The 71,614-nt window shown below is 34.1% G+C and overlaps 8 protein-coding genes across 10 annotated transcripts in view; 3 read left to right on the top strand and 5 right to left on the bottom strand.

Annotated features, from left to right (window-relative positions):
* The first annotated feature begins 11,419 nt into the window (after positions 1-11,419).
* LOC104894340 (receptor homology region, transmembrane domain- and RING domain-containing protein 2) lies at positions 11,420-16,346 on the top strand. Its single transcript, XM_010680587.4, has 4 exons — positions 11,420-12,129; positions 12,269-12,499; positions 14,505-14,903; positions 15,297-16,346. The coding sequence occupies exons 1-4, from the start codon at positions 11,994-11,996 to the stop codon at positions 15,881-15,883; spliced, it is 1,353 nt and encodes a 450-aa protein (XP_010678889.2). The 5' UTR covers positions 11,420-11,993; the 3' UTR covers positions 15,884-16,346.
* A 1,462-nt stretch (positions 16,347-17,808) lies between these two features.
* Positions 17,809-22,586, bottom strand: LOC104894402 (protein disulfide-isomerase 5-2). The gene is made up of 5 exons (XM_010680640.3): positions 22,261-22,586; positions 20,597-20,700; positions 20,018-20,388; positions 18,811-19,118; positions 17,809-18,432 (listed from the first exon to the last, which is right to left on the bottom strand). The coding sequence occupies exons 1-5, from the start codon at positions 22,474-22,476 to the stop codon at positions 18,145-18,147; spliced, it is 1,287 nt and encodes a 428-aa protein (XP_010678942.2). The 5' UTR covers positions 22,477-22,586; the 3' UTR covers positions 17,809-18,144.
* Positions 22,587-23,344: 758 nt separating this feature from the next.
* On the bottom strand, positions 23,345-25,525 carry LOC104894477 (pentatricopeptide repeat-containing protein At4g21065). Its single transcript, XM_048641810.2, has one exon. The coding sequence runs from the start codon at positions 25,399-25,401 to the stop codon at positions 23,539-23,541; it is 1,863 nt and encodes a 620-aa protein (XP_048497767.1). The 5' UTR covers positions 25,402-25,525; the 3' UTR covers positions 23,345-23,538.
* A 632-nt stretch (positions 25,526-26,157) lies between these two features.
* Positions 26,158-37,393, bottom strand: LOC104894568 (tRNA nucleotidyltransferase cca2). 2 transcript variants are annotated; one of them, XM_010680870.4, is made up of 15 exons: positions 36,978-37,393; positions 36,183-36,313; positions 35,775-35,892; positions 33,284-33,336; positions 32,259-32,308; positions 32,085-32,183; positions 31,879-31,988; positions 31,639-31,766; positions 31,178-31,256; positions 28,957-29,040; positions 28,077-28,139; positions 27,801-27,945; positions 27,316-27,480; positions 26,856-26,950; positions 26,158-26,649 (listed from the first exon to the last, which is right to left on the bottom strand). In XM_010680870.4, exons 1-15 carry the CDS (start codon positions 37,359-37,361, stop codon positions 26,518-26,520), a joined length of 1,836 nt encoding a protein of 611 aa, XP_010679172.2. In that variant the 5' UTR covers positions 37,362-37,393; the 3' UTR covers positions 26,158-26,517. The 2 variants fall into 2 exon arrangements, with proteins under 2 accessions (XP_010679172.2, XP_010679247.2); XM_010680945.4 differs by having other exon boundaries at positions 31,190-31,256.
* A 1,077-nt stretch (positions 37,394-38,470) lies between these two features.
* LOC104894700 (alpha-(1,4)-fucosyltransferase) lies at positions 38,471-43,447 on the bottom strand. The gene is made up of 3 exons (XM_010681007.4): positions 42,819-43,447; positions 39,358-39,531; positions 38,471-39,242 (listed from the first exon to the last, which is right to left on the bottom strand). Exons 1-3 carry the CDS (start codon positions 43,290-43,292, stop codon positions 38,673-38,675), a joined length of 1,218 nt encoding a protein of 405 aa, XP_010679309.2. The 5' UTR covers positions 43,293-43,447; the 3' UTR covers positions 38,471-38,672.
* Positions 43,448-61,165: 17,718 nt separating this feature from the next.
* LOC104894771 (probable alkaline/neutral invertase D) lies at positions 61,166-65,458 on the top strand. Its single transcript, XM_010681123.4, has 5 exons — positions 61,166-61,323; positions 61,945-62,384; positions 62,497-62,928; positions 63,598-64,156; positions 64,913-65,458. Exons 2-5 carry the CDS (start codon positions 62,007-62,009, stop codon positions 65,206-65,208), a joined length of 1,665 nt encoding a protein of 554 aa, XP_010679425.2. The 5' UTR covers positions 61,166-61,323; positions 61,945-62,006; the 3' UTR covers positions 65,209-65,458.
* Positions 65,459-66,126: 668 nt separating this feature from the next.
* Positions 66,127-69,036, bottom strand: LOC104894854 (hypothetical protein). The gene is made up of 2 exons (XM_010681227.4): positions 68,830-69,036; positions 66,127-66,612 (listed from the first exon to the last, which is right to left on the bottom strand). The coding sequence occupies exons 1-2, from the start codon at positions 68,903-68,905 to the stop codon at positions 66,398-66,400; spliced, it is 291 nt and encodes a 96-aa protein (XP_010679529.2). The 5' UTR covers positions 68,906-69,036; the 3' UTR covers positions 66,127-66,397.
* A 1,317-nt stretch (positions 69,037-70,353) lies between these two features.
* The window catches only part of LOC104894930 (histidinol dehydrogenase, chloroplastic), a 5,474-nt gene continuing 4,213 nt past the window's right edge, over positions 70,354-71,614 (top strand). The window contains exons 1-2 of one of the 2 annotated variants that reach the window (XM_010681340.4): positions 70,354-70,504; positions 70,655-70,790. In XM_010681340.4, coding sequence (XP_010679642.2) covers positions 70,664-70,790 — 127 coding nt within the window. In that variant the 5' untranslated portion in view covers positions 70,354-70,504; positions 70,655-70,663. The remainder of the gene's footprint in view (positions 70,505-70,654; positions 70,791-71,614) is intronic. The other variant, XM_010681471.4, reaches the window with a different exon arrangement.

Below are 71,614 nucleotides of genomic sequence, written 5' to 3'. Positions count from 1 at the left end.
TATCTATAATGAGCCACAAGTTAAAAAATTAACCAAAATCAACCTGCTTATTGAGGTAGACTTTAGGGGATTGAGCCACTAGTGGGAGACGAAGTGCGCATCTCAAACTCAAGGACCAAAGGACCTTAATCATGTCATTTGTCACTTAATGCGTAACCTATCATATACCTTATGACAAAGGTAATGATGGTCTATACATGAATTAATTAGGCCTATCATTTATAGTAATACAGTTTAAACTTTTAGTTTTCTTGATTATTTTAGATTTGATAGTAAGAATCTAATTACTATGGTCAAACTTAATTAGGATTACTGGAGGAAGATAATTAACTGAGTTTCCTATTTTATTTTTTGAAAGGGTATTTAGAATCTTGCTAGTAGTATATAGCTGAAGAATCGAGATCATGTACGTTTTGTTCAATTTGTATCATTGAGTAATTTTTTATGTATCAATTTCTTTTCATTTCATAATTAAATAAATACTTAAGTTACCTCAAATTATGTCTTGAAGAATATAAAAAGTGAAATAGATCAATTAATACGGTAAGAAGGAAGTCATAATCTAGTATAATGATTTGCATCTTAATTACCATTGGTGCAGATATGCAATTCTCTCGCAACTTCTCAAATTTAGAAGTATGATGTTTAGAAAGATTGTAAACAATATCGACTCTCAAACTTATAATTGGTTGATATTGACGACGTGATCGTACTCGTACGACATCATATCAGAATTGGTTACACCAAGTATCTGGCGAAGGCTAACCCATTTATATGGATAGAAGGGATTGTTATTTGCACTTTTTTGGAAGTAGTATTAGTAGTTTATACTTTATAGTGTATATATTATACACATATCACTATTGGGGTCACTAGGGTTAAAGAAATGATTAGAGAATTGAACAATCTTGCAACACAAGTGATATATAGTACAATCGAGCCACATTCCTTAGAAAAGTTGTAGCCCAATATTGGATCATAGATACCTTGTTTTATGCCAATGTGGCTCCCCAATTTTGTTCTTTTAAGAATGATGAAAGTAAAAGCCAGCATGTGTTCAATTTAATCATTCGTCTAAACTTTTATACACCATTAATTAGTATGTAAATTCTATATGTTATGATGATTTCTACATATCAATATGTAGAAGTACATACTCCTAGATCACTGGTCCAGCTGTAGGTACAAAATTTCATAGAAACTATAATTCAATTGTTGCTCTGGAAGTTAGGTTTAGAGAATATATGAAAGTGGAGGTCCACTTAATTCATGAGCTAGTTGTAAGAATTTTCCTTTTAGGTTATCAAATTTTGAAATTTGTTCTATCTTTTTCTTCTACTTTTAAGGACTCTGGCAGAAAAAACTTTATCTACTCACTGGGTCAACAACCGACTACTAATAGAAATAAATAAATTGTGGAATACAACTTATTAGTTCTAATATTTTATTAATACTCGATTTCCAGAGGGTTAATTACCCATCGGGTAGATGTAGCATTGCCCGACCCTGGCTTGTAAAATTAATTGAAAGATTTATCACGAGTCAATTCTAAATGAATAATTTATATCACATTTACCCTATCCAAAAGAAAAGAAAAAAAACTCGAATTCTAGAACTCCTTAAAATTAATTTGATTATTTTAGCTCTTGTTCTGTTTATTTTAGCTCTAAAAATTATTTCTTATTTTAGACGGGCGACTCTAGAGATTGTCAACCACAATTTCTTTTTTATTTTTTTTTATTTTTATTTTAAGGTAAGCTTAAGTCCCTTACATAAAAAAAGAAAATTGTGGATCCTCCCTTACAAGGGGTGAGACTCGATCCCAGGATTTCTGGAATTGAAAGTGATGCCAACGACACTAGGCTATCACCTGCTGCTTTGTTAACCACAAGTATGTCAGTGCAAAAATTAATGGGTGAGATCAATACACATGCTGCTATATGAATATAAATTAATAATGAAGCACTGATTAAATGATGAATATTAAAGTAGGTCCTATCAAAAAAATAATATTAGAGTAATATTATTGTCCATATATAATAACACTATTTAAAATGTGTAGTCAAAACATGTCATCACTGTTACGTGTTACTTCTTTTTTTTTTTGGAGAAATAATTTACAGAAAATCTCCATCCAAATAGAAGGGACTCATCTAATTATCTATCTGCCATATGACCAACAACATTTGTGAACAATAATGGTATATTTGTCTTCCACAACAAGGTCATTGGTATAAGTAATACTTAATAGTTAAAATAATTTATAATTTATTATAAGAATAATAATACTGTGTTATCCTTCTGAATATGAAATTAATTGTCAATAAATTATAATTCTGGTTACAAGCCTAAATATCTAAACATATCATATTACAAACAATAATAACTTGAGATTTCGACCAAAAACTAATTTATGTATATAGAGTCACACCACAAGCATATGCATATTATTTTGGAACTAAATCTACCTATAACCTATCTATATATATATTTTTTGGTGAATACCTATCTATATATTAACTTTGCTTATGCTCGATCTATGCAGTTTGATTTTCACGTTTGTCAATATATAACTTTGACTATTAATATCTTTAATTACGTAAAGGTAAAAATTATAAAAAAAAATATATCAAGACAATCTAGGAAGATCCCACATAAATTTATATTTCTTTATATATAAATTATAAAATATGATTAAAATATGTAAATAATGTCAAAGTATATAATTTGTAGATAAAAAAAAATCGCATGGACGATATTGCTATGAAATTGATAGCCATATAAACATGCAAATATGCAATGATAATTGATAACAACTCCTATTAAACATGTGGGAAGGGAATATTAAACACAACGTGGACCAATAAATGGCCCACTAGCCATTTCTCACCCAATGACGGAAGTAGCCTGGTCTTTGTCAAAACTCAAAAGTAATTTCTCAGACATGGGGCATTAAGTAATATAGGTAGAGCATGCCGGAAAAAGAGAAAAAAGAAAATGCATAAAATTAGTTTTTTTTTCTATAAAAAAAAACTTAGAATTAACCCTCAGAAAGTCAATCTAAAGCATCTTTACAAGTAATAAAGGAAAATCAATAAAAGGCGGAAGGAAGCTTTACAAAAGAGAATCGCTGGAGCCTGGAGTGATCCTTATGCGCCATGAAATCAAAATCCACGATTAGCTTTTCAAAAGCAGTGAAACATTGAAAACGGCTGAATTTCGAAATGCATAAAACTAGTTGAAGACCTCTAACAATTTTCTAAGTAAAATTATAGACTAGTTTCACCTTGAACTTTTTAAACATGAAAATTGATCTTACCACCTTACCAATTGTTTGATAATTTTTACAAATTTTTACCAATTGTTTGATAATTTTTACAAATTTTATTTAGAAATATGATCAAATAAGGTCACATTTCTATATCAATAAAAGGCCCACTAGCCATTTCTCCCTTGATAATTATACTTGATTTGGAGCACCTTAATTACAGATCTTGTATCTACTCCTACTTATTAGGAGTGACCAATTTCATACATGTTGAATTGTCATATTCACCCATTTTTCGTTGAACAAAAAAATAACTTGAAAGCGAGAGAGAAAGTGTATGTCAATTTTCACAAGATTAGGTTATTAATGGCCGTAGGCCTCAATGGCTAGTACCGATTGACAAGTTACTACTCGTTTGTTCAAGTTCTTTGGTACGCATTAAATTCTTAAGATTGCATGTAATTACTATTTTAGATATTTTGCTTATACAAAAAGGTAGCATGAATATTTTTTGAGTAATATTTGAGCTCCGTTCATTTGAAATGAGAGAAACCTAACTGAATTGAACTGAAATTATTTGAATTGAATTGAGAAAAACTGAATTGCAAAGAGAAACTGAACTGAACTGAGATTAACAGGACTTAACTGAACTAAATTGAAGTCAATTGAACTGTACGGAAAACAAGTCTAAAAGAATAGAGCTTATATGTATGTCATTCACTACTTAGGCTCCGTTTGGTAGGGCGTAAAACGTTTTCCCTTTTCCTGTTTTCCTCTATTTTCAGTTTTACATTGTTTGGTTGGCAAAAGAGTGTAAAACCATTTTCCCTTGGGGTAAAATTACTCTCCTAAGGATGGAAAACCATTTTCTTTTCAAAATGAAGGGAAAACTATTTTCCTTCTTTCTCTTGTACACTCCTCTCACTACCTCCTTACTTTCCCTTTCATTTTCCTTTCATTTCATCATTTTTTTTACATCGAACCAAACAACGGAAAACTAAATTTGGAATTGTGTTTTCCATGAAAATCATTTTACACTGAAAATATTTTACGCCCTACCAAACGGAGCCTTAATCCTAATTTGGTGCACTCCACTAATCTATAATCTAAACTTTAAATTTTTTTCTTACTAATCCCAACTGTATGGTATCCTTCCATATTAATACAAGATAGGGTTCACTAATCATCAATTATCATAATGACTCAACTAATTCCAAATTTTCAATCCAATCATGTTATATCATAATCTGTTTGACAATACCAAGGATGTCTTGACCTAGTGGTTAAGATCGAGGTGCTGTGAACGATAGGTCACATGTTCGAATCCCCCACCCCTTCTTTATACTACCGTTATAGCTCATTTGGATAATAAAAAAATCTACTTGACAATGCTTAATATAGTTATAGCCTTGTAGAAGAGAGAAAGTTTTAAAAAATAAGTGTTTTCTAAACACAAACTTATATATTTTATTAATATATGTACGTAAATAATCATCAGGATTGTCTAATGCAACAGTTGCGCCACGTAACAATACAACCCTCTCAGAATCTTGGAAAAATAGAGAAATCTAATAATTAATGAAAAAGAAATATAACTTTTAAAAAAAATTATTGGTTAAAAAATTTTAGTTATACTCCATAAGATTTATTAACAATTATATGGCCACTAAACCCCTTGTTTTCAGTAACTAACACAAGCTTATGCGTACCGTGTACTTTAAGTTGGTGCTTCATTATATCAGTGCAGTAGTGCTACTATTATTATATTACTGCCCCATAAAACACAAGTACAGCAAGTCAACTTCATGAATATTGAATCATGGACCAACTATCAAGAACATATCAATCAGTAAGAGTTATAGGACCTGTATCTTAAATTACTACCTAATTTACCACCTAATAATTAATCGTATCATTGCTAGCTTGTTCATTTCATGAATCATGTCTAACATGTGTAATTGGTTTTACTATTACTTCTATATCTCCCGTGTGATAAGAGTTCGATTGTTATTGAAATATGTGACCAAATTAATATCTATATAAATATATTAAAAGGCGTGTGAAAACAAGATATTGTATCAAGTACATATTTTTTTTTTTTTGAAAGAGAAATTTTATTAATTGAAGGTCAAACGACATCTACAATAGATATTAAAGAAAAACAAGATACAATTAAACAAGATTAAATCAAATTCGTCTTCAAAGAAACTATAATGAACCAAATCAAGCAATACAGCGCAGCCCCCTTGTATTTGCTGAATCAAACAGCTATTGATGAGGAAGTCTATCATTCTGACATAGTTTGGGAAGAGCATTCTTGATCGAACCATGTTAACCGCATCCGAGATTCCAATACCTTCATGTTGAGTCTCGAACTTCAACCAATAAGAACAATTTCTCATACCTAAAACCAAAAAAACTACACTCACAACTCCCATAGGGGAGAAGGAGATCTCTACAACGAAGACTAAAAACCCCATAACAAGGTTTGAAGAAATCTCATAAAGAGATACTAATTTATTCAACAAAACAATAAAATGAAATAAAAACTGAAAATAAAAGCGGAAAATGGGCTTACCATGGATGAAATCATCCATGGCAGCCCCTAACTGATGAAGAAGGGGGTAGAGGAGGCTAGGGTTTTAGAGAGAAAAAAGAGAGAGGGTTGTATCAAGTACATATAATAAAGTCTTAACCACTAGACTAAGTTATATTTAGTGTTATTATTATAAAGCATTATACTAATAAATGAATTTTTTTTCTTACCCGGGGCATAGCCCGAGCCTAATAACTAGTTATGAGTAAATAATAGATAAAGCTTTGACGGTATAATGTTTTGGTAGTTATTGCTAAATTAAACATGAATTAATTTTTATGTGTAACAAGTTGTGACAGTCATGATTTCTTTAAAAAAATTAATTGATTCCAATATTAGCTCTACTTAAGAATATGACTAAATTTTATTGATTGTCAAATTTAAGTTAATCCTTCTTTATTTTCCGAGTTTGGAAGCGACAATAAATGGATATCACAATTCACAGGTGGGGTAGTTAAGTTATATCTTATTATCATTATAATTATTATGTGTATATGTAGTATATATATAAGAATTATATCATAAAATAATTGTCCTAGTTAGCCTATACATGTCCTTGACCTAATAAATGTTATTTTGCTAAAGTTCATGAGAGTATCAAAATTGTTGAAAAAGTTTATGTAGTTGAATTATAAAGAATAAATTAAAATTGTAAAGAGTTGATGATTAAAACACACTCCTATATTCTTAGTGACCTCTTAACTAAACAAAGTTGCCTATTAATACATTATATATATTATTGTACTAGTTTTTATGCCAACTTATTTGTTTTAATTTATAGTGGCTGCTCAGCGTATACTTAGTTATATCTCACCTTTTAGTAAGTTAACTTATTTGAGGATTAAAGTTGGCCTATTGGTTACAAGGTCCTCCTTCCGATCCATCCCTGTGATAGGGGTTCGTTTCTCGCTCATTACAAGAAGAATCTTCAATTTTCCCCTTTCTTTGCAAGGGATTCTTCTTATCTTAAAAAAAAGAATTAGTTTAAAAAAAAGGATTTCCGTTACAAGCCTTTAATTTTGACCGTTTTAGGACTCCTCCGGACATGGTCATATTTTTTCCCGAAAACCTTTTTTAAGTGTGCGGCACGACTTATAATGCATCACGGGTGCTTCACACCATCTGAATTATTGCCCTAGAATACCATCATACCATCCATTTATGATTTTGTGGTGCAACCACGGAATAGCCCCAGAATAGTCGTAAAAGTTGTTATTATGCCCGTTCAAAGTCGTGGAAGTTCTTATTACACCATCCCATGTCCCCTAGAAACATCCCAAGAAATTTGGTGCACGGATCCCGGGGACGTCTAAAACCGTGACTTATAGTCTTCAATTTTGACCGTTTCAGTGCTTCTCTAGGCCCGGTCATATTTTTCGCCGAAAACCTTTTTGTGTGGTGCGGCACGATTTATAATGCATTCCGGGTGCTTCACACCATCTGAATTGCCCCAAAATGCCATCAAACCACCCATTTATGATTTTGTGGTGCAGCCATAGAATGAACCCGAAATGATCGTAATAGTTGTTCTTATGCCCGTTCAAAGTCGTGGTAGTCCTTAATATACCATCCTATGTCCCCTCGAGGCATCCCACGACTTTCGATACACGGGTCCCGGGGACGTCTAAAACCGTGACTTATAGCCTTCAATTTTGACACTTTTAGGGCTTCTCCGAGCTCGGTCATATTTTTTGCCGAAAACCTTCATATGAGATGCGACACGACTTATAATGCATCCCGGGTGATTCGCACCATCTGAATTGCCCCAGAATGCCATCAAACCACCCATTTATGATTTTCTGGTGCAGCCACGGAATGACCCGAAACGGTTGTAAAAGTTGTTGTTATGTCCGTTCAACGTCGTTGACGTCTTTAATATACCATCCCATGCCCCTCGAGGCATACCACGACATTTGTTGCACGGGTCTCGAGGACGTCTAAAACCGTGACTTATAGCCTTCAATTTTGACCGTTTTAGGACTCATCCGGACCCGGTCATATTTTTCTCCAAAAACATTCCTATGAGGTGTGGCAAGATTTATAATACATCCCGAGTGCTTCGCAACATCTGAATTTCCCCAAAATACCATCAAACCACCCATTTATGATTTTATGGTGCAGCCATAGAATGGCCCCGAAACGGTTGTAAAAGTTGTTTTTATAGCCGTTCAAAGTCGTGGAAGTCCTTAATATACCATCTCATTTTTCCTCGAGGCATCCCACGACATTCGGTGCAAGGATCTGAGAACGTCTAAAACCGTTTTATAACCTTCAATTCTGACCGTTTATGGACTTCTTTGGATCTGATCATATTTTGGAGTGTTAGATTGTATAAAACTCCATAATTTTGGATTGTTAGATATATATAGTAATTTATGCAACTAATTATAGGTGACCCCAAATTTAGACGTATGAACGTTGCCGTTCTCCCATCAGACACCTACCAAGTAGGCAAGTACCAACCATGCTACTTCTATTATTGAATATTTTCTCAGGTTTTATTTGGTATTATAAACTTGTTTTGTATTTCGATCTTAATTTCTTATTGACTTTTATAGTTCCAAAAATACAATAAGGACAGAGTAATGAGATGCATATTAGTCGCATTACCATAATGAGTAGTTGAGTACTTGTACAATTTGACATTCTTTTGAGTGATGGATTGGGTAATCATATCTTATTTTGTGTGTTCATGGACTTTGAAAGTAGAAGACAGTAAGGAAATCTTATTCTTAAAGTATCTTTAGTGAGACTTGAACTTGTGATCTCAAAGTAATGATAAAAAAGATTGGTTCTTTGGATGTTTTGATCAAATTGCTAGAGATCACGTCAGACTAGAATGGATTTCTGATATGAAGAAATTAGAATGAACGTAAGTTAAGTCTAACCACATAGACCAACTTAAGCTCGATTAATTACTTGCACAATTTAATACTTGGAAGTTGGAAGGTATATATAGTATATATATGTTAGATTGTATAGAACTCCATAATCTTGGAGTGTTCCATTGATCAATATATAGAATTCACAATAATTATATCCTAACTATGTTAGGAATCATAATGATATTAGAATCAATCTATACAAAATATATCCTAAATAGGTGAAAAAATATTATGGTAACTATTATCTCTACCACACCCCTGCAGTCATAACACGAGGAGGTCGTATGCTAAGACTGGTGCAAATATCTATAAACAATTTTCGAGGTAGGTCTTTTGTAAAAATATTTGCAAACTGATATCTGTAAATTATAGTGAAATATGTGAATAATTCAAAAGTTAACGTGAAGCTAAGTTTTATTCAGTTAACTTAACACTAGCTAGGGGTTTTTTAAAACCTAGCCTCCCCTCTCCTTTTCTCTCTCTAAAACCCTAGCCTCCCTTACCCCTTCTTCATCAATTAGGGGGCTGCCATGGATGTTTTCATCCATGGTAAGCCCCTTTTTCCCTTTTATTTTCAGTTTTTAGTTCATTTTCTTGTTTTGTTCAATAAATTAGTATCTCTTTATGAGATTTTCTCAAACCCTTTTATGGGGTTTTTAGTTTCTGTTTTGGAAATCTCCTTCTCCCCTATGGGAGTTGTGAGTATAGTTCTTTTGTTTTTAGGTATGAGAAATTATTCTCATTGGTTGAAGTTCGAGATTCAACCTGAAGAATTAGGGTTTCACAACTTTTGTAAAATTATGGAAGACTATTGGAGTACGTTCATCCCAAAATTTCCGCATCTGCAGATCGTATGCCGAACCAGAGCGAACTCACAGATTGCATTGCTTCAGATGAAGATTTTTATTAAGGCAAAATTAAGTCAAATCTGCGATGTTTACATTTCTAGGGTGATATGTATTTCTTTTAGAATTTTATGTTTTTCAGAAATGACTTGTAAGTGCCGTTTGGCGAAATATTAATGAAATCCCTTTTCTTTCTTTCAAAAAAAAAAAAACTTAACACTAGCTAAAGACACTTTCATGAAAGAATAATTGAGTACAACAAAACTACCTAAGTGCCAATTCTGCCAAAGGCCCAAAGTGGCATTGATTGGAACTTGGACTAAATATATGGGCCCTAAATCCAAATAGTTCTTATATTATCAAAACGTTGACCACCTAGACACAAAGGTTTACGAGAACAAGGCCCACTCTCAACATCAGTGGACCCTGTTCAACTTTAAGCCCACAAATGTATGCAATGTAGTATCACGGCCCATAGTGCAAAAATCTTGTTTGCAACAGCAGCTTTTTGCATAGTCGAAGTTGTAAAAGTTTTAAAAGTAAAAAAAAAACAATATTTTTGTAATATTGTATAATATTAAATATTTTAATATATGATGTCTTAAAAGTGTAAAATGTTCGCATCAAAAAAATATACTGTCTGAAACACTTATTTTTATGCTGTTTTTGAATGCGCAATGTCTTGTTTGGTTGTTTGTCCCATGCAAGTTCCTTCAATTTGAGAGTCAACTAGTCTTTCTCATTTCGTGCTCTTACTAATCTACCCAAATGAAGTATAAATAAGTAAATAAAAATGTACTTATATTCTAAAGTAAAACTACTAATAAATAACATGTGATTTTGATATAATTACTTAATAAAATATCATTGTGAATTTGATACTTTATTTTATTTATTTTGGGGCTCCTTTCGAGAACCCATGGTAAGAAGAATTTCTTCTGGACTATCCTCACGCAGGTTTACTCATCGAGAATATATTGTTAAAATCAACATTGTAATTATTAGAAACCAGATAAAGTATTGATTTTCTTACAACATTTTGGGCTACATTCTATCTCTATTAATCAAATACCCAACTTTATCTTTCAAGAATCTCCACCAAATCGGCAAATCCTATCACATCTACTTCTGAATAAAGTACTAATCCCTCCGTTCTTTTTTAAATGTAACACGTTGACTTTGGGGTACTATTCATCTACCTCTGTTTGACCATCAATAGTTATTTATACATAATAGAAAATATAGTTATGTGGGATCTTGTTGGAGTCTTCTTGATATACACTTTTCAAATATGTATTTTTTATAATTTTTAAATTTATAAAATTAGAAATATCATGGGTCAAAGTTGTATCTCGACAAGTATGAAAAGTCAAATATTACATCTATTTAAAAGCGGAGGGAGTATTTGATAATACACTACAATCAAATACTTTTGAGGATAAGTCAAACTAGGTCAAACAAACAAAAAAATCCGAAAACTGAACAACTCTGCTATCATAAAATTTTATTTTTCTTTAGATTACCTTAAAATCACTTTTTTTTAATCTTAAAATTGCTTTGAATCATAATAACACTGATCAAATTAAACTGAAAAATATATTCCTGAACGAAAAATATATACCTAGACGAAAAATAATTAACTCAAGATAAGCTTAAAATTTTGATTTTTGTGGGAATGGATCATGGATGTGGTCATGTGGATCCCATAACTCAAGGGGTAAGGGACCATAATTAAGAGACATTGGATTGGCCTCTTATAATTTATTTATTTATGGTACACAAAATCATTTATTGGTAATAAGATGAGATGAGGACATGAGGTGGTGATGTTTGAGGGGAGAACTAGTAATTGTTGTTTTCTTCAACTATGTTGTTTTATACTCCGAACTCAATTAGCATCTTTGCACAATTATAAACTAAAAAATAATCACTAAGAAATTTACTACAAAATTATCCAAATTTCCCAGAAAAAAAAATTAAGAAAAAAAAAAGAAGAAGCACATAGTTTTTTCTGTCTAGTGTTCTCTGTTTACCTTGTCCTTTTTTCTCAACCCTTCACTGTCTAAATTATTGTATTATCTTCCTTAAAATCCCAAAAAAAAAAAATCTGAAATTCTGGCAATAATTTCTTCAATGTGCAGATGGAAGCTGATGTTTCCATCCGCAAATTCCTAACTTTTCTTGTTTTTAATTAGGGATTTGCTGGGTTTTGGGTCAAATTGAAGTTTTTCTTTTCTGGGTTTTTGCAAGTTGATATCTTTTTCAATAAACCCTAAGTTGAAAGTCTAATTTCTGCTTTTCCTGAGTGAAATCCTCAATAAATTTCTGAACTTTGTGGGTTTTCTTCAAAATCTGAGACAGATCAGATTTGGGTGTTTTTTTTTTATTGAATAGTTGTTATGGCTCTTGGGGTTTACAGAAGAATTTTAATTTGTGGGTTATATTTGATCATGATGTTTTGTTTATCTTCTGCTTCTGTGGTTATAGAGGGGGGAAATTTCACACTCAAATATGAAGATATTGAAGCTAGCTTTGGTGAGTTTCTAATCTTAATCTATGTTATTTAGTTCTTTAGAAAAAGTTTGGTAATCTTTTATGTAGAATATAGTAAGAAATTGGTTTTGATTACAAGTATGTTATCAAAGTTGAGTACTTATATGATTTGTTTTATCAGCACCAATTTTGTCAACTGGTGTTTGTGGGAGATTGTACATAGCTGAGCCTCTTGATGCGTGTTCGCGGTTGACGAATTCTGTTGAACATGGTGGCAGCAATTGTACTTCTCCAATTGCATTGATTATAAGAGGTGGATGTAGCTTTGAGGATAAAGTTAGAAGGGCACAGAATGCAGGCTTTGAAGCTGTAATCATTCATGACAATGAGGATGGTGGTGCTTTAGTTGCAAGTAATTCTCATATCTTGATCTTTGATTGCATCTTTTTATGTTGTTCTTCCTTCTCATTTATTGTATGATGCATCATTTATTTTTTAAGTTAGTTGATGGATTGATCTTTGATGATTTAGAGTAGCAAGCTACTGAAATAGTTTTGTAATTGAGTTTAAAAGAGACTTAGAGTTGTTTTGGATATGAAACAAGCACCTTAATGAGATTTGATCTATAAGGTTTAAGGAAGACATATTTTGTATGGTGCAAGGGAGACATAGGTTGTTGTGAGTATGTCTTGTTAAACTTTGGTTAAACTTGCTGATGTACTTAAAATTAAACACAAATATGAGATGGAATTAACTACTAGACAAAACAATTATGTCTTAAACTTATTAAATAAGAATATGATAAGTGCTCTGGTAGCAAAGTAAAAAATTTGTTCCTCACCGTAGTGTTTACTATTGTGTAACTCTTTCAAGCCTTTGGTATTGTATGTGGGAATACTTTTGAAGATTCACATCGACAGTTTTGGAGTCTATGGATTCTTTTTTAGATTTTTTTGTAGTGAAGATGGTAAGTTCTATCATAACCAAAACAACTATTATAGTAGTATAGAGGAAATATCGGAGAAAAATAAATGCAGCATTCCTCAATTTCTCTAGCAAAACATCTGTCTTATCGGATAAATGAAGGGACGAATGGTGGTTGAGCTGGGTCGGGTACAGCATCATATTTTTGTTGAGTGGGTGAGGAAATCACCTGTATGAACTACTAAGTGTTGGGAATACTTTCAACATCATTATCCACTAAAGGGGTTGAAACTGAAAGAGTGGAAAGTAAGAAGATGGGTTGCCACCAGAATGTAGTGATGACACATGGATGTAGATTCCTACTGTAACTTTCAGAAGACGGTATTCATCACAAAGTTTAGCCTAATACTTGTGCATTTTGCCTCAAGATTTCTCTAATATGGTTTGATGGATTAAAGATGATATTCAACACTATATGGAGTTCATTGAAACGTTTTTAAGGCAATTGTTAGTGTTTGACTGTATCAAGATTCAACACGTGTGCTGGACTTGGTCCTCCGATTGTGTTCAGTGGCCAATAACTCCACATATTTGAGCAACTACGTAAATTATCTTATTGTTTTAGTCATATCTTTTCTTTCCTTTTATCAAAAACGAGATTCAGAAATTATCTTACTTGTATCAACTATTTTGGGAGTGATTCAGACGAGATTTTTTCTTTCAATTCAACGAAATATGCAACCAATACAAGTCATTGTTTGCAAAACAAAGTCCACTCATATTTAGTGGAAAAGAGCCCAAATAAGACCCAATCCTAGTATAAAACCATAATTCAATATCAATCCATGCCTAATATAATTTACAACCAAGAGAAAATTGTATGGTATATACAATCATTTCTCTTGCACTTTCTGAGAGATCAACAATCCCTGTTCTATAAGCACTTAGTGTAGACTGTAGAGGGGATTATGAGGATACACCCCGTAGCCAGATTATGTGCATTGTTACATGCAATTCAGCACAAGCCATTCATCGGAAATTTTGTCTTCCTTATACCTTACTATACAGACCTCATTACGGTGTATGGTTTCATACTCAAAATAACAGTTAATTTGAAGTCGGGACATATATTTTGGAGAATCTCGCATTTGCAATTTTGAAATTGTACGGAAGCTGCATTTCTCTTCCCTATGTATTGCAGTTTACCTTCTCATCATGGTTCAGTGACGAAGTTGCAAAAGAACCTACTGAAAATTATTGACTAGTGTTCTCCTCTCATATGCTCTTTTCTATGTGCACATGGGGAGATTTATTCAACTAGGTTTCTATATTTTCAGTTTTTATTAGCAGTCTTTTGGTCAAGAAAATGAACATGACCATAGCTTTTGACCATGGGTATTTTTACTAAACCACTTGTGTGTTCTGTGTATGTCCATATTTTGTATGACTAAATTGTTCTGTAACGTTCTAAGGGGTTGTCTTCTGGAATGCAGTGGCAGGTAATTCTGCTGGTATAAAGATACCTGCCGTATTTGTTTCAAAAGCAACTGGACACAAATTAAAGATCTATGCTGGCCCTGCTGTGGAAGTGTGGATACTTGCTAGCTATGAAAGTTCTGCATGGTCAATAATGGCAATTTCCTTTATTTCTTTACTGGCAATGTCTGCGGTGCTGGCTACTTGTTTCTTTGTTAGAAGGCACCGTATTAGACGTGAAAGACCTCAAGCCCGAGTTCGAGAATTTCATGGGATGAGTAGTCGTTTGGTGAAAGCTATGCCAAGCTTGATATTCACAGCTGTAACAGAGGAAAATTGCACAGCATCAACATGTGCTATATGCCTTGAGGATTACATGGTCGGAGACAGGCTTCGGGTTCTACCATGTCGCCACAGTAAGTTTTGCTTCTCTTTTGTACTTGTCGCTGTTTATGAGTATTTGCTAATGTGGCACTTATTTGTTTTGCTTCATATGCAGTTTCTGCATGGTGTGTTAGTTTTATTTACCAATGCAATCATAAACAAAGTGGAATGTGTTTCTCCCCTCAAAAAAAAAAAAAAAGTGGAATGTGTTTCTGACTTATATTCTGTCACAATATAGAAACATAGAACCATCAAACATGCTAATTAAAGTTCACGATGCCTCTTGCATTTGTTTTAGCAGATTCATACGTTTACTCTTGACTTCTGCTTTTCTGATCTCCATGTTCAATGCACTTCTACTTCAATTTTATATTTTCACAGGTCTCCATGGAGGATCTAACTTTTTATGTTATGAATTCTTGCAGAATTTCACGCATATTGTGTAGATGCTTGGCTCACTTCATGGAGAACATTTTGCCCGGTATGCAAGCGAGATGCAAGGACTAGCACCGGTGAACCTCCGGCATCAGAATCTACACCGCTGCTCTCTTCCAATCCATCATCTGTTGCCTCCTCACCATTTTCTTCATTTAGGTCATCATCAATACGTTCCTCTGCTATACAAATAGCTTCACCAAGTCCACGATCCTATACAAACTCTCGTAATCAATCTATTGCAAGTAGTCCTCAAAGATTCCTACCACGTCCTCTCAACTCATATCACAACCTTCATTCTCCTTCAATGAGTGTGAGTCGAAGCTCCTTAGACCTTAGGAACATGTCCTCTCAACGGTCGTACACTTCTCAGTATATGTCTCCAGGTTCTCTCGGCTACCCATCTATATCACCACTCAATACCAGATACGTGTCTCCATATATTCCAAGTCCTAGTAATGCTTCATCAAGTTACCTTGGCTCTTCTTCTATGAGGTACCCAAATCCATTGCATTATAGCGAGTCCGTAGCGAGTTTTTCTCCGTATGATTCTGCACAATCTCTTCCTGGATGTTGATTTGTTGTGAATGGTATATGATAGCATGTGAGTTATACTATGTGCGCGGATGTACCTATCATGCTGGATGTTGTTTGTGACATTGTGTTCATCTTTCTGACCTCTAACTTATACCCCTCTAATCTTTGTCATGATACCAACTTCCATGTATATTTTAGCATAGGGTAGGATTGAATTTTGCTTTCTTATTTTTCGTCTCTTTCGCTTGCGGCGGACTTGCTCTTGCTCGTGTGTTGGTTTCCTGGAGTATGTTTACATCAACTACTGGGAGTATATCATTAGTGGATGAGAATTTATGTTTTGTTTGGTTTTTGGTGCATAAATAAATACATAAACGAGTTGTGCTTCTAGATGGGAAACTCTGAACTGACCATCTTACAAATCCTTCTCATTATTCTTTCAGTAAATAACAGTTTCTTTGTAGTTCTGTTTGAAAATGAAATATATATTGTGTTTAGTGTTATATTGGTTTATTTATCTCGTTATCGATACAATTAATACTTTCTCCATTGTGGATATACCATTAATATCTTTAAGTATATATTTGTGAAAATTATAAAAAGGTTAAAATGTCGTAAATATATATTGAGATACATCTAATGATATCATATATGCTAAATTCTGTATTGTATATTATGAAAAGTGTAAAACTCGAAACGTTGCAAGTAAAGAAAAAACAGCGCGGGAGTATTATATTTTCAGTAAGATTAAGAATCTGCATTGCTTAATTGGTTGGATCCACAAATTAATAGGTTGGCATTAGAGTGTAACAATGAAACTTGGGGCGCAAACATGTAATTGACATCCTTTAATATCGATTGATTGAGTGAGCGATGGAGATTTTAGTCATTGACAGCACAAAAATACCGAGCAAGTGAAGCTTGGTCTAGTGGAATAAAAGATCCTTGTTTGGTGTGTGAGTAGGTTCCATGGTTCCCTCCTAATTGAATCATTTTGAGACTACTGGAGTAAAGTCAATAATGATGTAGAACCATAGCTATTTTAGGAGTTGGGTTTAGCATTATTTCTCGAGTAAACGAATAGGAATATTAACATTCTTATATTCCTTTGTCTAGTAAGGGTTAGAATCAGGGCTGCTAATCAGGTCGGGTTGGGTCGAGTTCGTGTTCGGATTGATAATAAATGTGTTAAAAATTTCCCAACCCAAACCTAACCCATTTAAAAAACAGGCCAAGAACCTCAACCCTGACTCAATCCATTTAACAAACGAGTTACCCGTATAACCCGTTTAACCCATTTATTACATTGTATTCAAAAATAATTATTTTCTTAAATAACGAAATGAGCAAGTTCACTACTTAAAATATACATGTTTAGAGTTTCTTGGAATAATTATGACATATTTTAGAGATATTTTACTATATTTTAACCAAATTTTAGATTTATCAATATATATTTTCGAGATTTTTTTATATTTTTTTAAGTCAATCAGGTCAAAGCAGGTCATTTTAGGTCGGAAATGTTAATCTGAACCTAATCCGTTTAATTAAGTGGGTCAAAAATCCAAACCCTAACCCGCTTATTTCGGATTAGATTCGAATTGAAATGTCGAATTGGGTCAACTTTTGCCAGCCCTAGTTAGAATGTCAATTTACCTCTTTATTATGTAAACAATAGTTAGGTGAATAACCATTTTGTTATCTATAAGTTTTATGCGCAATAGACTTGGGATCATTAAGAGCATTAAGGAGGCTTCCTGAGGTTACGAAACTCCCTCATCAGGAGTCTCATCAGATTCAATGCCATAAGGTTGTCAGACCATACAAACAACACTAATGGAACCATTTCCAGCTACCAATCTTCTGGGTTCTTGATCTTAACTTGGTAACTCAGAAGCAGGCTAGCAGCATAACAAAACTGTTTGCTTCATGTACAATGCACCTCAAATTTGGCAATGAAGTATGTGATCTTTCAAAGATAAACCACTTTCTTTTATTCGCGTTCAACACTGTTCCAAACGAGTAAAACTAATGGTACAAAATGAACAAGGATCTGAAACCCAGAAGAATAAAACAGCTAGAGCTTTACAAAGCATAAAAGGTTCTCACTTATCAGCAGAGAAAACCATTGTCAATAACATTACAAAAATTGGAGTGACCTCATAACTTAACTCCAAACATGATTGTAGTATTTGTATACCGAAGTCAGCAGCTCGTCTTTTTCTCCCTGCAAACAGTCCTTCAAGTCAGATTGTGCCAAGATTGTTGTAATGCAGATTACCTTGGAATTACATATTTCTCCTAGTCTTCCTTGTCACCTGATCTTTCTACTTCACTGCTATCAGGTCTCAAAGGCCGTTCACTAGCATCATCCTCGTCACTTTTACCAAGGGTGTGTATTATCATCATTACAGCTATAATAAAAACAACAAGGAAAATCAATTTGAAGCCCATCATGGAATTCAGGAACTGCATGAATGACGGGCCACTAATCTTCTTTGATACTGTCCTTCCTTCTTTATATCCTTCGAGGAAGCGTGTTATTTCGGATCCCTGATCATCTTCACCAATACTCTCTGAATCAATTACCTGGCCAGAAATAAATGAGCCATTAGCAATTCCATTCTCACATGACCAGATATATTAGAATGAGAGCTGACAGTCTATAAATGATACAAAAACATGACCGATACCAACACAAAGTTACCGAGAAAAACTTAAACCTAACAAGACCAAAAATGAACACAGCCCGTTTACCAAAGTGCCAGGTTTTTATAGAACGAAGCACATAGTTATAGCACTAGTTTATAAAGCATGGGTCTTTTAAAAACACTCTCTAATTTTTCCCTAAAACTGGGTACATACAAGACAGACCATGACATTAATAGAATCTATAACGGTCATCTTTTCACAGTTTGAGAAGCATGAGCTTTATGAAGCTATACAGATGGAATTACAATGACTTACATTGAAATATTCTTCATTACCATCCCAAACAGCCATTTTTGGCAGTTTCGTCTTCGTACTGATCTCAAATGTCTCAACAAAGTCCTGGAATTGCAGGAGACCGGCATAAGCAAATAGATAATCACGATTTGCAGAAGCAGCTGCCTTTAATAACTTGATCAGCTTCTTTGTTTTATCATCATTTTCATCCTCCACAAATGTAAGGACAATTTTCCTCTTTTCATCTCTTAACATTTTAAGTGTGTCTGAGTTAATAGGCAAGCACAAGGGGAATAGATTTTGCTTGATGAACTCTTCCAAGAATTGATCTGCACATGATAAGCAAGTCCAGTTAGCACTTTCTAAAAGTACAAAAATTGCAGAAGTAAGACCAAGGGAGCTGCTAGTAGTGGAGTCCAGCTAACAAGCAAAATAGTACACCAACTCGAAGACCTTCACCCGAGGGCACTTTTACATGCTTATGTCCTTTGAAACTAGCCTGTAGTCTTAGACATTGCACATTATGCAAACAACTACTCCCTCCGTTTCCTAAAGATCTTCCCTCTTTCCGTTTAAGGGTGTTTCCAAAAGATCTTCCCTCTTTTGCTTTATTCCTTATTTGGCAAAACAAATATTCCCTATTTACCCTCTCATGTCACTATCATATGGTCCACCATTACATTATTAATTCAATTTTACTCCCTTTCTCTCTCCTACTTTAACCCCTTTTTATTTGTTTATTTATCTTAACCCCTTTCTCTCTCTTACTTTACTCACACCATGCCCCACACAACTTGATTTTCCTTGGTATCTGTAGGAACAGTAAGTGGGAAGATCTTTAGGAAATGGAGGGAATATTTACTAAGAGAAAACAACTGAAACTCAGATTCTGCAAGTGGTACTCCACCAAAATGACTGACAATACATTGGATCCATGTGTTTCTCGGACTTGGGTGCTCGTATTGGACAGAGGAACGCGTCCAAGAGTCCATTTTGTTGTTTCCTAAAAAGATACTTCTCAGCTTTCACCCAAATGAAGTGTCGCAGCGTCCATACCCATAACGGGTACTTAGGTAAAATGAAGAGTCTGAGACTCTGAGTAACATGATGAATATCAGAAACACTTAGAATTTCAACAGGCATTTCCGTCGCTGCTATATGAGTGGTGATTAATGCATGGAACAACGCAAACAAATATCATGAGGGTTGAATTTAAATGAGAGCATACCATCAAATGGCCCATAGAATATGCTTTTCTCATCGTAAGTTGGATGGAGGGACACCAGAGCTGGAACTTTGTCAAAGTCATATGATTCCATAACTTTATCTGAAAAATCCTTTGCCACTGAAAACCATGCTTTTCTCTTGTATTCAATAGCAAACTTGGATATGATAGACTCATTCATTCCAAAGCCAACATAGATAGGGAAATGGGGGCCAGCTGCTTCAACAAAGTTGCTAATAGCAATGTCTGAATCAAGAATGGATACATCAGGAGCAACAAACTTTTTCAAAAAACGAACAAGTAAATCAGCTTTTCTTGGTCCGTTATAATCAACAGGAACACCGTGCATGAAGAGCTTCAGAGTTGGAAAGCCACTGAGTAACAAAGAAAAGCAGGATTACTATCGCACAATTTAGAAGAGTAACTCAGAAAAAAGATAAAAAGAAACATTCCCAGGAAACTTCACTGAGAAATTCCTGAAGCAAAGTATTGTACAACTTGCAATTGCATATTGTTTACTGAGCACTTGTAAAATTTTAGTCATCATATTTATAGTCTGTCTGAAAAAGCACAATTGCATACTCAATCTCATATTTATCACCAATACGCCTGTACTTGTCAGCATCGACTTTTGCAATCACTATGGGTTTCTCTAGTTCAGCAAGCGCAGCAGCAGCTTTATCCAACTGCACTTGAAATTCAGAAGCATTAATCTCTTTGGTTTAAGTGATCAATTATGTATATACACACAAGTATAGAATACAAGTACAAGACTTACAGAATTACGTCTTATTTTGATTTCAATTTTTATTCTCTTAGGGGCCGAAGGTTGACTTACAGAAGAATAAATATGAGGTGCATCTAGCTCGGGAATGCTAGCACATAGACTAGACATGCAAATTACTGTTCCTTAGGTTCGATATGAATCTCGTTCTTTACTTGATCATTACTTATAAAAGTGCATGTATTCTAAATTTCTCCCTTCATCCAGTTGTTATAATACCTGGTTAACCCCATATTGAAGGAAATCACATTATTATACTAAAAAGTCCCCCATCACATTATTTCAACCATTCTCACATTCTCCCAATCACTCAATTTGAGGAAAGCATCTGGAAAAGTCCAATCATAAACCGTTACTACTTTATCTAACTGGTTGGTTATCGTTTTAAGAAAGGAGATAACTTTCAGCCAGTTACCATATAAAATATATGCAACTACTCCTTATATTCAGATACAAGAAGAACTTTTCTAAAGCATATGTAGTATCATACTATCATCGTTTTAAGAAAGGAGATAACTTTGAGCCAGTTACCATATAAAACATACGCAAGTACGCAGCTACTCATATTCAGATAGAAGAACGTTTCTAAAGCATATGTAGTATCGGTCCACATACAACATCAGCATAAAACTCTTCTAAACACATATGAAGGCTACAACCTACAATGCTACAAACAATCTTACTTGTCCCGAAGGAAATACAAAGCGTATCTAAACAGTAACAACACCACCATTCGATTGCACAACAATTAAACGATAAATCACACCGCACAGAGGCGGCTAAGGCCATGTGCAGGGTGAGCAACTGCGTAATTATAGACTATTCCTTTCCAATTTTATAGAGTGTAATGTTGGATGCAAACTTAAAGAGATTAATTTATATTTGGTGTTTCTTCTCCTCCTATTCTCCAAAAAAAAAAAAGACCATTAATGACTCTCCCATCTCTTCCTATTCACCAAAAAATTTACTTTTTATAATTTTAATTTCGCACAGGCCCCTAAAATTTTATGAGACGGCCCTGACACCGCACCACACTATCAAGAGTTCAAGACCAAATGGAAGAACAACAAATGTTGTCAAAAGACAGAACTTCTATTCCTCATAGATCTCAATCACAGACAAACTCAAAATTACTTCTACTGCCTACAACTCATGTTTAGCTTGCAAATTACATAATACTAACTCTAATCAACCAAACCAAAAACACTAAATTTAGTAACATAACTTGCTAAAATTTGATCACTATGTTTGCTTTAATTTTTACTAAAGCTGCAAACTTTTCACCATAAACAAAATCAGGCTAATTATCAAAGCCCTAAACCCTAACTCAAAGTGCAATACATATATATATTTCCACATAAACTCAACACACGCAACAAAATATATCCAAAATTAAGCCAAATCAAGAGAAAAGAAGATCTAAATTAGCAGAAAAAAACGAGGAGAGAGAAAAAGAGATGACCTCAGGAGAAAGACGCTTGCAGTGACCACACCAAGGTGCGTAGAAATCGACGAAGACATAATCGAAGGAAGAAATTGCAGAATCAAAATTTGATTCGTCTAAGTCGATCACTTTTCCATCAATTGAGAATTTGTGTTCATCAGCGTAGATTGGTAGGAGAGAGAAAGTGATTATCGCAGAGAAGAGAAATCCAGCTGATATTGATCGTTTTCTCATGGCTTCGTTTTAGAGGGGTGTGCTTTTTTCTGGAGAATTTATTAGTTATGGAGTTTTGGTTTGAGCTTGGAAAGTTCATATACACATATGGAGTAGTTGTGGGTGTTTGGATTTAAATATATACTCCTTTATATGATATGATGGGGAAGTTTATGAAATAACTACTCCATATGAGTTCAAGAATCAATAGGTCAAATCATATGATATCGGAGTTAGAACTTGTTCTTTCGGACTGAATTATACTGAAAGTCTGAAACTGTGAGAATAAACTTATAAAGTAGTTGAATTGAACTGAACTAGATTAAACTGAAACTGTGACTAGAAAAACAGAGCCTTAATTAGAAATAGATAAGTAATTATGTATAATAACATTTTTCATCGAAATTTACAAACTCAGCACGAAGGTATAAATTCGTTTATGACATATGATATGAATAAAGGTGACATCAAATCGTGCAAAATTATCGTTTTGTGAGATTTCAAAGGGTAGTCTATTAAGTCCAGGCGATAAGTTGTGCCATGCGTTAAGGTAGGTTGGTGTTATGTAAATCCCTAAGTCTTGCCTTGGAGTCTAATATAACTATATAAGTCATGTTTTCTTATAAAGTATTCCAAAATATAAGTTCGATTTATATTTTCAATCAATAATTATGCCTAAAATACCCTCATAAAAATAATTTAATTTCTCAAAATATCCTTATAATTTCAGCTTCCAATGCATCATCATTAATGACAAAATGAAATCTTTTACTTCATTAAACTCCTCTACACATTAAACCATGCAACGTTAATATTCAGTTTTTATTTTTTTGTAAGTGTTTCCCAATAAAAAAATGAATATTTTTATTTAAATAAAATAAGATTTCACTTTATCTTAATTCTCATATAAGAATATAATCAGATTTGTATTATGAAACGGAAGGAGTATAAATTATGGAGTTTATTACTTGTGTCTTTATCGTAACATAGATAAAATTTGATATAATGAAACAAGAAGAGCTATCAACTATCAAGACAATAATCCCAAATTTTTGTTTTGGAAATTTCATGTTTTGCTACTAATCACCAGTAATCTTTACAAGAACAAGATCCATGCTTGAAATGGTGGAATCTACTACGATCCCTGACAACAATTTCACGCTCATAAATCTTAGATATGAGTTTAATAGCAAGGTGACAATCAGCACACACCCTTAAGTTCTTGATCACTGTTATAAGTGTTCCTGGCAAAGTATTAATAAGCATAAAGGCAATAGCAATTTTTTCACTGTGATATGTCAAGGCATTCTCCTTCTCTTCCTCCTCAATATCAGCTAGCACATTCACTGTATTAGGGACATAGCCCTCCAATCTAAGGACCTTTGTGATCTCTCTTAGCATTGCGTATATTTCTTTGTCCTGAGGATGAGATCGATCTCCCATAACAAACTCATGAACACGATTTCTCAACTCAACAAGGCTAAAACCGGGTGTTTTCCTGACTCCTTCCTTCACCATTTTGTCCCTCAATTGATGAACGTCCATCCAACGATGCTCGGATGCATAGAGGTTTGAGAGAAGCACATAATCACCACAATGCTTTGGGTCTAACTCTAAAAGTTTAGCCCTTGCAGTTTGTGCAAGAGCTAGATGTCCATGTATCGAGCATGCACCTAATAATGTCCTCCATATAACAGCATTTGGCTGCAATGGCATACTTTTAATGAATTCATATGCTTGTTTTATCTTCCCTGCTCTTCCTAGTAGATCAACGATGCAGCCATAATGCTCAATTCTCGGCGTGATTCCATAACGTTCTGTCATTTGATTGAAATAATCAAACCCTTCATCCACCATTCCACAGTGACTACAAGCATACAAGAGTCCAACTAAAGTAATATCAGTTGGTGCCAATTCTTTCACTTCCATCTCTTTAAAAAGATCAATTGCTTCACTTCCAAGCCCATTCACAGCTAACCCTACAATCAAAGTGGTCCAAGACACCACACTTTTGTTTCTTATCTCATCAAAAACGATTTTCGCTTCACTAATTCTCCCACACTTTGCATACAAATCAAGAAGAGCATTCCCTTCATGCATATTCACATTCAGACCAACCTTAAACATGTAAACATGTACTCTCCGACCCAATGCCAACGCCCCGAGCTCAGCACAAGCACTTAACAAGCTCACCATTGTAAACCCATCAGGCACAACACCCACAAAACTCATCTTCTTAAAAAAGTTCAAAACTTCATCAGGCTTCCCATTCAAAGCAAACCCATTAATAACAGAATTCCAAGTAACAATATTTCTCACAGGCATTTTCTCAAACATCTTATATGCACTCTCAGGACATTCACAAACAGCATACAAATGCACCAACCCATTTTGAACAAAAACCAATGATTCATACCCATTTCTAATTACAATACAATGCACCTTTTTACCCAATTTAACATCCAACAACTTAGAAATTGCCTTCAACAAAAATGGAAAAGTATGTGTATCAGGCTCAACAAGATCAAATCTCATTTGGGTGTACAAATCAATGGCAGGTTTAGGATAATCACTAAAAGCATACCCTCTAATCAAAGTATTCCAAGTAAAAATATTTGGGTTTTCAATTTGAGAAAATATTTTATGGGCATAAGACATGGATTCAGAGAGAGAAACAGAGAAAAAAATGAGGTGTTTTCCAAGCAATGGGTTGTTTAGTGGTACACCATGTTTGATAGAAAAGGCATGAATTTGTTTGAGTTTGTAATTGGAGGAAGCACATGCTTGCAAAAGTGCAATGCATTGTTTGAGAATGTAAGGTTTTGGGTTTTCAGGTATGATTTTTGTGCAGTAGAAATACAGAGAACTGTGTTTAAGTGGTATATTTGATCGTAGCAGATGCAAGAAGTTGCAAGAGAATGCGCAAAGATTGAGTTTGAAGTGCATGAGGGTAGCTTGCTCATGTTGGAATTTTACTGAGCATGAAGTCTATTTGAGTGAACTATACGAATCCAAGAATGCCCTGATTTATGCAAGTTTTAGGGTCGGATTTTGGCATGGGCATAAAGGTGTACAACACATAGTCACATTTATAAGTTTCAATATTGAGGTTAAGTCCAGTTTCCCAAATCACGCTTCCAACTATAATAGGGGTCTCATCTTGTTATAACTTATAAGAATAGGGCCACAAAAATCTAAAAAACAACCTGTCAATCTTTATTATATTAAGGGTCAAATAGCTTTCACATGCTCTATATGAGATTCTTTAAACGCACACAAATACGAGTTCAATTTGAAATTATGATATTTAGGTGAAATTTTTCTTGTTCCTCATCTTATTTTAACAAATTTGAGGAGCAACAATTTTAGATTAGAATAGAGGAGTTAACATATTGCGTAACAAGTTCAGATAAAGACGGAAAAAGATAAGAATATTAGTTGATATCCTACTAGTGACATGGTATGAAAGGTTCTTTAATATATGGCAAAGTTATTTATCCATTCTATGATGATGTACTACTGTGGGGATAATCTACACCCTCAAGTACAGAACTCGCTTTTGTTTACTGCCATACTATTACTTGTCTCTAACATACTAAAATGGGGTTAAATGCTCCTCCTCATACATGGCAATAGAAAGCCTTGGAATTGAATCCTTTTTCTGTTGTTGTTGCATGCTACTCAAATGACACAAACTTGTGATTAAGAAGAAAAAAACGAAATTAAGATTATTACTTTTTTCAAATTCCATGAGTCGCATAACATATTGTACCAAAAATGCCGTTACAATTGCTATATTTTACAAGGTTCAGAGCATTGTATGTACATGTCAATTGTCAATGGTACAAAAATGGATCAGCTTTGCTGATCACTAATCCTTTCATTCAACTTTTACTCAAATTCTTGGCCCAAATTCTTTGAACTCGTTTAACCTTGGGCAGATGAAGTCTGCGTAATCGTTGACAGAGAAAAGAGCGAGTGAGGCTCCAGGGACGCAGCATTGTGATCCGACATCATTTAAGGGCTCCTTCACAACTTCAAGCTCGCAAAGCATACATACCCTCAGGAAGTTACATCAGCGCAGCCATTATCGTTTGTCTTTGCACGTTTTGCACCTGCTTCTCTCAGCCATTCTTGGCATTCATCCGCAGTTCCAGAAGGATAGGCAAGTTGCCATTCAATAACTTTTTGTTGCTGGACAACAAGGGAAATTAAAGTAGTGCCAAGTATCAGAATGAAGGCTAATTCTTGCAAACGACAATCTAACAGCCAGACCATCAATTAGTGAAACGAAAAAGAAAAAGTTGCAAAATATAGATAAGAATTAAAAAAGTAAAATTGCTATCCAAAAATCTTTAGAAGTTGGATAGTTGCGAAATCAGAAACAGCTAATGCCTCACCCATTCTTTCACATTTGGTCCAGCTTTGAGGTTTAAGATACTCATAATGTCCTTCCCATTGACTAATGGCTTTGCCTCCCAAATGTTTTCAAGACCTGCAAAATCAAACTCTTAAAATACCAAATCACCAGTGGACAGCCAAGAGGCGAGCTAATTGGCTAATACTTCGATAAGGCACGCACGCTTCTCGAATATATATTTTGACCAACATTGTCTTTTTATAATATGATAAATAATAGTTATTATACCGTTAGAAGTATCTAAGAAAATACTTCCATAATTTGTTTTCTTATATTTTTTTGTTAATATGTATTGAGGGTAATTAGCAATCAAAGTTCGACCTTGAATATTGTGCATGCCTTATAAAAAGCAAATGAAGGGAGTAGCAAGCAATGACAGCATGTAGATCTCTATGAATGAAAAAACGTTCAGAAAATGATGAAATACTAAAGATGCATACCTAGTTTCATAATTTTGTCCTTCACAAGCTTAAACAACTCCCTGCATTTCTCCAACTTCAAGTTGTCCTCAACTGATGATTCAGGTAAACCATCATCAGGATACAGTAATGTGGATACAAGCAATGCAACTGGCCAGAAGTCTTTGATTTCCCGGAGAAGCAAGCCTGCAAGGATTAGAACAAATATTATGTACAAAACCAAATGTCAATGTACTGATGTACATGAACTACTGCCAAATAAAAACCTATACATATGTACATGTAATCAATTTATCTAACCTGACCCACTGACAAGTACGGTCAAAGCAAAGTGAGCAAACTCTAGAACCCGGCTCTATCCTAGGTTTATTAATTGTTCTACCACCTTCAGGCTCAAGCATTTACATTACTCTCCTCTTGGTATTATATTAAGAAAAATCTGATACAACCAAGCCTAACTTTTGGGTCTTGGCAAGAAAAAAGAAGAAAATGCGTGGATATAAGACCTGTTAATATCCTTAATTTTGAAGTCTCAGGCACATCAATAAGAATCTTCCCGCACTGAGCTTCAACATGTTGCACATCCTTTTCTGAAGTGATGTAAGAAATCAATGGTATGAATTTTTCTGTTGCACGATGCACACTGATAACCTGCATAAGCAAAGAGAGGAAGCAAATCATACTAACAGTAAGAAAAAAATCGTCACACACAATGCAAAGTAACAAAGCATTAGCATTTAGCAGCACAACAATATGATGAACTCACAAGAAAATCAACTCACTGTTTCAGGATCCTTCGCTTTAAGTTTAAGAGAACTTCGGAAAATGTAATCAACGGCGGGGATCTGCAACACAAGAAAACAGAGTGCACCAAAGGCATGAGGATGACCATTCATTGCGGTTGGTTACTTCACACCAAATCCTACACAACAGTTCAAATAGGTAACAGCTACAAGCACGAGTTACATCTTCACTATATTTCCGGATTCTAATGGTAGAATATCATAGACCTATGGTCCTATCGGCCCGTTTGGTAGTCGTTAATAAATTGCGGTAATGGGAATGAATTTTAAGTGCAATTAAAAGGGAAGCACCCCTAAAATCTCCATGGGGAGGTATTTTTTCTCCATGGGCAAGCAATCTCACCCATAAACTTGTGTTTTTGTCTCCAAGGGGAAGCAATTTTCATTACCACTCATTACCACCTACAAGGTGGTATTGGATGGGAATGAAAATTCAAGAAGAAAAGTGGACACTTTAGGATAAATTAGCATTACCATGGGAATGGACAATGCTATTTCTCATAAATTCATTCCCATTACCACCATTTATGACCAACTACCAAACGGGCCGTATATGTACTGTTAATAAATCTCCCCCCCGCCCCCACTAAAAGCAATTGATGTACTCAATTGCATAATTATACAGGAAAAAATGTATATTCAGTGAGGAGTCTGAGGATGATAATTTGCAATGTTCAAAAATAGAAAACTGACATTAGCTTTACAATATCCAAGAGCACAAAAGAAAACAGGCATTCAGTATGTCAATAAAAAGAACCTTCCAGATTCCGAAGGTTAAAAAATTTCCCATCCCTTCTGATATGAACATAGAACTAAATGCTACAACCGGGGAGAGGGGGGGGGGGGTAAAGATGGCTACCTTCTTCTTCTTCTTATCTCGGTATATCATGCTCCTTAATGGAAGAAATAAAGCAGCATATAAGCAGAGTCGCCTCTGTTCATCCTGAAATTATTAACAAATGACAATTATAATATGCGTGAATATACTTGAAGAATTGCAAATGGTAAACTGAACTATTGAAGTTTCTTTTCAGATATCAAACTTCAAAGACTATTCTGCTTCGTTGGGAGGAAGGAAATGAATAAAAGCCTATCCATAAAAAGAACAATCGTATGAGAGTTACAACTTGCAACTGTACAAAGCAGATCATTCAACACTCTTAATCAATAATTTCTGTCTAGCACTGAATGCAACAGATTATTTATGCTCAGGAAAGAGAGAAGTGCGATCTGTGTAAGAAAGGTCTAAGTTTGTAATATCTGCCACCCAGTTTGAAGGGTCAGGCATGCAGCCCAACTGCAAACCTGAATCAACCTGGGAGGGATAATAGGTTATCTTAAGACCTTAAAGGAACATGAACAATTTGTTTCTCCTCTCTATACCTTAAAAGGTACAGGGCCTAGGCAACTTAGCTTCAATTAGCCACTTTACCCAAAAGATCAGATCAAAGTATCCCATCCATCTACAAAAGGCAGACCTAAGGGCACATAAACTAGAACAACCAGATGAACAAAAAAAACAATATGGAGCTTACTGACAATCATTAAAAGCACGTATATCCACAATAGCATTAACAAAAAAGATTCCAAGATTGGGTTAACACCTCTCAAGTCCAGGGCTCCACAATCTTTGAATAAAGAGCATAGCAACCACAGTATAAACTATTCATATCAAACAAAAACATCACCCACCTAGAAACTAGGTTGCACAGAGACGAATACGGCTACGGGTTCGGGTATGGGGACGGAAAACGACGAGATTTCAGATTTTTAGGAACATACAGGATACGTACCGTATCGGGTACGGGTACGTGACCTAGAAGAAGTACCCGTGCTATATAGAAGAAACACAAGAAGAGCAGGCAGCCGTCAAAGATTAGTAGATCATTACCATAAACAATGTGTCCTTTAAGACATTCACTTAATACCCAAAATCACATAAATTGATCTAAATAAATCAATCTCCTAAAAATTGCATGTGAGGTTTATTACGTAACAATATAACATTTGAGGTGACTTTATTCTCCCTTACTGTCTGTCTTTACTCTTTCATTCACCTTCCAATTAGAAATTAGATTATAGTTTTTCATCCAATCAGAAACTTCAAAAGCATATAGTACATTAGAAAAAAAAAGAACATATTGTGAACACAAAATTTGCTGATCTGGACAAATAGAAAACGGATGGTCGAAACAAGTGCTCTCCTTCCAAAAGAAAAGAACCTGAACAATACTTTAAATTTCGCCTCCTAAAAGATTAGCTAGTGCCTAGTAACCTAGGTTGCATAGAGAGGGATACGGATACGGGTTCAAATTTGGGTATGAGGACGAAAAACGGCGAGATCTCAAAATTTTAGAAATGGGTACGCATACCCATACAAGATACGTATTGGGTACGGCTACGAGTACATAACCTAGAAGAAGTATCCGTGCTACATAGCTAGTAACCCAAGCTCCAACATCCTTCCAAATTTTAGCTTAGTTTGGTAACACAACAACACGCATTATATTATATATATAACAGCATGAAATGCATTGATAACTTTTCTGATTGCTGCTAGCATCTTCAATCTATTAATTTTGAAAGTAATGGGATAGGCCATGATGACACCATTATTTTCCAAAAGTACACAAAAATAACAGAATTTAACAGATTCTAAATCTCATAAGCATAAAAAAAATGATACAGCATGATATCATTGATAAGTTTTCTAATTGCTGCTAGCATCTTCAATCTAATCAATTTTGAAAGTAATGGAATAGGCCATGATGACACCATTTTTTTCCACAAGGACACAAAAATAACAGAAAATTTAACAGATTCCAAAACTCAGAAGCATAAAAGAGCTGATACAGCATGAAATCATTGATAAGTTTGGTAACACAACAGCACGCATTATATTATCTATATAAGAGCATGAAATGCATTGATAACTTCTCTAATTGCTGCTAGCATCTTCAATCTAATTAATTTGAAAGTAATGGGATAGGCCATGATGACACCATAATTTTCCAAAAGGACACAAAAACAACAGAAAATTTAACAGATTCTAAATCTCATAAGCATGAAAGAGATGATACATGTAGCCTGACATTTAAGACAAGGGCTTCCAGTGACTGAATAAGTCTCCACGATGAATCCATGAAAGCAAGACAAAGCCTGTTATAAGCCAAAAGGAGGTAATGAGCACAGAAAAGAAAAGATTAGTCATTGACATTCATATAAATCAGATTTTTATTGTTTTTAGTACACACCAATAGATATATACCCGTAGCTTAAAAAGATTGATTATAGTTTTATGTCTAAAGCTTGTCCTTGTCTAATATACATAATCAGAATCCAATTCTAAACTATATAAGCAAAGGGTATTTAAGATAAATCAAATTAGATGTTGATGATAACTCTACACCAATTTAACCTTTCTAAGAGACAGAGCGCATGCAGTGATGACAGGTCTACAGATATATAGGACAACTCAGAGGTTTCCAACACTGATCACTGCACTTATAATGAGCTTAGGAAAATGAAAAATGGCTCAAACCTATGAGATGCTTCTGCTGGTGATGGCTCAACATTGGAAGGAAGACTAAAAACAACCCAAAATAATTGCACATCACAAATATAGGTTACTGCTTTAACAGGTTGGTTTCCTCCCATCATGAGATCTATCTGCAAAAAGCCACAAAACGAAAAAATAAAGCACGGAGAAAACTATGAGAACAGAGGAATCTTCCTTTCAAATTTATATCTGTGTCAAGGGGGAAAAAATGTTAAAACATACTTCATGACCTATCCTTTCCCTGCTGATTTTGTCCGCAATGGCAGTTCTCACATCATGAGAAGCAGCTGCTTCCTTTAGTCCCTCATCTAGCACAAAACAAAACCTTGCTCCTATGCATGACAAAAACAGTTAATATGAAACACATGCAAAGACGAAATTCGAGAGCATAACCACTTGAAGAAAGCAATCCTGACAGAGATACATACCAAAACGAATGGCTCGGAGCACGCGCAACGGATCATCTAAAAACGTCTCCTTCGGGGGCAAAGGAGTGACTATTTTTCCTAACTTCAAATCTGCAATGCCTGCCACCAATAACAAAAATGAGTACAATAGTCCATACTATATGTATATCCGACAATATGTACATCCGAACTAACCTCTTCCAGTAATATCTTCCACCGAATCGGTATTAATGTTGTAGAACAAGCTGTCACACACAAAATGACAATGATTGAATTAACATATATTTCCTCAGTTAAGAAATAGTTGCACCATTTCATGTTTTCAAGCTTGTCGATGTATGTTTTCAACCATTAATATCTTTGATTATCAATAAGTAAAAATTATTAAAAATTGATATTCAGAAAATATATGTTGAGACGCATCTAACAAGATCCCATAGGACCATATTTTTTCTACAATATAAGTCACCAAATACAATCAAAGTGTAACATGTGAATAATAAAAACTATGCAAACGGTGCAACTATTTCTAAACGGAGGAAGTATATTTTAATAGGTGAGTCTGAATTCTAAAAACATCAACTAGGATTAATTTCACAGAACAAGCTATCAATACATAGAATTTTGGAAAAAATGGTAAGTATATATACTACTTCCATTCTTTTATTTCTCCACCCAATACTGTAACTTCAAAGACCAAGGTAGGGAGGAGAGAGAGTGTTTCTCGAGGAGTAAAAGGTAAGGAGGAAGAAAAGTTTGCAAAATTAGGAGGAAAGGAAAATGAATAAAAATAGGTAGACAAATTAAAGCACCCAAAAAAACAGAAAGCGGGTAGAACAAAAAAGAGAGGGAGTATATAACAAAGAATAATCCCCTTATGCTAAAAGCAATCAGAGAATGTAATTTACACGACAACAAGTGCAATGCATATCAACAGGAAAATACTAATGAAAAATATGAGCTTCTTTACAGTACTAGTAATGATCCACATCATGCAAAATGGCAAGAATACATATGCAACATGTACTTATACATCTTACTTAGTCTATAATACATTCACTCTTCTGTCAAATTTTAAGGTTATCTATCTCAGTGAACGCCAAAAGGAAGGACACCAAGGCATAATGCGACGGAATTTACCATAAACATGATTGTTCATTCCCATGAGAAAAAAAGAATATTACTGGCATGCAGAAAGTGTAAATCAAAAGATTAATTACCTGTTTATAGTCAAATCCCTCCTATAAGCATCCTCTTCCGGAGTGCCAAATCTCTGTAACAAGTCAAATCAAATAGTGTTTCAATTTTTCAAAGGCCACATATGCAGTGAAAAGTGAAAACAATCGCTCACTGAACATAATATTATTTGCTCCCAGCTAAGGTAGTCAGTGGGGCCAGGATTTAGCTGCAGTCCTGAATCACCCCAACTTCCATGTCATGTTGCAAATGGGCTAGCCAAGAGTTACAGGTCCAAATTCTTTTGCGCAACAAGTAATTAAATTAAACTGACTTTGGAAATTAACATTTCAAAAAGAACAAGAAAAAGGAAGTGGCCTGGAATTGAACCGCTATGGTCTATAGAAGCGATTTTCATTAGCAACAACATAATTGGGTCTTTCGATGACTGATGAGAATTTTTTTAAAAGGCTCACGATAAACCAATGAAGGAAGAGAGAGTATGCGCACTTACAAGTCCAAGTATGGCTCCATCAGCAAAAGAATGAACGCCTAGACTTATAAGGATAATAATTAAATCCTCATACTGATGTGGTGCATTTCACGCAAGCAAAAATATATGGGGTTCCAATATTTCTTCTTGCATGAGAATTCTCTATGAACTTGAGCACATAGGGAAAATGAACAGCAATAACCATTTTAGCATGATCCAAAATATGTTTAACCCTTCTCGAAAACCCTATTGCATAACTAAAGGCCCACTATCTTGAACAACCCAACATTAGATCAGATACCCAATTAAATTAGAAAACTCAATATAGATCTAGGCTAAGCGCCTAGGCCTATAGAGGAAGAGGAGAATCTCACTACCTACATGCCCAAGTGAGCTACAAATCCAAAACCATACAGCACTTACAGGCATATGTCTCGTTTGGTAAGCGTGATAAATGATGGTACTAAGCTAGTAATGATATATTTACATACAAATAAATTTCATCCCATTGTTTGTGGTAACGCCCAAATATGCATTTTTCTTCAGAACTTTCTATTATTAATTTAATGTTGGTGTTGGCCTGAATAGTAATTCTAAATTATGGTGAAGGTAGATACCTGGGAGTTGGGGTGAACAAGCATTTCTAAGGACATTGGCATAAAAAAAAAACCTAAAAGTATAATATATAAATTCAGTGCTTCACAACCACTCATTACTGCCCATCAAATGGCAGTTAGAAAGAAAGGCTCATGAGGTGATTCTATTCTTTCCTCTTCTCTAATGGAGGGCAACTCACATATTCGCACATATTTAGGACTCAATGTTATTAATTCGAATCCAGACATAACCTTTCTGAAGAGAACTATGTCCTTGTTTGGAGTGAGTCACAGAACTCAAATTAATAGTCTGATACCACAATAAGCTTGCAAGAAACACCAAAACGAAACCCTTCGGAGCACAATTGCACAACAAACAACTACAATCTACCATAAAATATAACTGATACTTGCAAGAAACAAAGACAAACCTGTACAACAATGACTAACAAACAATGTCAGAGAACTTGTTTCAGCATGCCAGTTCACATGAGATCTGCTAGAGCACTTTGCACAAATCTCTAGGCTTCCGTCTATACAAATTCCCAAAGCATACCCACAGACTCAAGCGAGAGACAGTGCACTCGCCTACCTACCCCATTTCTGATTCACCATAGCCACCAGGGATTTCTCGAGTAATTTACAAGATAAAAAAAATCTGCGTACAGGTGACTCCTTGCTCCCACCTGTCACTACCCGGTGGTCACTTAAAACCAAGAAAAATAAGACCGACGCCGGATCCCATATAAGTATTTCTAAAGTCTGAATATATCAAGAACTAGGGGATCAATTCAAATTCAAACACCCTCCACACTTCTACTCCCTACATTCCTTGATGAATTTCACACTTGATATGGATGCCAAAATAATCACATTTCTCTTTTGGGTCATATAGCTCCTATACCATTCCCCAAGATACCCTTAAGGACACATATCTCAATTGATGAATTCTTTCTTGCACTTCCCGAGAATATCACATCCCCCACTACCAATATTAAACATTTGAACTACCATATTCATATACCATGCTCCAACTTATTATCTAGGCCAAACCCTATTGTGAAAACAATAAGGCATATAAGATATGTCAATCTTGCAAAATTCAAGGAGCTTCCCTGCTCATCATATACTAGGATATTCCCTGAGTTCCATAATTTTATTGACAAGTAATAATAGCCTATATATAACTGCCTCTTAAAAAAAAAAATTGGCCACATATTGAGTTGGGCTCTGATTTCTAGTCAATACTCAAAGTTGCAATAACATGAATAATTACATTACCAGTTCTATCCTAAACCAATGTAACAATTGCACTGACAAACACATTTTGAGCAACAATTCGATTTCTTTCAAAACTCTCAAGGGACTAATTTTACATCAAGATAACAAAATCTAGATTTAATGAGTGAAGGGATAGTCTTATTAACTATGATAATTACAATTTACCATGGTAGGGATGCGACTATTTTCACTGTAGTCTTCTGCCCTCAAGTTTACAAAATCAATCCACAGATCAAAAAGGCGCATCCTTGCAGTTTCTAAGTGTTTTGATTGGTCAGGATTGCTGCAAAAAAAAAAAGATCATCACTTTTATTGCTACTGGTTAAATATCACAAACACGAGGTTCTCTTTGAAGTTTGAACAAATGGCATATACTTCAAGTTACACTTATAAAATGCAAGATGAGAAGTTGAAAACTTCATGAATCTAGAGTCAATCTACAAGCAGAATCCCGATCTATATATTTGGCTTACACATAAAGGGATGACAATATGTCGCTAATGGTCAGAATAATTACCAATTACCCCATAACCAACATAGCCAGTCTTGCAATAAAATCTATATAGCACATACCATTGAATAACGCCAATTCCTTGAACATCTTCTCCAGTCTTCAACAGGTATTCATTGATCTTTTCACAAAGCTCTCTACCCATCATGTTATCTATAGCAATGTCAATGTCATAACAATCTTTGCCCAGAAGCTGCATAGATAGAAAAATCAGGTGAGAATTAGGCCACGTTCTTTTGGACTGGGAGAATCTGAACTGAACGGAACTTAGAGAAACTGAAATGCACAGAGTAACTGAACTGAAAATAAGTCCAAAGAACAGGGCCTTAATGTAAGTTGCATACAGAGAAAGTCTAATCTGTCCCCATACCGCGCTAACTATTTTGGCACGCAACTATTCAATTCAGCCACTGTTCCACAAGTATCATCCTACACTCAAAGCTAATTCTCCAAAATCTTACCCTTATAACAAAAACATAAATTGGGATGGGGAAAGTATCAAACAACGATATACCAGCCAATATAAACAAGAAAGTCCACCTAGCAAGCTTCTTAAAGTATGTACCTTTATACAAAAAAATATAAATCTTTGTCTATAGATAATCAAATTCTACAGAACCCAAATGTCATAGAACAAATACAACATAAAGACCCAACTCAAATTAATTTCTTACAGCATATTTACCAAAAACCATATCAATTTGATCAAAAATTAAAACCATAAAAACCACAAAATCATGCTCAAAGTGCCATTCAAAATAACCCACAAAACCCAACTCAAAATTAATCTTAAAAACTACAAAACAACTAAAATAATCAAAACAATTAGCATTGAGATTAAAGAAAAAGATAACAACCTTATCTCGGACCCAACCACCGGCAACTCGAAGCTGGGTGTTGAGATTAAAATGATGAAGAACATCTTTAAGGCGGTTAAAAATTAGGGTTTCTTTCTCCGTCAGATGAATTTCATCTTTAATTTGAACATTTGAGGTGGGTTCAACTGCCATGGTTGCTCTGCAATGGAGGAAACAACGTAGGGTTTTAGGAGGGTTTAAGAGAGATGGGAATTTAAAAGGAGTTTGTAGAAGAAATGGAAGTTGAAGAGAGTGGTAATTTTGAAGTGAGAGAGAGAATTTTGTGTTGCTTATAAATCGCTGAGAAATTGGCGCCAGAACTCTCATCTTTGTGCATCCATTTATGGCTTCGCGTGAAAAGACGACTCCATGAAGGTGTACCATGGGAGATTGGAGCACATTTGGCAAAAATTTGGGGAAAATTTGGGCCCATGTATGAGATGGGTATATCAAGGGTAAAATTGTCATCTACTATTCAATGTTTTTTCATATTTTGACTTTTCACGTTTTTCCGTGCATGCAGCATGCGTTTGAATCTAATTCCTTACATATTTAGTTAGATAAATTAAGTAATGAAAATTATAAAAAGTTGATGTCTTGATAATTTTCTTGGAGGTCATCTGACAAGATTTCATTATGACAATAGTTTTTCTAATTGTCAATGTACTTGGAGAACTTTTTGAGTAATTGGTAGAATTTATAATGTACATGGAGAGATTTATCAGTGTATTTGGAGAGGTTTCTATCTCTATTCTATAAGGCAACACATGGGGGACACCAAAAAATAATTAAAAAAAAAAGAATAAAAGAAGAAGATAATTAAATGTTTCATTTGAATGGAAAAGGGGGGAAGTAAGACATTTAAATTGAACATTAGTTTTTTGAGAAAGAAAAATATAAAAACAGTTTTTACCCAATTAATTTTATTTTTACTTCATTTGTTATCACACATGATCGCACGCATTGTGTGCATGTAAGACTAGTAAATGTATAAAGAAAGGCTAGCCGATGTACAACTTGGAGAGGCTTAGCGATATACTGGGAGTGAATGTACTTGGGAGGTTTGCAAGATCAAGCAATGATCTCATAATAGTTTTTAAATATATTGGGAGAGGTTTGTCAATATAATTAGATATTTTTTTATTGTAGTTGGTCGAATTGTCAATATACTTCCTCTATTTTTCCAAAGTTGGAACATTTTGAGTTTTGCACTTTTTATGTATCAATTTTGACTAATTTTTTCTACTAATGTATACAACCAAAATGATAACTTCACCCAAAAGTAAAATTTTGGTTTTACTAGCTACATATATTAGTCATGTTAGCTTTTTCCTTTATTTTATATTGAGGTTTGAGCCTTCAACGCCAAAACTGGTTTTACCAAACACCTTTATAACTACCCCAACCAAGTAAATTAGGTAGTTAAACCAAACAATGACCAATTATCAAACATGCTCATACCCATAACATGGGGAAGAGATAGAAGACAAGAATGCCAAATCGAAAAGAAGACTTAACCTAATAATGAATTTCATTCTCACTACAATATGATTACAGTATTTCTCAACATCATACAACCTATATTTGTATTTCTTTTTCCACAACAAATGGACATACATTTACAACAAAATTAGATCCTCAAAATTGAAGAAAAAGATCATAAATCTCTCCTCACCATCATTAATGATCAGCATTTCACAAAGCTCGGGCACTCCGTCCACCCCGTCTACTAACAGCCTCGCACAGGCGGCAAGGCAATGTGTCAATGCTTGTTGCACGAGTCTTTCCGTAATTACCAAGCACACCACATCTTCTCCAAGCATGATACTCAGCATAAGCAACAGGATCATTAGAAAGTGCCTTGATATAAGATGCTAGTTCCTCTAATGAGCTAAACTTACTACCATCTATTATTGAATGTGGAGGCACAAAGTCCCATACATTTGGTGCGCCGAAGTATATGGGGACTGCTCCAGAGTCAAGGGCATAGAATAACTTCTCAGTCACATAACTCTCAGTCATAGTGTTCTCAATGGCAAGGACAAACTTGTAATGAGACATTGCGCAATGTAAATGATCCCACCATTTAGGAGCAGAATTAGGGTCTTTCGCACATTCTGGGTACATATTAAGTGCCTTGTCTAGGCCATTGACATTGTTTAAGCACTTCCCAAAAGAATGATGAGGTAATAAGGAAAGAAATCTCTTGGCAATGTCATTTCTCTCAGGAAGGCAACGCGATGATGACCAGTATACAAGTGTATCCTAGTAACAAAGGGTCAGGCAGTCAGCATCAGATGATCGAAAACCAGTAAGTGAGAGATTTCAAATGTAAGGAGGGGAAAAAAAGTGATGTAAGTTTTGCTAAAAGAGGACTTACATTCTTCTTCCAAGAAGACACATAATAATTTCGATTATTGTGAAAAAGAGCTCCAGCATAAGTTGCCTGAACATCATCCTTGGCATGATAACTAACGAAAATGTCCTCGCGTCCCGATCGTTTCCTACCAGCCTCAAGATCCATGTAAATGCGTAGTGGGTCACCAATGCGTCTCTGTATACTCATGTAAAGTAACCAAATATAAGGCAAGAATAAGACTCACAAAAAGTCACAACTCACAAGTTATTGAGCAATTACTCTAGTTGCTGATAAATTAGGAACATGAGGGGAAAATAGACATCACAACAGGTCAACAGCAAGGCCAAGATTGAACCTCTCAGGACCTTCTTCAGTCTTCTCCCACCCCTTCTCAACAAAAGAAACGGAACATCAAATTTAGCTTTAAAACCTCTCTATAATGACTATATACAACCTCAAGGTATGCCATGGTGCACTATCTAATTTGCATAAAACCTCTAAAGGCTGCACAACCATTCATGTGTACTCACAACTTGAGGCACCCTATTAAATCGGGTATCATGGCATATTGGTGTGCTTGAACTCCGTCTAATAAAGTACAACAGCAATATCAATCTAATGAAAGCTACCACATTAACACTTGGGGCCGACTGTGAAAATTAACATCTGTGAGTGTGAGAAGTAACATGTGTGCTCATAGCTCGGTGTTGTTTCTGCACAATGCTAAGGGGTAATTACCCACCCCCCCCCCCCACCCCCAAAACTTCCCCCAACTAGATCCTTTGATGAAGAGCATCCATCCCCAATTCAGACCTGAAATAAACAAAGTAATATTTCTTTGCTACAGCACCCTATATTCCTATTAGATCAGGTATCATGACATATGGGTGTGCTTGAACCCATGTTGGAATCTTATTGTCGCTTCAATGTGGTACATGACAAGTAGATAAATACACATCCTTGGAGAAGTAACAGAACCAAAAAAAATACGAATGCAGCAAAAAGGATCGACTTTAAACAAAGCTACCCTACTCTATACTCATGGCTTCAAGGCTAAATCGCTTGGAGAGACAATTAAATTCAGGAGCTTTAACCATCTAATACATGATTTGGCTAAAAAATGAAGAAGATATGACTGTTTAATGTTAAACTGTCCTAAGTCACGCTGCCACGTACTGCACCGATGCCAGTTCATTTTCTCCCAGCTAAAATAGTTCTTTTCAGCCCTGCCAGGGAGTACATGGAGCAGAGCCGTGCACCTCTACCTCGCAGATGTCACATGAAATTTGCGCTTTACTTGTCAATTGCACCTTTGTAAATTCATCTTAACCTCGTAAATTAAGAGCCTAAATTTGAGTGCTATAATCTGGTCTATTTGCTATGATCTGGTCTAAATTTCGGTTCTTAATTTACGAGGTTAAGATGAAATTTGAGATGCATCTTAACGTCGTAAATACTACAACTATCATGACACCTATTTCTATTGGATGCCAATTGGTCATTCAATAGAAGAGACATTAAGTTTTCAACTTACAAGTCCCATCTACGATCTCCAGCAGAAGCACCCGGAATGGTGATCTTCCAACAATGCTTATTTGTCAAGAGCACAAATCAAACTTAAGCGGATGAACATATTTTCTCTTCATCTTCATACAACCCAATAAGAGCAGAGATCAAAATAAAGCAATGATTTTTCTTACCAAAACTTGTGATCTCTAGATAGATATTGTTACAAACTCAATGCCTACTTTGTATTACAACTCGAATTAGATGTATCGTCACAAGGGAATATTTCTCTTACAAGACAAAACCACATTAAATCGCAGTTTCAACTACCACATTAAATCAAGTTTCTGAAAACCTGATATATTAGGAACAAAATCAATCAATGAAAAAAAATTAACTCTAGTTTTCTCCAAATACACTGATAATCAAAGGCTCACAGCAGTATAGTTTACCTCAGTACCTAATTGGGTTATTGTTCTTTGCAATCCAAAGAAAATAGGATTTCAACCTACCTGTTGTGCATCTGTGATATGTACTCAATACTCAGCCTGACTCATGCACAACACCATACTTACATCAGTTCCCACAATGGCTGGTTATATTCCTCATAAGGCGAATGTGGAGTAAACTAAGAATGAAGGCATAAAACTATACATCAGTTCCAGCCTCCAGGATGACACAAGCTAGACGCACAACATTGCTAGGGCCACGACTAGCATCTGTTATCGCTTTAACACTCAGCAAGCTGATTCCCAAAAGAAGTCTCCTCCCACTGAGGAGTTGTACACAATAGGAAGTTAAGTTACAAGGGTAAGGGACACATCTAGTGCATATTAAACAAACCGATCATTAAAAGGAAATTGGAATTATTGGCCCGATGTGGTGATTCCATATGTATTTCATCACAAAGAAAGCCCGCTTTCTAGAATTAGGCAAATACGATATTTCTAAACGCTACATATTTCATTATATTCACACCTAAGCAAAAAGCCGTTGGGCATTCGGCAATACTAATATGAGAGAGGCCTTAACTTTCCAACTGCTAAGTCTGTTATCTAATACAAAATTCTCACTAACGGTAATCTTTGTATGCTGATTTTTGTATACCATGTATTTGTTAAACTTGGAAACTCCTATCACAGAAAACATACATGCATATGGTATGAAATTGACAGCCTATTTGACGCACCAAAACTCAAAACTACAGTTACTAAACTACTAAGTATGTGAACTCTTTCTTGATCTCTAGAAAAACCCACTAGAAGCCCAAACCAAACTAGAGCAACAATCTTCGAAATTCTAATCCATCTCACACTAGAGTCTTGACAATTAGTGGTACAGAAACTCAAAGTCTATTTCTTGTTATAACTTGTGTGTAGCGTATGCTTTAGATATAATTCTTTCCCTTGCAACAAAAACCGACACTCTCTAGTCTCTACTACCATGAAACCGCACTTCACCACTCTACCAAAACCGAAACTCCAATTAGCAATTTTGACTGCCACGAGTGTATCTAATTCCAAATCTTCTTACTATTAAATACAAAATCATTCAACTACATATCTCTCATCAATCCCATACAAGATCACTGCAGTATAGTTTACCTCAACTAAAAACAGAACACCTTACTTCATAATTGTCTTCATCCACAGAACAAAAAATCTCAATATCCACATTCCACACCTACCACATTGTGAAACTATAACATGACAATCAAACTAGATCACAACTAATACCCCGAAACTAAAATCCTAGGTCCGCCACTGCACAACTAGCACATCACAATCATAACTCACACACATTTCCAATACTAAACACCCCGAAACTAAAATCCTAAATCCGCCACTGCACAACGAGCACATATCAATCAGAACTCACACACATTTCCAATACCAATAAAATTGTCACAATCATCATAAAATAAATTTATCATTAGAATATAACAAGATTAACAACAACACATGAATTAAGTATACCTGCAAAGGAGGAGTAGTGGTTTCAAACAATAGTGCATCTGGAGGATCAGAAAGAACAGAAGATTTAGTCCAAAAACAGCTCAACCCACATTTACATTCATACAAATTCTCCAAATTATCAGGAATCCAAGTCCACCCTTTAACCAAAACATTTACATGCTTCAATTTCAACTCTTTATCACAACCCACTTCATCAATCCTACTAAATTGCAAAGAAACCGAAGCATTTGAAAAACCCCAATTTTGATACTTTTCCCTAAAATTCGGGCAACCCATTTGAGAATCCCATTTTCTAAACGCACCCAACAAATCGGTAAATGGGTCGGGTTTACTTGATTTGATTGTTTGATCTGTGATAGAAGGAGAAGCAAAAGATGGAACTTGGAAGAATCCAGAAAAGAAGAGTATGAAGAATATAGAAATTGATAGCATGATTGTTATGGAGATTGGGTTTATAAGAGGTTTCGATCGCATGACGTTCTGGGTTTTCTTAGGTTTTCTCTCTCCTCCCAAGTATGTGAGAGAGGAGAAGAGAGAGAAAGTTTAGAGTTTCTGTAACGTTGAACTTTGAAGTTTCTCTTCTGTTGTTTTTCCTACTGTTTTTCCTTTCCCATAATTTTACTCAACTGGAAGTCTGAAACTGGAAGTAATCATCTGTTTTAATTTAGAAGAAAAAAATTTCAGTTGTCAATTTTTAATATTTACAAGATTAGTACGACTATAACTAATTTTAAATCTATTATATTACGTATTTGCTAATTTTGCAGGAAATAATTTTTTAATTTTTTTTTCTGACAACTTAACACCTTTAAAAAAAATCATTTGCGAGAAACCGCCTTAGACCATTTTTAGGTATCAATTAAATGAAGGAATTCAATTAACAACTACCTAAAATAGTAAACTTTCATTATTATCTACTCCCTCCGTTTCGAAATATAAGTCGTTTAAGGTTTTTGCACATAGATTAAGAATTTAGTTAATTTTAGTTAGATTTGCATGGGTAATAAAAATTGACATTAAATATTGTATTGATAATACAAAATAACCTATAAGCTTATCTTGATAATATAAAGTTGCATTTAATCTTACATTGGTATTGTAGAATGTCTTATATTTTGAAGCAAACTATTTTAGCTAAAATGTCTTATAATTTGAAACATAGGGAGTATAATTTATGTAATGAAACTTCCTTCTTTTACGTATTTTGTGTTTTAAAAAAGCTTGGTTAATGCTTGAAAGTGACTTGAGGTGTTTCTTACAAACAATTTACTTTTTAAAGTATTAAGCTGCCAGAAAAAAATTAAGGTTATTTAATGAAAAATTTATATATAAAAGGTTTACTTTGAGAAATCTCCTTATTTTTTGGCAACAAATTAATATACTTCAATTTTAGTGCTTGTCCATTTCCAAATATCCAAGAGTTTGTCTTGTAAGAGAGAATTAGCTCAATAGTGACTAGGTTAATTTTTTCGGTGACTAATTTAATTCATGAGTTCGTATTGTGTCGGACTGGTCCGACACAATATTCTCGTCGGACGACTTCAGTTAGAAGCACTTGTGCTTCAGTTAAACTTACTTGAGTTTTAGTTGGTCTTTATTTTTTTCAGGTAGTCTTCATTTTTGTTTCAGGTAGTCTTCATTTTTTTCCAGATAGTCTTCATTTTTTTTCAGTTGGTTCTTCTGCTTCAGTTAGACTTACTTGGGTTTCAGTTGGTCTTTATTTTTTTTTCAGGTAGTCTTCATTTTTTTTTCAGGTAGTCTTCATTTTTTTTTCAGTTGGTTCTTCTGCTTCAGTTAGACTTACTTGGGTTTCAGTTGGTCTTTATTTTTTTTCAGGTAGTCTTCATTTTGTTTCAGTTGGTCCATTATTTGTTTCAGTTGGTATACATATTACGAAATAAAGTCCAACTGAAACAAAACAAAGTCCAACTGAAACAAAACAAAGTCCAACTGAAACAAAACAAAGTCCAACTGAAAATGGAAAATAGGAAAAGAATGAAGACTGAAATTAAGAATTTCATGAAGAAAACTTCTAACCTCAAAACAAGAAATATGATGGTGTTCTTGATGAATGAGAAACAAGAAGAAGAAATAGTATGGAGATGGGAACTTCTGTAATCAAATATTCTTCATTAGATTTGGAGATGATGTTTCATTTGCACTTGAATCTCCAACTGAAAATCTACCACAATAAACAAAAGAGATGACGAGAAGAGAAAGAAGTTTGGAGAAGGTGGAATTATATTGAGTTGCAGTGGAAGAAGATGAGGTTCGTCGGAAATTTTCATAAGCTACAAATTCATGAATATAGATATAAATGAAAGCAAAATTAAAGGCAATGCAAAAGAAAGGAATCAGGAAGCTGCCATAGTTCAGGAAAGGAGGAGAGAGAGGGAGAAGACAAGGATTTCACCAGAGGAAAATGGAGGTAGGAGGGTAATGTATTGTGTGGTCCGACCAAATGTACGTATTGTGTCAAACGGTCTGACACAATACTTTCACTTAATTCATTTAGTAACTAGGTCGTCTACTTTTATATTAAAATTATGCCATCTCTTCTAACAATTTTTACACATCCAATTTTTGCCCACTTTCAGATCAGATATCCAATTCTTTTTTCCACGTTGAGATTAGCATTCACTACCAGTCTACCACTGTGGAGCATATAATGATATTTATCTCGATCAGTTGATAGTTGATACCATAACTTCTACTAGTGGGTATAGTCTATAGTACAATACAGACTTTGAGTAGCTTAAGCTATAGTATACCTATAAGATGGGTGAGGAATGGCAGTGAATTACTAGTAGTTTCAAAGGACGAGTACGTACATCTACTAGTATTATTATCATATCCTTGATTTTAGTTCTCTAGCTTAGGTAATAGGTCCCCATTCTAACAAAAACGATCAACTAATTTACGTCACATATTATCAATATTTCATGCAACTTGTGAACTTTTGATGAAGGATATATATCTATAATTTTCGGATAATTTCAAAATATATCTAAAATCGGATACATGCATGCATGAAACTTGTTTGTTTGTTTGTTTGTTTTATCATTCTCACTTAGATTCTTGACACAATTCATATTTAGAGAGAATTTTTTCAATTTTTTTCAATTTATAAGAAAAAATATAGTCATGTGGAGTCTTAGTTGATTGTCTCAATTAATACATTATTAATTCAATCGTTATAATTTGTACTGATATGTAATAAAAGATATTTAAGTTTAAAGATGTGCATTGAGATATGTGTATAGAAAAATGAGAAAGATGAAAAAAATATATAAATAGAGGGAGTAATTAAGTAAATGTCTTGAATCTTCCATTGATACGATTTTTATTCACTAATACTTAATTTACAAAGTGAGTAAGCTGGTGATCAACCAAGTGAGATATATAATTGAGAAAAATAGGTTCATTACAAAACATTCACTTGACTTGTTCACGAGTTTTAAAATTTACAAATATACAAATAGTATATTTAATTTCTTTGTTGAAAAAAACTAATTACTTTATTGATATATAATAATTGTAATAAGTCATTAACTAATTATACAGAAATTGTTGAACTAACATTAATATATGATGGAAAGAATTTTTTTATTCATGATGATTAGTGATTTCAATTATTATAATATTCTTATATAATATGATTGCATACATAAATTATTATGGACAGATTATATATGCATATGTAGTTGTATCAAATATATTCCATCTTATATATACTATATAAAATTTTATTGAAAATATAATGACACTTGACATTTAAAAGAAGACTCAATGCAAATGTCTATTCCTCGACTATAAGAAGGGTTTGAGTAAAATTTGGACTTTTTGACTCTCTTTCCCCGATTTCAACTATTTATGACCACTTCTTAATTTCTTTGGCCATGCCCATACCAATATATATATATGTTCAATTATCTACTGTCATTTATGGAAAGAAAATAGCTACTATAGTACATACTACTCTCTCTATTCCTAATATATTTTCTTAAATGGAATTTCCTAGATTATTCTAGAGTCAAACTTTAATTTAAGTATCAATTTTCAATGTACAATATACATATGATCGATATTTGTTTCAATTTATCATTTTCACTATATCAACATTTTAATTTTTTTTAGAAATGTAATAAAAAAATAATAATGGTTAAAGTGTTAAAAAAATAATCAAAAAGACTAAAAGGCCAAATAGAAGGAGGCGGTATATGACAAACCTAAATCCTACCCCTTTTATAGCTTATAATACTTGTGTTGTTTGTATTTCATTCCGTGATCCTTAATATCTTTAATTACACAATAGCAAAAAAATTAAAATTTTATGTTCTTGATACAGATTAAAGCGAATTTGATCAAACAAAATCACGCATGACTATATTTTAATAATTTTTCGCCAACCAAACATAATTCCCTACATGCAGTCTACACACCCCAAACATAAATATCCACAGTATGTTTGGTGTACTAATAAATAGCACCTTTCACCTTATTGGCTACCTAAAGCTAAATATATAAGTACTTGATCAACAAAAAAGAAACAAGCAAGAATAATAAAACATCACCAATTTACCACCCATTAATACTACTAGTCATATACTCATATTGTCTTGTTCGATTTATTTCACAAGTATGGTAGCCTTCTGCCACTTTCCATGTGAAATTCTGGGATAGATAAATTCAATTATCACCGTACCACATCTTTCTATCTCTAAATTTATCCTTACAATCATAAGTAATTTACACCTACAATAATCTTCTTCAATCTTCATGCACTGTATTTTTTTGCATGGACATGAACACTTCCACGTTACTTCCATCTCCTGTATTCTGCACCGACCTTTTTATCTTCCCTCTTATAAATAATTACCACCTTCATATATATTCTTAGACTTACATATATATATATACATGCACATATCTTTTAGGCACACTCCTCAAAAATACTTATATCTCAATATCCTTACATTATAATTACCTATAGTTTGTATGAAACATGCCCAAAAGAGTTGAGGCAGAAGGTAGTTTAAAGGCACCAAAGGGACACTTTGTGGTGTATGTAGGAAACAAAATGACAAGGTATATTTTGCCTACATACTTCTTACGAAGCGCGATTTTTCAACAGTTGTTAGAGAATGCTGCAGATGAATATGGGTTTGATTGCCAAGAGAAGCTTGTTCTTCCTTGTGATGAGTATAGCTTCAATGGAGTGATTTCTACCTTGGCTAAAAGGTCATGATATCTATCATAACATGCATGTAATAATGTTTTAATCGCTTAAGGATCTGTTTTTTTTAATATGGTAAAGAGAAGTGTACGTCCTATTAGACTAGAACCCTATATAGGTTAATCCGACCAAGTTAGTTTGTGGAGTTTGATTATCTCGGACCTCAATCTTGAGATTGTGAGATATAATTAAATGTTTATCATTAGATCAAACAATGCTCATGAGCTAACTAGGCACGTGAATCTTAGACTTGTGTTTTTAATTTGATCAATAATGTATTGCACTCTTTTAACTTTTGGTTTCATATGTAAGGTAAATTAGTATATGAGAAATTCTCTATGATAATCTTTCGAGTATTATTTTGGTCGTATATGAATGTGATGATAATCTCTTTCTTACTTCGTCTATTCACATGCAACGATAATATTATTGTTCAAGTGGTGATGAGCGTGCTATTACAATGGCTTTAAGAACACATAAAATTATAAAAATGCAACTCATACATTTATGCATGTTATGATCCATAGAAATCAATGACATTGAAGGAGATTAATCTAGTCATTGTACGTAGGACATCCATGCGCAAATGTGAATTATGTGGTCATATAATCATATTTAGTTACTACATACTTCTGCCTACGTATTTTTTTTCAGCATTATTGCATCATATGGTTGAATTATTTGAATATTAATGGTTTACACCCTTGGCCCTAAGAAATATACCGTATGTAAATGTTATATACCGTATGTAAATATTCTTTTCTATTTTATAATGTATTAAACTACTATAATCATTAATATCTTTGATTATAAATGTTATATACCGTATGTAGTATGAATGATAATGTTTTAAGGGAATACAAGCTAAGTAGTATATTTAAACAAAAAAAAATACACATAGTATATATTATGATGTATAGAGAATTGAAAAAGGTATTAATAATATACATATATAGAATTTGATTATATATTATCAATACCTTTTTAATTTGTTATCACAAAAAAATAATGTGTGTTCTCTATGATGTTCTAATTTGATTCTATAATGCTCTTTATAAGGTTTAAAAACTTCTAATTTAATTTGTGACAACACGCATCTTTAATTTCATTTTTTTGGTCTATAGAAAACTACAAATTAAATTAGAGGACACTGATAAAATTGAGATTCAATTAGGAACCTTAAAGCTAGTTTTATCAAGTAAACTTGTTGAAATCAACTACAACGAGCATATCTTTTGTTCACGAAAGGTGCCTTGATTATAAGGTCATTAATATATGATCATATTATGATACTAGTAACATCATTCATCATACACTCCGGAATCGTATGTGAATTACACATTAAATGTGTTTATTATATACTCCCTCCGTTTCCTAAAGATCTTCCCTCTTTCCGTTTAAGGGTGTTTCCACTTTCCAAAAGATCTTCCCTCTTTTGCTTTATTCCTTATTTGGCAAAACAAATTTTCCTATTTACCCTCTCATGTCACTATCATATGGTCCACCATTACCTTATTAATTCAATTTTACTCCCTTTCTCTCTCCTACTTTAACCCCTTTTTATTTGTTTATTTGTCTTAACCCCTTTCTCTCTCCTACTTTACTCACACCATGCCCCACACAACTTGATTTTCCTTGGTATCTGTAGGAACAGTAAGTGGGAAGATCTTTAGGAAACGGAGGGAGTACATAGCTTATATTATTTGTATATAATTTTTCTATTCTCTATAATTGTATTAGTAAAAAAATTATATAAGTGATATCTTTAAATATTCATTTTATTAATTTTAAAAAATGGTTAAAATAAGGTACGTAAAAAGTGTAAAGGAAAAATATCGTTGCAGTTTCTAAAATTAACAATTTATAAACAATAAAAGTGTTTAAATCTTATATATGTTTCACTTTTTTGTATCATTATTTGCAACTCGATATTATTGGTTATTTGGTTCACATCATTAGCTTCAAACAAACTTCTTACTTTAAATAGATCACTATGGTAAAAAAGAACGACATACATCAACCAATAAAATTGAGTGATATTGGCATAAATAATAATACAAATAAGTGGGAATAAATGTTTGTGGAGTATTTGGAAGCTAGGAACGCAACTCAATTATCTTTGAGGAAAATGTGCTTAATTTAAATCGAATTTATTATAGAGCCTGACATTTGTATTTGGAATGGACTACGCGAAATACGATGGATTTTTCCTTCACTATCTCTTCATTTCCTCCTTGCAGGTCCCTTACTTACATCACAGTTAGCTGGCAGCCTCCACCTCCCAATTACTTCAAGCTAAACTTTGATGGCTCAGTCATTGACTCTTCAGCCGCTGCCGGTGTTGCCATTCGCAACTCCACTGGTCTTCTTGTGGCAGCTCAAGTTTATCGATTTGGCCAAACCTCAGCTCTCGTTGCTGAAGCCTGGGGATTAAAAAATGGATTGATACTTGCCATTCAGCAGCATATACAAGATCTATATATTGAAGGAGATAATCAAGTAATTATAAGAGTATTGCAAGGGCATTACAATTGCCCCTGGACTATCCAAACCCTAATTGATGACATCCGGCATTTGCTTCGACAGTTTAGATTCTACACCATCAAGCATATTTTCCGGGAAGCTAATCGGGTAGCAGATCTTCTATCAAAAAAAGGTCACAATATTTCTGCTGCTTCGCTAGACGTGGATGTTTCTACGGAACCTTTGTTAAATAAATTAGTTCTTCTGGATTCGTTAGGAATCTCCCTTAAGAGAAGGGTGTCCTAACTTTCTTTATGTACCAAAAAAAAAAAAAAAAAAAAAAAAAGTGGGAATAAATAAAAAAAAGTTCCACAAAGAAGTATATGATACCATATCTCGTTTTAGTATTAATGGCACATGCATACCATGTCTTGTTGAAGTATTGAACTAATGTGATACATAAATGTCAAGAAAATAAGAATAACATCAATATGATAGTGACTGGAATGAAGTAGCTAACTAATATAACTAGCTGGCTGGCCGGATCATCAGATCATTAAAACCTAGATATAATGGTTGTGTTAGTTGCTAATTTGCTATACAACGTACTACGACCGGCCATGCAAATCATCACGACTAGTTCTGGTACTCCTATAGTCCTATACTCCTATGACCTTGTGGAGTATTTCATTCACATATACTCTGAGCCATGATAGGATATGTTCGGTATTCCCTCTGATTTTTATTAGTTTATTCGTTTTTTTTGCATAAAATTTTAGAAGAAACAATGTTGTGGGATATAGAAGGAAAGACAAACTATTATTTTATGTTAAAGTTGAATGTATGTGTGATGGAAAGTTAGTGGTCTTATTTCAAAAAATAGAAACAAAAGAAATGCGTAAATAATAAGGGACATGCCAAAAAAGAATTAATACAGATGATAAACTAATAAAGACTGGAGGTAGTACATGTTTGTTTATACTATTAACGAGCGAGAACGACTATAACGATCAATAACCTCATGGCTCATGATATATACCATATGTAAATGTTCTCTCCACAGAACTCCATCACGCACGTAGACTCTCTAATATAATTGAACACTAATATGACCTTATATCATCATATATAATTATTTGGCTATCATCTCATCGTATTAATCTACTTAAAGAGCGAGAGTGAGAAATATCTTACTCCCTCCGTCTTTTTCTATTTGCTACATTTTGCCATTTAGGGGTGTTTCAATTTATTTGCTACATTTGCAAATATTTTCATATATAATACATAGGTCCCACACTTTATTTACAAATTTGCCATCACTCCCTTCTTGATTTTGTAAATGTTTCCATATATAATACATAGGTCCCACAATTTACCTATTTGCTTTTTTGTTAATTCCATTTATGTCAATGGTCCCCACTCCCTCCTTGGTCTTTGTGAAAAAGTGCTTGTAGCAAATAAAAAAAGACGGAGGGAGTAATTGGTTAGAGTTTTCCTCTAAATTTTAGGAGATTCTATTGTCGATTTTCATCACCCATTCTAGTGATTCTCTAGCATCCAAAAAAATTACTTAAAGAGCAAATGAAATGTATGGACGATGGTCACTGGTTCTTGAACCACTAACAAGATTGATTGGTTATTAATTGGAAATTTTAAGTAGATCAATATTAAGTATATGATGATGACTAGTCAAATTTCTTTTACACCCTGACCAATTGCTTTCTTTCTAAATTACTACTTCCTCCGTTTTTTTAAGTAGAGGTAACATTTGACTTTTCACACTTAGAGACACAATTTTGACCCACAATATCTTTATTTTTATAAATGTAAAAAAAATACAATTACATATTTGGCAAATCTATGTCAAGACGAATCCAACGAGATCCCACATGACTATTGAAGTATTGATGGTCAAAAGATGGTAGATAAACAGTACCCAAAGGGCCAAAGTCAACATGTTACATCTAAAAAACAACGGAGGGACTATAATTTTATGATAGTGTCAAATCTTTAAAACTTTTAGCCCTGGTCAGTAGTCATATTATGGATCCATTAGTTTGCATATTTTTGAATGCATGCAAGCGTCTTTGAACGAAAAGAATAAACTTTGGACAATTAAAACAGGATATCATGGGAGCTTTAAGTGTGGAACACTTTTCCAAACAACTACGTTGCTTTAGCTCTTATTAACAGCAAAACAAGCAATACCATTGAGTTTTCATAATTCTTTATACACAATCTATCATGCTCTCCAACATTTCTAATTTTGCCGTCTACCTACCGGCGACCGCAGTATAATCTAGGCAGCCTTTAATTTATCTAACTATTAAGCTACATAAGTATTGTTTTATATCGATTCTTTTTTTGTACGGTTTTCAAGACGCATATTTAAACTTTGATATTTTCAATTTTTGATTGATAAAAGTATAAAATATTGGTATTATGAAAGTATTGATTGAGACAAACCTAATAAGATCTCACATAAGTATATTTTTTTGTATATATTAATGAGAATATTTGGTCAAATTTTTTTAATTTAATCTTAAGAAAGAAATACAAGCACTATATTATAAGAAGGATGAAGTATATACTAAAGGTAACAGTAATTGAAAATCACGAGCTTCCTAAATTTGAAATTCTTAAGTTTACCAAACAATGAATTTGATTTTAGATTTCATGATTTGAGAATACAAATTTCAGATGAATCATTTCAAATGAAATGCTCATTCCCAAACACTACCTTCATGAATTACATTTATTCCATTTTAAAATAGAGGGGAGAGAGCATCATCATATATTCACATCACATATTCACATCTACAAATAGTAAAGGGCCTGTTCTCTTCGGCATAAAACAGCTGAACTGAACTGAACTGAATTGAACTGAACTGAACTGATCTGAACTGAACTGAATTGAACTGTACTGAACTATAATGAATAGTGATATGTGAAAGTAAAAGTATTGTCAAAAGCTGAACTGAACTGATCTGATCTGAACTGAATTGATATGATCTGAACTGAACTGAACTGAAAATAAGCTGGGGTCAACAGGCCCGTAATGTCAAATGTGTATTATTGGAGATTTGAAATTCTATAATACTACTGTTTCATATGATAGCAACAATTAGCATGAATATAATGTGACACTTCGTTCCCTTATTTAGTTATTTTCTATTGACTATTGGATTATTGGATAAGATCTCCACCTCATTTGATCATGTTATCCTCTTTCTATTATTACTCAACTCGAGTTTAGGTCAGTTTTTTGTTTGTTCCCTGTGGACTGTGGTATCTATTGCGCATTTTGCTTTATTATTGTAGATTTGGAGTATTAGAGAGGATTTAAAGAGCAACTTTTTGAATTGTGAGAAAGATCTCTAATATTTTCCTTGTCGATATTATTCAATAATATATGTCTTTAGTTTTCCTAACTAAAATTTCGACCTTCAACTAATTCTAATTTTTCGTTGTTCTTGTCTTCAATGTGTCTTGTAGTCTCTATAATCACGTCTTGGCTCTTTAAAGACGTTGATAAGTAGAAATGTTCTGTCATTGTACTCATTGATAAGTGGAAAAATTATTTTGGAGGATGAACTTATACAAAAGAAACTATGTCGAATTTGGCCAAATTTATCAAACAAGGCCCCTCGAAAGTGGGGTGGGGAAAGGGGTTGAAATTTTAAAATTTTTCACTTTCAAAGTTGCCTACTCTCTTATTATTGAATGTTCATTGGTTAGGAATACATTGAAATTATTTCATTATGTCACTTCTCCCTTCAATTTATTGCGTACATATTAATATTTTATTCTAATGTGTCTAATATTAATATTATAGGAAAAATTGATTTAATCAGTCCCAACTATGAGCGTCCTGACAAAAACAGTCTCTATTGTTTTTTATTGTTCAGTCTCAATTTTAGAGGGTATTTTACAATACTAGTCCCGACAGGTTTCTAACCTGCTATAGCAGGTAAACTTGCCAAAAAAATTCCCTTTTTTTCTATCTTCTTCCTCCTTTTTCCTCCCTCCTCACTTCACTGCTCCCTACTCCTCTCCCCTGCCACCCAACCCCCTCCCCTTCCACCCCACTACCCCCTCAACCACCTCCACTAACTATCACCGCTCTCCACCACCCTCTCTACCATACCCAAAACCCTTTTCTCTTCCTCTTTCCATGCGTTCATCTTCATCATCACCCACCTCCTGCTTCATCTTCTTCGTGACTTCATCTCCTTAAGCAACATATTTTCTTGGGCTCCATTGATCACCAAGGTATACAAATTGAGGTATAATTCCTCACTCGATTAAAATCAAAACCCCAAATCCCCCAAAGAACCCCAAACCCCGTCACTCTTTTTTTTCCTTTGCGGCTATGTTTCCTCCTGTCGTCGATGTTGCCTCGGACCACTTGCTTCCCCACTGTTCGTCCGGTCGCCGGTGATGCACGTTGATGCCGCCACCGCTCTTGGTGTTTGACGCTGCTTCCCCTAATTTCTTTCCCTTTTGTTCGACTTGTTTGTTGGTGTCGTGAGTGGTGCTACTGCCACTGTTCCGGTTTCGTCTTCGCCAGTTGTGGCTCTTCGGTGTGCTAAATCCCTTGCCCCGTCCTTCCCTCACCTCGTTTTATGGTGTTTTGCGTCCCTACTCCCTGTTGCTGCTCTGCGCGTGTTGTCATCGTTGCTGCCACCGTGTATCTGTTGTGCTGGTTGTGTGGGGTTGTGGGGTGGGAAGATATGTGGCAGAGCAGGGGAGATGAGGTGGCAGGGGAGGGGGAAGAGGGGGATTAAGGAGAGAAAAAAAAGGTATTAAAACAGTAAAAAAAGAAATAAAAATTGTTAAAAAAATATTGACCTCTTAAACCGGATACTGGTTAACCTTGATCGTTATTGTAAAATACCCCCAAAAGTTGGGATTGAACAATAATAAATTGAAGTTAGGACTATTTTTATCAGGACGCCCATAGTTAGGACTGATTAAATCAAATTTTCCAATATTATAAAGTAAGGAGAAGACGTCCTAATTGACTAAAACCTCGCACAGGTCAACATGGCCCGAATTTGCAAACAAGGCCCCTAAAAATAGGAAGAATAATAAGGAGAAATCTCCACTGCCAAAGTGACTATAATGCCTTACTTTCTATATGATCTATACCTCTAAAATGATGGTATATCCCCCCAAGCGAGTTTAGTGGTGTCTCGTGACAAATAATTGGATGATCCGTGCAATCTATACGTAGTATGCCGCATGATGCATGGTATTACGCCATTATCAATGGGTTAATGTTGACCCTTTGCGGATTAATATATAATTAATGGCCATAAAAATGCTCCTTTTCCTGTCTTTCTCTGCAGAATATTGGCATGGAATCTTGCATATGGACCTCCCAATTGCTCCCTTTATTATTTTCATTTGTCTTATGCAATATAAAACAAAAACCAAATATTCATGCAGTGTTTTATCTTTTGTGGCATATGACAAATAATCAATTTCAAGAAAGTTAAATTATATTTATATATAAGTATGGGTCTAGAACTATCTTCCCTCCAAATTTCACCACCAAAATCACAATTGGATGCTTGCAAGTGTATAACATTGTTGAAAACCTCTAGATGACCTAGCAATACTTTTGCATGTAAGTTTTTCTTGTTTTTTTTTTGTTATTATCCATTTTTCGGCAATATATATATCTACATCTAGAGTCATGAACTCCATTTTAACTATATATACTAGTTCTATATGCATATGATGCGTGCGGAAACAAACAAAAGGTCAATCGCGTAATAATATATATAAAAAATTATTTATAAAGTTCATTGTATATTTTTTTCTGTTTTTTGAAAGCCAATAAATCAATGATGATGTAAATATTTTGTTAATTGGGGATAAAAGATGTTGAATTTGAATTTTATTACTTGAGGGTATAAAAGGAATTACTATTTTTGATGTCCCCCTCCTCTTCCCTTATATAATAGAGATACTCTAAAAAGCCTATAAAAAATTATTATAATTGAATTAGATTATAGATTATAATCAAAACAATCATTCGGTACGTAGAGTAGTAGACCAAATTTTTATATCCCAATTTCCGTGACATAATATAGCTATATCGCAACTAATCATTCCGTGTCATAATATAGCTATATCTTCTAGGCTTTTAGCTCATAAACTATGTTTTTAATCACTTAAGTAATTAAAGAAAGATTTTTTTTTCTTTCCTAACAAGCTCAACATGGAAATAAATTATTTTATCTCTATGTAAATTCAATAATAATATTATAGATTACTTTATGCAGAGGAGATACTTTGCTTTAATTTTGTCGTATTATGAATTCACAAATTCTTGGGTGAAACTGTTACACCATAATTTATGGTGTAAGAATTCACAAACTACCGTTTCTTTTGTAAAAAGAACTCAAATGACACGAAATAAATAACAAAATTATACGAGATAGTCGAGATTCATGTCATTATATGTATAGCTCGTATTACTCTTGGTGAATTCTATATCATTATGCATGTTACACAATAAGTTATGGTGTAATATATTATTACACATTTACACCCAAGACACGGTTCTTATAAATTTGTGGTTGTTTATAATTTTACATCTTATATGGTTAAACTTTCAATTTAAAGGATGACAAACCTTTTTCTTTTATTTGGTAACTTGTCTTTGTAGTGTTCAGCAGTGACTAACTATTAATTAGCTCGAGTATCATCATAAGATTCCAATATAAACTATAAATTTGTTTATTATTTTATGCGACAGAGAATAAATCAATAAATCCAAGATAAACTATCGATTTGTTAGCATCTCCAATGTATGAAATAACTTGTCTTTGGTATTTTTTTGTATCTATGACCAATAGTTACCATAAGTCTGACCATATACTAATTTATTATGGAGTAGTAGTTAACGATGATAGATGATAGGCACTAATAACCGGAGATTGCCAATATATGAAAATGACATATGATCTTCAACTAAAAAACCTCTCCAATTAATAAAAAGTCAACCTCTTTTATTTAAATTTCAATAGTTGATATTGTTCATCTATTTTGTAGAGTTATTTTACAACTCTAGAGAATCCAAATACACCGAACAAGTAATAAAATTAGCAGGGCTTCCTATTCGGAAGCCAAATATATTTATTGATTTTTCATATCCTCTAAGTCCTAAGATTTTACGAAATTTATAAGATATTCCTACGGTTTAAATAATCCATTGTGTACTAGTGTTGACTCTCTCAACTTAAATGATATGAAATAACGTGAACGGTTAAACCCCAACCTAATTCGCATATTAACACACGCTATATCAAAAAATGTCATTTTATAGCGATATGATTCGCCTTTTAATCTGCAGCAAAATAGTTTTAATAGTGGTCTAAGTACCTCTTAGGCAATTTTTTATGCTTCTAAAATACTTTGTTGGCCATAATGTAAAATATTAGGGGGAATTAGTATATGAGTCAACTGATTTTGAGTACTTTGTTTTGGCGAAATCAATACTAGTAAATAATTATTGAGGGTGTTTAGTATATTATATCCAAACCTAACCTAATAAATTTTGAACCCATCGTACATTTTGTAAAACCTCAGGGATACATGATGGAAAAATTCGATGTATATTTTTGATTGTGCGCTTCTCTTCAAGTGTTGGATTTTCGGCATTTTCCTTTGATGTTTGACGTGAAAAATACATCTCGAGCCATAAACAAGTTATGCCCTATTTTACAAAAAGAATCTCAATTTTAGATCATACACGTATGAAATTTTGACAAACTTTATGAGTGTTTTTAATTTGTTATGTTGTCCTTCGAAAAAAAAAATTCTTGTGTTGTGAAATTTGCTACTTTTGTACTAATTAATGATGAATAAAATAAATATTACAACACCTCAATGGCTCAATAAAATCTTACAAAAAAATTTCTATTTCCTACCACTTATATCTCCCACCCACACTAGGATATTTGTCAAGATAATTGATCTAGAATTGGAAGAGATGGAGAAGTAGCGAGAGCTCAATTTTTTTTTCTCATAATAGATTTATATTACTCATATGATAATACTAGTTTTATATGCACGCGATACGTTCGAAGACATGTAAAACTTTATTTTTTTTGAGGGGTGTAAAAAAAATAAATTAATTATTAATTATATCTAATAAATTTAGGAATTTTAAAATTGTTGACATTATTATAGGAAGTTTGTCAAACTTGAAAGCATTTTCTTTGATAAATCAAGCTTTGGAATCTTTCTTCTCATTCTTTCCATTACTTTTAACTTTGGATGAGGTTGACTCTTGAAAATGATATATAAAAAAAATCAAGATAAATTAAGGAAAATAGGTCAATCATATATTCTTTTGGTGATGGATGTTTGTGGGGCCCTATTAAGTGTAGTCAATGACTCAATATTGCCTGTTGCAATCAACTTGTGCAGTCTAGTGTCTACCAATTGTGTCATTGTAATATTGTATGACAAACTTAGCGACCTAATTCATTGTGTACACATATTAATTAACAGAGTCATCAATAGCTAATACTCATCATGGAAAATTAATAGTAAATAAAATAGGAGTAATATTACAATTAATCTCTCGTATAATCATATCATAGTGTATTTAGTACAATCTATGTCAACTAGTTTAATTGATTAAAGTTTTGGGAGGTGATGTCCAAGACTCGAGATCAAATTATGTCTATATTATACTCCCTCCATTCCCTAAAGATATTCTTACTCACTGTTCCTACAGATACCAAGGAAAATCAAGTTGGGTGGGGCATGGTGTGAGTAAAGTAGGAGAGATAAAGGGGTTAAGATAAATAAACAAATAAAAAGGGGTTAAGTAGGAGAGAGAAAGGAGTAAAATTGAATTAATAATGTAATGGTGGACCATATGATAGTGACATGAGAGGTAAATAGGGAATTTGTTTTGCCAAATAAGGAATAAAGCAAAAAAGAGAAGATCTTTTGGAAACACCCTTAAACGAAAAGAGGGAAGATCTTTAGGAAACGGAGGGAGTACTTCATTGTGACTCTCTATACCCTAAAAAAATATACTGTGTTTAATCTTAAGATGATTTTTTTTTTATATTTTTCATGATATTTATCACTCCCTATATGGGAGGACAACATTGCCAAGCATAATTTTGAAAGGATAATATAAGAGTCTATAAGTTGCATTTGATATTTGATATATTGGATCTACAAATTATGCCTCCTTACAAGTAATAGTTCTCGAGATTTTCTCTAACACTTTACTATATGAGAAATAAATATAAATGTATATATATTTTTTTTTTCAAAAAAGTAGTTCAATTAAACATGCAGTACCATCAAAATTAAATAGAAGTATATATCAAAAAGAATCTAGAAAACACTTAATAAGTAGTTTGACAATTGGTCAATTAAGTTCATTGTATGAAAATTAATAACTAAAGTATTCAACATTAAAGAATATTTTGGAAAACCACGTAATATAAATGTTATTTCACATAGGAACAAATTATAACACTAAGATCTCATCCTCATCACCTACTCTCTTTTTTAATTAAATTGAAATCAATCTCAATCATCAAATTATCCTCTACTGATTATATAAAATCAAGTTTTTTTAAAAAATAATAACAAAATCATTTTTTTTATTAAAGCTATTCGTAGTAAATTAAGGCTATATTCAGTTCACCTTATTTTTGCTTATTTCAGATCTAATCAGTTCAGATCAGAAAAAATAAGTTCACATCAGTTCAGATCATGCTTATATTTAAAAATTATTATTACTATTAAATATCTTTCATTACATATTAGTAAAAATTATAATAATTGAATATTAATAAAGTACTCATTGAGACAAATCAAACAAGACTTCACATGACTATATTTTTTCTTATATATTGAGAAAAATCTAAAAGATAAGATCTTGTAATCAGATCAGATCAGTTCAGATTAGAAAAAATAAGTTCAAATAAGATCAAATTAGATCAGTTCAAATTAGAAAATTTCAGGTGAACCAAACATAGCCTAAATTAATGTTAACTTTTTAGAGTTTACTTAAAATTGGAAGCTTATTTTAAAGGCAAAAGTTAACGGACGCCCCGGGGGCGCTAGATAAAAAATATATTGTTCTACTTAATTACTCATATTTATATAAAATAATATAATAATGTATAATTCCAATGCAATGCATTTAAGTGCTTTGCATTGGAATTAAATGTTTTTCCTTTTCCTTTTGAAAAACATTAAATATTTTACATTGAAAATATACCTTATTCTATTATTTTATATAAATATGAGTAATTAAGTAAAACAACATATTTCTTATCTAGCGTCCCGGGGCGTCCGTTAGCAAGATCCTATTTTAAACCCAACCTAGAAGTATTATTTACGCTATCACAAAAATCAATGAAATAGTACTAGTACTAAGAAAATCAGAACTCTGAAACTGTGTCGTTTTGTCTCCCAGTTTCCCTTATTCCCCTCGTGCGCCATTTTCACTAACCCTCACCGGCTACTCCCAGTTCCCGGTTACTCCCACTAGTTCACTGTCAAATTTTTTTTTGCTCCCAAAAATGCTACCAATAAAATAAAATAAAATAAAAATAATATTTTAATATTTTCTCTCTCCTAGTTTTCTGTTCCATTATCACTATAAATGGCTGCTTCACCAAACATGCTCTTTTTTTCCCTTTCTTCCCCAATTTTCTCTCTCCTCTCCGCCGTCGATCACATTTTCCCGGCAAATTCGCCGGCGAAATCTCACCGTTGATCTCGCCGGAAAATTTCACTTTTCCGTCCTTCTAGGTCTTTTCTCTCTCCTGATCTCTCATTTTTTACAGATCTGATTTTCTTTTGTCTTCTTTACACTCATTTCTTTTTACTAATTTGGATAATTTCTGCAGTTTTTAGGCTTATTTATATTAAATTATTAATGCATATTTGTAGATTTATTGTTTATTGCGTTTAGAATTTGTTTATGAATTTATGTATGGATCTGTTTTTATGAGCTAATTTTGTTGATTATTTCATATGAAATCTGGATTTTAGAGCTTATTATTATAGATAATGTGTTATTTGTGAGTTAAGAATTGTTAGGTGAGGTTAAATTTATGCCATAAATTAGTGTTATTTATACCTGAGGTAGTTCTTATAGTGTGTGTTACAGTGTTAGGACTTAGGAGTGCATTTATGGATTAGGTTGGATTTTTTTTCTTATACATATGTATGTAGAAGCCATGATACATGTGTTCTTAAGTTTGGATAATGTTTTGGTGGGGCTTAATATAAGAGAATCTTTGAAGATCTTGTATAGTTGTATATCTATTTTGGATGCTTTTTTTATATGACTTGCTTTTTTGGAGGTTGCTCTTTGATTATTCCATATATTACCATGTGTTTTGATTATAAGTACTTGGATATTTGTAGGTGTTAAGTGCAATTGGAGGGTGTCTGTTTGTGTGTGTGTAAATTAAGGGTATTGAGAAAATATGGATGGAGTTGGGCTTAGGAAAGTGAGCTCTCATACGTCGATCTCTGAGATGGATGATTATGACCTGGCTAAGCTTCTTGATAAGCCGAGGCTTAATATCGAGAGGCAGAGATCGTTTGATGAGAGATCATTGAGCGAGTTATCAATAGGTTTGAATAGAGGGAGTGTAGAAAATTTTGAACACCTTTACTCTCCTGGGGCAAGGTCGGGTTTTGATACCCCTGCTTCTTCGACGAGGAACTCTTTTGAACCCCATCCTATGGTAGCTGAAGCTTGGGAATCACTCCGACGATCTTTGGTGTATTTTAGAGGTCAGCCTGTGGGGACCATTGCTGCTTATGACCATGCTTCAGAAGAAGTTTTAAATTATGATCAGGTAATCCTTTTATCTTGTATCTTTTTGTTTTCAGGAATACACAGGAGGATTAATTATGTTATTAGGATGAGTTACCTTAAGGGTGTTTGAAGATGATGTTTTGTTATGGCAGGTTTTTGTAAGGGATTTTGTGCCTAGTGCACTAGCTTTCCTCATGAATGGTGAGCCAGATATAGTTAAGAACTTCCTGTTAAAGACACTGCAACTTCAGGCTTGGGAGAAGAGAGTTGACCGATTTAAGCTCGGGGAAGGAGCTATGCCCGCAAGCTTTAAGGTACTCCATGATCCTGTCCGAAAAACAGATACTATTGTTGCGGACTTTGGTGAGAGTGCCATTGGCAGGGTAGCTCCCGTTGACTCGGGTTTCTGGTGGATTATTCTGTTGCGTGCGTATACAAAGTCTACAGGAGATATGTCCCTGGCAGAGTCACCGGAATGTCAGAAGGGTATGAGGCTTATAATGACCCTGTGTTTGTCTGAGGGGTTCGACACATTTCCCACCCTACTTTGTGCAGATGGTTGCTCAATGATTGATCGGAGAATGGTAAATTGACCTTTAAACTCAATATTAAATTTTACAAGGCTTTCATATAAGATCTCTAGGTGTGCAATAAACTCTGCTGTGTAAAAAGCATTGACTTTGACTGCTTGACCGTAATATAGGTCTCATCTATTGCATATCGGGAATTCAACTTTCAAAATTAAACATAATCTATAACAGCTGTTCTTACTTGTCGTTGATTTATTACTTTTAAGCTGATCTTTTAATTGGTATACTTGGATTTAGCTCTTAACGTTGATGCTTGTAACTCCGCATTATGTATCATCATTGCTAATTTGCTACTGCTGTTCTTTGCCTGCTCCACCTCCAGTATGCATTTGTTGGCTGAGAAAACTTCGTTGATCAAATTACCATAAAGTTGCCTAGCACTTTTGAAATAAGTAGCAGTAGGAAACCTGAGATTTTTTTATTGATCTCATGAACTATCTTTACATGATCAATCTCCAGTTTCCATGCTTTCAGCATTGTGCATGTACTTGTCTTTTTATTTGTCACATATCTAACTATATAAATGTTCTATTGGAACATTGCTTGTCAATGTTGTCGCCACTTGTGGAAGAACATGCTATATGACTTGAACATTGTGTTACTGTTTCATAGCCTTCCTTTTCCCTGTGATAACCCGCATCCATTTTCTGAGACAACTTGCAGGGAGTTTATGGCTATCCTATTGAAATTCAAGCTCTCTTCTTCATGTCACTGCGATGTGCTTTGTCTATGCTTAAACATGACACAGAGGGGAAGGAATTTATTGAAAGAATAGTTAAGCGATTGCACGCATTGAGTTTTCACATGAGAAGTTATTTTTGGCTTGATTTCCGTCAACTAAACGACATATATCGCTACAAAACAGAGGAGTACTCTCATACAGCTGTAAATAAGTTTAATGTCATTCCCGATTCAATTCCGGACTGGGTATTTGATTTCATGCCTACACGTGGTGGGTATTTTATCGGAAATGTCAGCCCAGCAAGGATGGATTTCCGATGGTTTGCTTTGGGAAATTGTGTAGCCATCCTTTGTTCTTTAGCAACTCCAGAGCAATCTATGGCTATTATGGATCTCATTGAAGCACGCTGGGAAGAGTTGGTGGGAGAAATGCCTTTGAAAATTGCGTATCCTGCCATAGAAAGTCATGAATGGCGGATTGTCACGGGATGTGATCCCAAGAATACCAGATGGAGCTATCACAATGGAGGATCCTGGCCAGGTTTCCCCCTTATACTTGTTTCTTGTAACTTTGCTTTTGTTGCGAATAACAATAATTGTCTTTGTATTTGGTTGACTTGTATGGTTTTTTGTCAATAGCTAAGCATGTTATATGATGTGGCACCACAAGTATTATAAGTCTGGGCTTACGGGATGAGCATGTATGTCTATGTTACCTTTTAGTGATAGTAATTACTGCCAAACAGTAAAGTGTCATGACCAGCTGGTGCATCGGATATAGAAAAGTCAAATTAATGGCAAGGTTTGGGTATATTTTTTTTTTTTTGGAGTTATCCAATCAGTAGTTCACCGTCAATCAGGCTATGTTTGGTTGGACTGAAACATATTCAAATGGATAATGATTTTCCCTGAAAACATTTTCCAAGGGATGACACAATTATGAACTAGTTGTCTGTTTTGTTGGGTTCCTTACAAGATAGTTAGAAGGAAAAACGAAAAGGAGTGAGAGGATGGATGGAGAAAAGAAAGAAGAGGGCTGGAAATAGGGAGGATAATGTGACATTCCTTCAGCTAGAACAGAAAATGTAATATTCCTTGGAAGAACTATCTTTCACCCTTTACTAACAAAGGCAGATGGGAAGATTAATTTTGCATGATAATGTTTTTATAACAGAAGACTCTCTTATGTTTCCTACTTGCATCTTTTTTTGCATCAGAAAATAATTTATTTTGCATTGACCATTTATCCCTCATTTCTTTTTGTTCTTTCCCCTTGCTTCCTCTGTGCTTCTTGCAGTTCTTTTATGGTTGTTAACAGCTGCGTGCATCAAGACTGGTCGACCACAGATTGCAAGACGAGCCATCGATCTGGCGGAGTCCCGTTTGCTCAAAGACGGCTGGCCCGAATACTATGATGGAAAACTCGGTAGATACATCGGGAAACAAGCCCGAAAGTTCCAAACATGGTCTATTGCCGGATATCTCGTGGCAAAAATGATGCTAGAAGATCCATCACACTTAGGTATGATCTCCTTGGAGGAAGACAGGCTAATGAAACCATTGATTAAGAGATCATCATCTTGGACGTGCTGAGCCGAAGAAATAATAGGAAGTAGTACTGAAAGATAATACAAGGCTTAGAGATGCCAAGTGATTGTTATTGTAATTCGGGCGATGTTCATTCTTTGGCAATTTTCTTGCCGTCTTAGCATTGATTGCAAAGTCTGGTTGTGTACAATAGGTTTAGATGGCTTCTTGTTTCGCAGGAAACTGCTTCTTTTCATGTTTGTCACGTCAAACATTTTTCCTCCTAAGTACCATAATTCAATGGTTCCTTTCTCCATCTTGAAAGCAACTCATCCGAAATCTGGTTACATCACTTCCAAGTGTTTTGTTTTTGTTGATATCTGAGCAATTTTACTTGTAATTAAGACAATTGTTCCCACATCGTTCAGAACTACCAGTATAGTTTTTGTAATAAAACTTGTGCACTTATTCGGAAACCTCTGCATTGGCTTCTCAGATAAGAAAAAAAAAGGGTAAATTTTTTTGATTGCTTTAGATAAAGAAAATTTTGATTACTTAAGTTTGGCATTATTAGAGACATCAGATATCAATGCATGTCAATTTCTAGAATCACCATGATTGAATTTTCAATTTGAATAGCTACCAACCTATTGTAGATAGATAATACACGTCAATTTCTAAACTGTATCATTTCTATGAGAAGTTCTACGACACCAACGATTCCCAATATCCCAATAGTAAGTCGTCGGCATATTGCACGTACCTTCTATTCACCTAATTCAGTTTTAAATTTTATTAGTTTTTATTTGAACTTATTTGCTCAACTTCTATTATTTGAGCTTATTAAAACTTATTGTAGTTGTGACTTAATTTAGAAATCGTACATGGCCCTTATTAGCCCTGAATAATTCCAACTTTTTGGCTTTCCCTCAACAAGGTAAGGAGAACATATAGTGTGAAAAGACAGTTTTGCAATATGAGATCTATAACAAATGCAAGGTACGAGAAAAATTTATTGAAAAAAAGAACATAACAATCTCCGGTTCTTACAGCTGATTCAGCAGAAGAGATTCTTACAAAAAAATATTATTGTGACATTCACCTTTCCCAAGTTTTAGCAAAAGAAAATTCCACACCGCGAAACTGAAACTGAAACTGAAATGAAAAAGGCATCATAATCTTTCAATACAGGGCTTTAAGACAGGTAGTCTGTATGTAACTTCCTACCAAATAGGCAAAAGGAACTATAACGAAGTTAAGCAGATGCAGTCTTCTTTTGCTGGAACACAACTGCATATACTGGGACAAAGACTCCAATGCTAAAGGCAGCCAATACAGCAACGGACATTGTCAATTTCTGGTGCTTCATCCTGTCCAAGTTGTACATGTGCTTCGCATGAAGATAGAATGGCTCATCATGACCATGTCCGCCCATCATTTTCATGCCACTTGAGTGAATTTCTCTGCTTGCTGTAAGCACAAAAAGGACAAAAACATTCTTCTGTAGTTACAACATTATGTATATCTTTCTTGTTGCATCAGCACCAAACATTAGGAGAGCAGAAGAAGCATTAAGCATATGAAAGTTTTCCTCCCATGCTATTATTTCTCTTACTTTCATGTTGTTTCGTATAGAAATAAATCTTTTACGGTCTTTCATCTGAAGTAAGGCATTGCAAGAAAGAGGAGGCACAACCAGGGCCAATGAACATACATCTCTACAGTGCTAAATTTCCAGGAAATAGATTTTGAGCAGTGAGAAAAAAAAAAAAAAACGCATCGAGGCAAGATTGCCTTCACATCAAACAATCCCAAAAATAGTGTGGTTTGTAAACAAACTCCTAAAACAAACTACCAAAACTAAAGCATTGATTAGCATTCAGGTGAATCATCCTATAAGGAAGGCATTTACTTTCAAGTCTAATGACTGAAGTTTGCAACATAAATGATATCATTCATATGTGACTGCCCTGAAAAGAATGGTAACAAGGGGAAAGGGTAGGAAAATACTGATGAAAGATTCAAACTTTCAGCAAAATCATGTGGCGCTGGCGAAACACTAAAACTCCCTATTATATCTTCACAAAAGAATCCAAAATCTAAAGGCAATCATCACCAACAGGTTTCAACATCAGTTTTACCTAACAGCAAACAGGTCCTGATGATTTCACACATGGAATTGACACTACACGTCATCTATAATCCAAATATGTTTTCTAACAAATGCCAAATATATAGAGCTCTAATCCTAAAAAAGTGAAAATACTCCAAATCTCCAAGAGAAACGAAATTAAACAACCACTATCAATATCACTTAAGCAATCCAATATGGCATATAAACACATTGAGCAGTGTCAATAAATTCGACAACATCAATATTTCACTCTATGAAGAAATTCAACCAACATTAGGCATGAATTATTGGCAACACTTATAAAGAGCCTTAATTTAAGAAGAAAGGGTACCATAGTGGCCCCTAGCTTAATGAGTGTTAGTTAAAGAGCCTAAGCCTTAAACCGCTGTCTTTAAAGATATGAACTTCTCTATCCTGGCAAAAAATAAAAGACATAGTTGTACTGTTATTATCTTCATAAGTGCTACGTCTGAAAAGTGAAACTTAATTAATCATTTGAATGCACAACCAAGAAGGTGCTAATCTTACTAGAAGCATCAGTCATTGAGTACTGCTTAGATACCATCACCCACAACCAAAATATACTTCAATAAATCATATCGCCATGGCCCATGAATCGTCCCTCAGCAGAATTGTATTCATATTCGGATGATAGTTCTATATGTCACACCATAGCCAATTCCATCATAACATAAAATCCAAAACCTTCTATATGTTCCTGTTGCCAGGCTCAATCACCACATATGCAGTGCTCCTTCCAACTTCCAATCATTTGATAATCTCAGTAGTCAGTACCACATAACGTCGCACCTCAGAATTTCCCACCTCCAAAATAACCAACAAACTCTAATTCCTAAACCTCTTCACTTGCCAGAGATAGGGGAGAAAGCAACTCATTAGAAAGAACTTAGTTCATCAATCCAAAAACCATATGATCTCCATTGTAATAAAGACTGTTGATCCAAAACGTCGTAGTCTTAGAAAATGAATTGCACTCCAAATTCTAATCAAGAGTAATATGATTCATCTATGTTACTCCGACACCTTCATTTACCTCAAAAACCGGGTGTCGCGTGTCCGACAAGACACTTGGATACTTCATTTTAAACTAAAAACTTGTCTTTTTTCTACAAAATAGCCGAGTTGGATACTTGGACACCCGTATCTGAGTAGACACTCAATCCGTGTCTAAGCAACATAGTAATTCATCAAGAAAAAGACTATTCAGAAAACTACAAGTCCAGCACTTTAAGATCAAAATTAAGCTGCACTCAATAAATAATCTAAAAGTGATAACTCTATAACAATTTGAAAAAAGACGTCTTCATATATTCATGAAATCACGCAAATACAGCTCGTTTTCTCTAGGCAATCAAAATCGTACATTCAGCCATTCAAGATTCATTCATATTATAAACTTTACAAATTCGATGAGAAATATAAAAATTGCTTAATATTCATTAAACAGATCTAAACAAATTAAAAGTTTAACAATTATCTCGCTTCAAAAAAATAATATAGAATGAACCCTAGATTTGTAAGACCTAACTAACCTGGCTTGGATAAGATCAACCCAGAAGAATTCATCAACTTCGAGGCACAAGATCGCAGTCCATTGTTCATCGCCATTGTTGCTCTTGAGGAGAGAGAAAGAGAGAGAGAAAGAGCAGTTGAGGAGAGAGAATCGAGAACGAAAATGGGCGAAAGACGTTCTACAGAGAGAAAGACCCAGTATAGAGGGAGGGGTAAGCGATTGCTGATAACGCGCTACAATGCCCTAGTCTTTTATGGGCTTGGGTGTTACCAGGAATGTTTTGGCCTAATGATAAAGATTGAGGTCTTGTGAATGATAGATTATATGTTCGAATCTCTTTTTCCTTCTTTGTACTCTATACTATATTTATGGGTCATATGTATCAGAAAAAAAAATTATGGGTCGTGGTTTCTTCATTAGTTCACTTGACACTTCTTTAATTTTGAGGTTTTGAGAATTTGTATAGTAGGTTTTTTTTTTGTTATTGGTCTTTTGATTGCATTTAAATTTTTAGGAAGTGAAGAATTGTGAAGATGTTTGGTTGATAAAAGTGTGAGTAACTAGAATCGTTTAGACAATTTTCTTTTGTACAAAAATCTTGTAGAATAAAAAGTGTTTAAAAATGGATTCAGGTTGTGTTGATTTCAAATTTTTTAACTAAATCTTAACCAGGTTATGTTGGAAAAAATAGTGTTTAAAATCCAAATATGTTATCTACTAATAAATCGTTTCCTTGGCAGTTCCATGTATAGCTTTACATTGTGAAGACCAAATTGGTCCGTTTTGTTAGGGGTGGCACTTATGTAAGTCGATTTCGAGTTTGAGTTAGCTCAACTCGACTCGTTGGCATTTCGAGTCGAGTTTGAGTTGAGCCGAGCTCGCTCGAGTTAAGTTTTAATCGAGTTTCGTCTGAGTTTTGACCGAGTAAATTTCGAGTATCTTGCAAGTGTCCGATGTTAAAAGCAACAATAAGGTAGAAAATTGTTGAATTTAGGTATTTTTGCGATTGATAATTGGGTATTCGAGCTTCTCACGAGTTTTCGAATCGAGTATCGAGTTGCTCAACTCGACTCACCATTCACCAACATCTAGAGCGAACTTTAGTTCAATTCGAGCCTTAACCAAGTCAATCTCGAATAACTCGCGAGTTGTCTTGTCTTATTGTCTCCCTTGTATTCTGCCATAAATACCTCCATATTCCACTGAGTATGATTCGATAATAAATGGGCTTAAGTTACTAATTATAAAACTTTATTTTGTTGATTTTAGTCCCTAAAAATTCACAAGTTATGATCCTAAATTGTAGAATACTTCAAATTTTAAAATTGTACTTTCGAAATATATACGACTTTAGGTATAAATTCCAAACAAAAACAAAGAACAAAAATGAGCTTAAACAACCAATTTTTTTTTTTTTTGGGTGAATTAAAAAATGAAGACCTAATCCTATATTTTATTGCTTCATAATAAAATAATTGCAAGATTAGGCCTATCAAGTTTGTGAAGTGTGATTCTCATGATTGGAATTTTTAAATAAGAAAGCAAGTGAATTTTAATGTTAATCTACATATTACATTGTCATATTGTGCCAACTTTATTCAACTCCTTCAACCACAAAGAAAGAAAGTAAGAGTATCGAAGCAGTTGTTCATCTCCACCAGTTGACAGAATCTTTGTTGTTCTTGCCATCTTCTGTAATTTCTCTCTTCTTTTCTATATAAAATCAACTATAATCCTCCATTAACATAAAGTTTTGAGCTTTAAAAAGAATCTGGAAAATTGAATGCATTTTGATAGTATTTAAACATTGTTAAATTTTCGTTGATTGAAATTTGAAATTGAAGGAATTGGTGATGGAGACTAAACTTGTATGCTTAGATCGAACCAGTTTGTTATTCAACTCTTCACACGCTTGTATCTTTCGATTTCCTACCTCGTTTTCCTCGAAACCTAATTTCCGACCTCGGATTTTATCATCAGGTATTATATACTCTTACTTCTTCACTCAATTCAATTCAATTTATCTCATGCTTTTATTGTTTGTAAATCATTTCTCGTTTCTTTGGATTTTAAGTTCTGAATGTAGTGCTGTTATTTGGTTGTTATGTAATCTTATAGTATTGAAACTATTGATGCTTGCATATGTTTAATTCATGTATGTTTGGACATTTTGTGGCTGTTTAATGTTTGTTGAAATAGCTGACTTTGTTTTGATTTCATGGAGTTCTCTGGATTGTTAATTGTTGTATGGTATACAAAGGCCCGAGAGTCGGACCTCGGATTGTTGATTTATCAGTGTGATGGGCAAATAGTGTATATTACGATGACATTTTGGGTGATTTTGGTGTAACTTTCTGTACATTACCTAAGGTACCTCCATAGTTTTCCAAAGAGTCTCTAAAATACACGTCACTTATCCAAGAGTTGCAAAAATTGCCAGTGTAAGATGCATTGCAAGTGTTTCCAATTGCGCTGCCAGTGACTAATCTAGTCTTCAGTTTTGTGCTAGTAATATACTAATATGGGTGCTAACGTGTATTACCCAATTTTTTCATCTGCTTCCTTTCGATAAGAAACACTTGAACTAGTTTAGGAACACTACAATTTCCATCTATACCAAATAATATCCATATATATTTCGAATAGAAGGAAAACTGTCACCTTTCTTAAAACATTGGTGGTTTATGTTTAAGCTTCTCAAGATGACCCATTGAGTGCAAAGATAGGAGAGTGTGGGAATGACCCAATCATCATAAAGGGTGGATTAGTAAGATGATCTTATATTCTTAATTATGTTGGGTGAG

This window comes from Beta vulgaris, chromosome 1 (genome assembly GCF_026745355.1).
Source record: "Beta vulgaris subsp. vulgaris cultivar EL10 chromosome 1, EL10.2, whole genome shotgun sequence".
Taxonomy (NCBI): Eukaryota; Viridiplantae; Streptophyta; class Magnoliopsida; order Caryophyllales; family Amaranthaceae; genus Beta; species Beta vulgaris.
The sequence above is the reverse complement of the archived record's forward strand: the minus strand, read 5'-3'. Positions and strand labels throughout refer to the sequence as shown.

Bases quoted from the DNA above. Each gene is read 5' to 3' on its own strand.
- LOC104894340 (XM_010680587.4), top strand. From the start codon at position 11,994: ATGGCTCTTGGGGTTTACAGAAGAATTTTAATTTGTGGGTTATATTTG. The intron at 12,500-14,504 runs GTAATTCTCATA...TCTGGAATGCAG, and splicing joins TGGTGGTGCTTTAGTTGCAA to TGGCAGGTAATTCTGCTGGT. The intron at 14,904-15,296 runs GTAAGTTTTGCT...GAATTCTTGCAG, and splicing joins GGTTCTACCATGTCGCCACA to AATTTCACGCATATTGTGTA.
- LOC104894402 (XM_010680640.3), bottom strand. From the start codon at position 22,476: ATGAGAAAACGATCAATATCAGCTGGATTTCTCTTCTCTGCGATAATC. The intron at 20,389-20,596 runs GTATGCAATTGT...TTTGTTACTCAG, and splicing joins GGTGATAAATATGAGATTGA to TGGCTTTCCAACTCTGAAGC. The intron at 18,433-18,810 runs GTAAGTCATTGT...ATTTCTGGCCAG, and splicing joins GTAATGAAGAATATTTCAAT to GTAATTGATTCAGAGAGTAT.
- LOC104894477 (XM_048641810.2), bottom strand. From the start codon at position 25,401: ATGCACTTCAAACTCAATCTTTGCGCATTCTCTTGCAACTTCTTGCAT.
- LOC104894568 (XM_010680870.4), bottom strand. From the start codon at position 37,361: ATGGTACACCTTCATGGAGTCGTCTTTTCACGCGAAGCCATAAATGGA. The intron at 31,257-31,638 runs GTTTGAGCCATT...GGCTTATAACAG, and splicing joins CCAGCAGAAGCATCTCATAG to GCTTTGTCTTGCTTTCATGG. The intron at 27,946-28,076 runs GTGAGTTGATTT...TTGCTTATGCAG, and splicing joins AAGCGAAGGATCCTGAAACA to GTTATCAGTGTGCATCGTGC.
- LOC104894700 (XM_010681007.4), bottom strand. From the start codon at position 43,292: ATGCGATCGAAACCTCTTATAAACCCAATCTCCATAACAATCATGCTA. The intron at 39,532-42,818 runs GTATACTTAATT...ATGAGTATACAG, and splicing joins CCACTACTCCTCCTTTGCAG to AGACGCATTGGTGACCCACT. The intron at 39,243-39,357 runs GTAAGTCCTCTT...CTTTGTTACTAG, and splicing joins TGTCTTCTTGGAAGAAGAAT to GATACACTTGTATACTGGTC.
- LOC104894771 (XM_010681123.4), top strand. From the start codon at position 62,007: ATGGATGGAGTTGGGCTTAGGAAAGTGAGCTCTCATACGTCGATCTCT. The intron at 62,385-62,496 runs GTAATCCTTTTA...TTGTTATGGCAG, and splicing joins AAGTTTTAAATTATGATCAG to GTTTTTGTAAGGGATTTTGT. The intron at 62,929-63,597 runs GTAAATTGACCT...GACAACTTGCAG, and splicing joins CAATGATTGATCGGAGAATG to GGAGTTTATGGCTATCCTAT.
- LOC104894854 (XM_010681227.4), bottom strand. From the start codon at position 68,905: ATGGCGATGAACAATGGACTGCGATCTTGTGCCTCGAAGTTGATGAAT. The intron at 66,613-68,829 runs GTTAGTTAGGTC...TTGTGCTTACAG, and splicing joins GTTGATCTTATCCAAGCCAG to CAAGCAGAGAAATTCACTCA.